Raw genomic sequence first — 71,092 nt, 5'->3', positions numbered from 1 at the left:
TGAATTATACTGGAATGTTTCAAAAAAAAAAAAAAGGTTAAGCCAGACTGTAAATAGGTAAGGATCATAGAGAGCACTGCCTTAACCAAGGAAGTGCAGGTCATGTGGCCACATGAGAGGAAAGCTAGGCAGAGGCTGAGGGAAAGGAGAGATGAGCAGCACAAACCAGAGATGCTATAACCAGGGCTCTCTCAGTAGTTGCTGGTTGAAGAGGGAATGTTGTGTGCCAAACCAGACTACTGACTCTGGGGTACTTCCTCTTCACCTTGACTTACAGAATTACAGCATCTCAGAGTTGGAAGGGATGTCAGAAGCACCTAACCCATTCTATACCTGAAAAACAGTCCGCTCTTCCACATAGCCAACAGGTGGCCTTCCAGCTATTGCCCAAATATCTCAAGTGAGAGAACTGCTACCACCCAAGAAAACCCAATGCCCCTTTGGAGATTTCCAATGGTTAGGACACATTTCCTTACACCTGCCTCTCTGCTCCTTCTGCCTTCCATTGCTCCTCATTATAAGCAGCATAAGTCTGTCCCCTCTTTCACATGACAACCCATCAAACACTTGAAGATGGTTGTCATCCCCCACCTCCCAAGTCTTCTCTTCTGTGGCTGCAGTCAGGTATGATAGGGAGTATAGGTTGGACTAGATAATAATACCTAGCATTTGCTAAGCACTTTACAAATATTATCTCATTTGATCCTCATAGCAATGTTATGCTGTGAGGTAGGTAATGTTATAATCCTCATTTTACAGTCAAGGAAACTGAGGCAAACAGAGGTTAAGTGACTTACCTAAGGTCAAATTGTATGTAAGTGTCTGAGGCTGGATTCAAACTCCAGTCTTCTAGACTCCAAGTCAGCACTCAATCCACTGTGCCACGTAGATGACTGCTAAGGTTGCTTCCAATACTCAGAGTCTCCAGGTTACACATTCTCAGTTCCTTCAGTTGATTCTATGAGATATCTAGGGCCTCATAGCGGGTCAGAGTAGGAAGAAACTGTAGAGATCATGGAGGCCAATCCCTTCATTTTACCTATGAGTAAACTAAGATGAAGTTGGCTAAGTGACTTAGCCAGGGCCATACAGCTGGTTTGTGAGGAAGGATTTGAACTCAGGTCTTCCTAACTCCAAGTCCAATACTCTAGTCTCTACTTTGTCTAGCTGCCCCATCATCCTGTTTGCCCTTCTTTGAAAGTCCCTTATTTGAACCCTTTGTCCCAGGGCGTGGGAAGAGTATGCAGAAAAACAAAACTGATTAATTAGTCAAGCCACAAATGCAATTGATTTCTATTGAGAAACAAGACCTAAGAATTTGTACAAATCAATTACATATGAAATTAATATTATGGGAATTTCTAAACAAGGTTCTGTAAATTTGAAGGACTCAATCAAGTGACAAAATACACTGATGTCCTCTCCCCTGTATACATTTAGGGTAAGATGATTTGGAACCTTAGAGATCATATACTCTATTCCTTTTCCTCATTTTACATGTGAGGGAACCAAAGCCCAACAAGGAAAGTAACCTGTGAGATGTTATGCAGGTGGTGGTAGCGGAGTTGTTGTTGAGTCTTGTCTAACACTTTGTGACCCCATTTGGGTTTTCTTGGCAAAGATACTGGAGTGGTTTGCCATTCCCTTCTCCAGCACATTTTACAGATGAGAAAATGAGGCAAACAGGGTTAAATGACTTGCCCAGGGTCACATAGCTAGTTGAAGTGTCTGAGGCCGGATTTGAACACAGGTCCTCCTAACTCCAGGCTCAGGACTCTATCTGCTGTGCCACCTGGCTGCCCAGGTAGTGGGAGAGTGAGATCAAAATCCAAGTCTTCTTGCTCCAAATCCAGGGCCCTTTCTACAAGATTCCATAATTCCGTCCAATCAAAAGCATTTATTAAGCACCAACTATGTGCTAGTTACTTTACTAAGGCACAGGGACTATAAAGACACAAATGAAACCAGCCCTACCCTTAAGGAACTTCTATTCTATCATGTGCCAGGGGCTTCTTCCAAGCTCAGGTGAGGCCCAGTGACTAGCAGATTCAGGTTCTACCCACGAATAAATAGCACTGCTCACAAAGGGTAGTAAACGGGAGGGTGTGGATGACATAACCCAACGCATTCCTACTAAGGAGAAAATAACTCAAAACATGTACCCTACTCCCAGAGGGCTTTAGCTACCTATATGAAGGCCAATGAATTCACTTCATTTATCTGTTGGTGAAAACAGCTGGACAGCTGGGAGCATTGCTCTGAAAAAAAAGAAAAGAAAAAAGTGGAGGAGCTGTCAGATTTACTAATGGGATCCATGAAGCCAGGAGCTTTGAACAACTTCTTACATGGTGCATTATCAGCATAATAATTCTCTCTTCCTCAGAGCTTTGCTTCCTTTCAGATCTCTTGGTGAAGCACACAGCAAAACCAAGGCTTTCCTTCCTCAGCCTCAGAGTCAGTTTAAGTGTAAACTGAAATCCCCTGACTGGATAACCTCAGATTTCTTCCACTGTCAGCAGATCTCAGGAAAACCTGAAACCTTAGCAGGGGTTTGTAGGCTGATCTCAGTTAATATCATTCTGAATCGCCTGGCAATATTAAGATCAAAACTGGCTAATTCAATAGCCTAGACTTTTCCCACATTTTTATACCTCCTTCCAAACAAAATGCACCAGATCCTATTTTTCCTTTGTAGACATGCATGTCTCCTATCTGATAACTCTAAATTTCACCAGCATCTCTATTTGGTCTAGGTTGGTAGGAAGATAGGCATAAACAGTGGGAAATAGATAGATAGATAGATAGATAGATAGATAGATAGATAAGAAAGACACAGAGAAACACACACAGAGAGAGAAAGATGGAGAAACAGAGACAGTGTGACAAAGAAAGCAACCTGGAGGGGAGGGAGGGGAAGGAGAGAAAGGCAAGAAACAGTGACAAAGAGGCAGAGAGAGAGAGTGAGAGAGAGAGAGAGAGAGAGAGAGAGAGAGAGAGAGAGAGAAGGAGGAGGAGGAGGAGGAGAAGGAAGGAAGGAAGGAAGGGAAGGAAGGAAGGAAGGAAGGAAGGAAGGAAGGAAGGAAGGAAGGAAGGAAGGAAGGGAGGGAGGAAGGGAGGGAGGGAGGAAGGGAGAGAGGGAGGGAGGGAGGGAGGGAGGAAGGGAAGGAGGGGGGGGAGAGAGAGATTGACTTTGTCCCCTGTATAAGAGGACAATGTTCCTAACCAGTGAATCGGTCCATTTGATGTACCCAGTACAGAACATCCCATCTCCCATCTGTTCCTTTGCACAGACTGTGCTACATGACCATACCTAAAACACACTCCCTTATTACCTTCACTTCTTAGAATGTCTGCAAGCTCCCATCACCTGTGCCTGAGACTTTTCCCAACAGACCTCATAATTAGGTCCTTCCTTCCCATATTACTTTGTATTTTTAAACATATTTTCTATTTACTTTTCTGCTACATATTGTTTCCTTCCATTTGAAAATAACCTCCTGGAAGGGAAAGACTATTTCTTAATTTTTTACTTTCTATCCCCAGCACCCAGGACATATAGTAGACACAGTAAAAGCTTGTTGAATGGCTGGATGCATGCATTCATTTATGTAGTCCTGATGATGGTTTGCATAGAAGCCTCAGTAGTCCCCTGATACACTTTTGTGAACTATATCAGGATGCTTATTCTAAGGTTGTTGGCAATAGTGTGCAGCTGTGAGACAGTCAGCCATGGTATGGTGTATTTTCACCAAGCCACTGAATAGGGTAACTGGAGCAAACAATTTTCAAAAGAAGAACAGGAAGCCATAAAATAATAAAAATAGCTAGCATTTATATATAACATTTAAAGTTTGAAAATGCTTTGTAAATATATCTCATTTTATCCTCATATAACTCTGGAAAGAAGGTGCTATTATTATTTCCATTTTTTAGTTGAGGAAATTGAGGCAGACAGAGACCAAGTGACTTGCCCAAGGTCACACGTCTATTGTATCTGAAGTAGGATGGGAACTCAGGTTTTTTTTTTTTTACTTCAGGTCCAAAGCTCCACCTGCTGTACCACCTAGCTACCTCTTAAAAAAAAAGACAAAAAATGCTTCACGTTAATAATAATATGAGAAATACAAATGAAAACCATCCTAAGATTTTGCTCTAACCCATGCCAACCATGATAAAAGGTGGAAATAAGTCAGCGTTATAGGAGCTGTGAGAAGACAAAAATAATAAAACACTATTGGTCAAACTGTGAACTGGTCTATCTGTTCTGGAGAACAACTTGAAATCATGTAAGGAAAAACGACTAAACTTTTCATGCCCTTTAACCCAGAAATCCCAGTGTTGGGAATGTACCCCAAAGAAATCAAAGACAGAAAGGTTCAATATTCTTAGCAGCATTTTTGTGAAGCCAAAAAACCCCTGGGGAAATAAAGTAGGTACTCATTTGTTGGTGTAGAGCTGAATAAACTATATTATATAATAATGACAATAATAATGACCTACTGTGTGCTAGATGCTTTTAAGTGCTTTATAAATAACATCTCATTTGAAGCTCACAACAACCCTAGGAGGCAGATGCTATTATTATATTTCACAGGTGTGGAAATGGAAAAAAATAGAGGGTAAGTGACTAATAGAACATAATTGTACCCTAAGAAATTACAACTAAGAGGAATTCATGGAAACTTCTCTAAATTGATATAGTGAAGAACGCAAAACCAGGAGTATGGCATATACAATAAATATAATATGAATGAAAATAACACTAAAAATCAGCTAAGGTCAGATTAAGGATTATGACTAATGTTAGTTTGTTCTAAAGGTTAGGTGATGAAACACTTCTCTCTCTTGCTTATGATAGAGAGGTGGGGGAACTACAGATGCTGAATGTTGCATGTGTTGTCAGATACAGTTGCTTGGCGTTTAACAGTTTTCTTCATGGCAAGGGAGGGTTTTTATATGGGTAGAGGAAAGGAAATGTAGGGATGTGTGTGGAATTTAAAAAATAATTTTAAAGCAACAATAAGGCTTAAAAAGAAAGAAAGGGATAGCTGTAAGGGATGTAAGCATTATTGTTGTTCAGTTATTCAGTCATCTCAGACTCTTCATGACCCTGTGGACTGTACTGTCCATGGGGTTTTCTTGGCAAAGGTACTGGAGTGGTTGGCTTATTCCAATTCATCCTCTCGTTTAGGGGATAGGTTATGAAGTATTCACCTCTATAAGCCAAATGTAATCCCCGTATTTTGCTTTCACCCGGAGTTACGCACCTGTCCACTTTCTCCAGAGCAACTCAAATGAAGTAAATGGCTCATATGCATTCAGAATTCATCAGATATTTATTGGGCATTCTGCTAAGCTCTGTGGGAAATGCAAAAAAAAAAATAAAGTCTCAGAAATGGTTCCTGTTCTCAAGGAGGGAGCTGATTATCTGATTGAGGAAATTTACATGCACAAAACTATTAGCAAACAATAGGAGATCTGCCAAACCCTCTCTAGCTCCAGCCAGAAAAACTCATTCTTGGAGAACTCCATACCAGTTCACTTGAGAACATTTACCCTGGATGTACAATGATTGCCAGAGATAAGGATCAGTGGGGCCTGATCCTGCTAGGGTCACATCCTGCACATTGCAACTGTCTTCTGCCAAATTCTCATTGAATTTGCAAATCCCTGGAACAGATATCTGTTTGAGAGCAGGAATCCTGTGTCCTGTTCATCTCCCCTGACATTGGGTTAAGTCCCAGTATTGGAAAGCCTCCTCTGAGGTCACCTTCTCCTGCCCTTTGTATCAAGGCAGTACTAGCCAGAGTCAACACAGCTCCAAATGAGATTGGTCTGCCCTTTCCTTAAATGTCCCCGAAGGAGGCAGATCTATCACCTTGCCAAGGAGCATTCCTAGGACCTCAAACCCCTTTTACTGTTAGAAAACTTTTTCTTTTAATGTTACTGAAGGGGGTGGGATGGGGGATGAAATCGCACAATTGGTCTGCTAGCATGGAACCCCAGAAGACTTCAGCTTAGAGCTATTTCTCCCACTGACCTACAAAAGCACTTCCATCCTTCAGATGGGTTGGGGTTCAAAAGACCAAAGCAACTAAGTGGCCTGTCTTAATGATTGGGAGATAATGGTGCCTCTTTGAGAAAACTCTCAAGCTGAGAGGCAAGAGCTCCTAGGTTCTAGGACCATTGTTTTGTTATATGACCTTGGGAGGCATCTTAATCTTTCTGGTCCTTGCATTCCCTAGCTACAATTGCGGAAGAACAATACCTACCTTCTCTAGAGTTTTGATTCTTACTGAAGCCAAAGAGAAGTCACATTATTTTGGGGCATAGACAGAAGGCCTTAGAGTTAGAAAGACATGGTTCAAGTTCTGTTTTTGACATATACTGTAATAACATAGCTGTAATAACCATGGACAAGTTGCTTGACTTCTCTGTGCCCTTAGGCCAGGGGTGGGGAATGAAGTTTGAATTCAGTCAAAGGGCCCCACTTGAGGACCTAGAAGGCCACATGTGGTCTCACCCGCAGGTTCCCCACCCAAGCCTTAAGCAATTACATACATTGTCATATGTTACAGATGAGTAGCTGCTCTGAATCTAGGGATGGATTTTCTACACCAGGAGTTACCCTCATCCGTGAAATCACAGGACTAGACTTAAAAAAAAAAAAGGCTAAAAAAAATCCATAGATGAGAAAGTGATTGGTGAGAGGGGAAGGGAGCTTATGTTGGGGGGATAACAGAAAGGCAAAGCTATTTCAATTATCTTTCAAGTTAAAAAAAATACCACAAAAAATTTTTTACTGCCATTATCAGACATCTGCTTTAGTTCTCTACTTGTCTTTGTCCCTGGAGAGCTGAGTGCAGCTGAGGTTAGAGAGAATCAAAAATGGTTGTTATCAGCATTCCTAAGAGAACTCCCTCTCCTTCCATGTCTTTCCCAGAGAGCAGTTGGCTCAGGGACCTGGCTCCTGCCTCAAGCCTATGGGTGGGTGTGAGACTTGGGAGATTTTTCTGGTGGAGGCTGGAGAAGAAGGGAGGGTTAAGGGGTGTGTAAGTGTATAAAGTGGCGACAGTTTATCTGAGGCTGGCACTGGGTTCATTGAGTGGCCTGGTTCAGCTTATCTGCTTCTTGTCCACAGTCATCTGTTCTGAAAGATGGGCCCTAGGCCCTTGTCACCATCCCTGAGGCATCAGGTGCTTAGAAGGGTGTGAACTGAAGTGTTCTCCCCCACCCCCATCTTCATCTCCACCCATCCTCATCCTCCAGCGGTGGGAACCGAGCCAAAGAAATGGGAATAGAGCCTGAAGAGGCTTCTTGGCCTTCCACACTGGCTTCAATCCCAGGGACAGCAAAGTTCTCCGGAATGGTTTGGCTGCTTGAGCAAAGGAGACACAAATAGCCTGGTGGAGAGAAGGAAAAGATATTAATATGACCTTGGACATCAAAATCACCTGGATTTCAATGTATGCGGCACATATTTACTAGGCAACATGATTCGGATCTTGTTCATCCTTGTGACATTCCCTTAATGAATAATGATAATAATAATAATAATAGCTTGCATTTGCAAAGCACTTTTAAGTTTTCAAAGCTCTTTGCATTTCATTTACCTCGTTTTATTCTCACAACATCTCCATGAGGTTGTTACCTTTATTATCCCCATATTACAGATGAAAAAAATGAGGTTGAGAGGTTAAACAACTTGCTCATAGCCACATTGGATTCCATGTCCAAAGTTCTAGTCACTATGTTGTCCAGCTGCAAGGTCAAGGGAATGGGCAGATAGTGAGAATTTAATCCTCTTATAGTTCACTTTCTGTGGGTAAAGTGAGACACAGAGGAGTTAAACATTTTACAATGTCACAATGGAAGTCAGGGATAGACTCTGGAGTAGAGACTTAGTTTCCTAAATCCCAAGCTAGGAGGCACAGTGGATAGAGCACTGGACTTGTCATCAGGGAAGACCCAAGTTCAAATATAGCCTCAGACACTTACTAGCTATGTGACCCAGGACAAGTCACTTAAACTCTGCCTCAGTTTCTTCATATATAATAATAGCACCTACCTCCTAGGGTTGTTTTGAGAATTAAATGAGATATTTGTAAATCACTTAAGCACAATGCTTGGCATGTTGTTCAGTCATTTTTTTTTCAAGTAGCATCTGACTCTTTGTGACCCTGTTGGGAGTTTTCCTGGCAAAGACACTAGAGTGGTTTGCCATTTTCTTTTCCATCTCATTTTATAGATGAGAAAACTTAGGCAAACAGGGCTCAGTGCCTTGCCCAGAGTCACATAGCTAGTAAGTGTCTAAGGCTGCATTTGAACTGAGGAAGACGAGTCTTCCTGACTCCAGACCTGGCACTCTATCCACTGTGCTACCTAGCTGGCCCCTGCTTGACATGTAGTAGGCACTTAAATGCTTGTTTCCTTAATCCCATGCTGCCTTAAACCTAAGCCTTCTCTCAGCAGATAATTCTAAACAAAGGTTTTAATACTATCCTGCAATGATCTTTCACTGTCACAATGAGCTTAGATGTGCTTGTTTTCTTATATAAATATGACCTGTGGGTCAGCACACCTAAATTCTGGGCTTACACGGATTAGTTCTAATCTTAGAGACTGTCCCCAAAAGATGCTTCTTTTGGGGACTTACATTGTCCCACCCTAGAGTTTGTTGTGGGAAAAATTCAGTACTTAGTTCATGTTTAGTTTCCACAGAGGTAAACAAGGGAACCCCATTTCCACCCAAGTACTTAACAAAACAAATGTATTTATTCATTACAGTACAATCTTTATTTCATCCCATAGAAAAGGCAGAAGATGCAAAGGACCCACAGAAGCCCATTAAAAAAAAACACGCACGCAGAAAATACATAAAGGGCTCACCGTAGTCCACAGGCTATGAAAATAGCTCTCCTCCCTCTCCCACCTTTAAACAGGCTGCAAAAGTCCTCCAGACTCAGCACCACTCCTATGATCTGGAGTTCCCTCAGAAGAGAGCTGAACTTAGGACTTCGGACTTCTGGACAGACATAACCTTGACATTCTTATGAGTCCCTCTTCTACCCCACAGATCTTTTTGGAGTATTTGAGCTAGTCCATAAGGAGAATCCACTTGGGGCTCCTCACCAGGCAACCTATCTTCCCTTCAAACTAGCCCTGTCCAAATAATACAGTGTAGTTTTGAAAAGCAAAGTCCAGATCCCTTGTTCCTCTGTCATATGACTCTAATCCTCTGCCATATGACCAGGGGCCATGTAAAGAGTCATACTGTTCAAGAGGTTCCTCAATTATCTCAATAAAAATCTGGATTCCTGTACTCTCAAACATATGGTTCCTTTCAAGGTAACCCCTGAGACTAGGGCTGCTCAAGAATTTTCTTCTCTGACTAGAAGGATAAATTCCAGGATTCCAACTGCCTGGGAAATCCCCTCTTCCCCAACTATGAGGCTGGGGTTCAGGAACAATATTATGTAGGAACTCTCCTCTCCGGCTGCATGGGCAAGCCCATGGCTCCTTCTGCCATATGCTCCTTCAGGAGATCTACCACCGCCTGGATGCTGTCATCTCTTGTGCTTGGAAAGCCGATGTTCAGATCTCTGATCTCTGACCTGTAGGCTTTAAAAAAATAGAAAAAAGAAAAGCAAAGGCTTGACCTGACTTATGGTCCAGGACCTCATGCTCTTCCCTTATATGGACCATCCTGATCTTGGAGATTACTCAAGTCCATGAGATCTAATGGTAATGGCTTGAGTCTTCTCAACAAGGTGTTGAGGGTAGGCGTGTCCTCTTTCCTCTATAACATGACACAGTCAAAAGTTCCCAACAAATGTACACAGCTTTCTAAGCTCCTCAAATCAAACTCACTCTCTTTAACTCAATAAGCATTTATTAAGCACCCACCATGTACCAGGTACTGGGAATGCAAAGACAAAAATGAAAACAACCCTTGCCCTTAAGGAGCTTACATTTTACTGGAAGAAAACAATGAGAATAGGGTTGTAGAGGGAGCTAGATGTTGCAGTGGATACAACACTGGGCCTGGAGTCAAGATTTGCATTCAAATCCAACCTCACTTACTAGATGTAAAACCTTGAGCAAGTCATTCAAATCTCTGATTGCCTCAGTTTCCTCAACTGTAAAATGGGGATAATAATAGTACCTACTTCAGAGGATTGTTGTGAGGATCAAATGAGATAATTTTTGTAAAGCACTTAGTACAGCGCCTGGCACATAAATGCTAGGTATTGCTGTTTTCATAAATATGTAAAATGTAAATACAAAATAATTTCAGAGTGTTTTTTCCAATCATTTCATTCTCTTTGTAGCTACATTAGGTGTTTTCTTGGCAAAGATACTAGAATGGTCTGTCATTTCCTTCTCCAGCTCATTTTACAGATGAGGAAACTGAGGCAAACAGGGTGTAGTAACTTGCCCAGGGTCACACAGCTGGTGTCTGAGGTCAGATTTTTACTCAGGTCCTCCTGACTCCAGGCCAGGTACTCTATCCACTGTACCACTTAGCTGCTCCTTTCAGGGTGGAGGGAACACCAATATTATAAAGATCCTAGTGGAGCCAATGGACCGACCATGTATTATCCTTTGCTCCCACTCTGTGAACAACCTCTTTTCTTTTCTTTTCTTTTTCTATTTTCTTTTCAATCAGACAAAAGATGATATGCTTTATACCACTTCCTCAGATTGTTATATGGGCATCGTGAGCTGTGTCACCTTAAAAGATGGTGAGAACAGTGGAAGGAAAAAATTAATTTGTAAACAGCTTGTCAAAAGACCCAACTGAGCAAAATCATCCCAAGGAAGTTTAATGATGAAACCAAAAGGAAGACTTTAGACAGATGAAGGCTGGAAAGAAAAGATCTGCAAGGATTTAAAAATTATAATAAATTCTTTGCCATGATGAAGTAGACTATAATATTGTGATCTCCGGAGTACCTGTAGAGGAAGTGGAAATGGCTCTATAGTGGACAAAGTGAGACAGTATAGGCAGTAGAGGTCCATGCTAGGGGCTACACAATTCTCAAGGAATTTAAAGAAGGGGAAGATATCAAAAGTGTGAAAAAAACTTTATTAATACTCCCACCTCAATACAATCAATAGCTACAACTATCTACCTCTATGCCTACTTTCACAACTATAAACACTTTTTAATGGTAATAATCTACACCTGTGTAATGAACAACTGGCCAATGCCTTCAAGCATGTGTGATCTTGGGTGCCAACTGAGATTATGCTGGCAAATATTTAACAGCTATGGGTACAACACACTTTTAAATTTAATCAATATTATTAACATTTAACCCATCACTTTCTTAAGTCTAGACAGTCAACGAAGTGATAAATCAGCCCTGATTTGTAGTAGTTGTCATTTTCTGAGGTATAAATGCTCTCAATAAGAATTTAACAAGCAGCTGCCTTGAGCTAGTTTAAGCTGGCTTACATCCTTGAGGAGGCTGGGGAGCCTACTTCTGGGAAAGCATTATGCTGCTTAATAGAGAACCCTGCCTTCAACTTCAGAACACACCCAGATATTTTGTGATTGGTTGGTAAAGAGCCCCCAGAGGCCCAGAACCCAGAATTCTCTCTGACTCCCTAGCCCCTTCTCTTGGGAGCATCCACTTAGGGAGGAGTAAAGCCCCCCAGGCCCAAGTCACATCATGACAGCAGGAGCTGCCGGTGAAGCGAGGCCGAGATAAATGAAGTAACCTTCATCCCCATCGACGTGGGTCAGACAGAAACCAGGTGGAAAGCAACTAGCCTTTGTCTTCTGTAAACAATCTCCCCTCGCCTGCTTCAACAGCCTGATCCTGAGCTGGGGATTACAGGAACAGCTTCTGCAGGCCTGGGGCCACTCAGCTGGACAGAGAGCTAAAGGGCACATGAGATAATAGGCTTGATGGGAATGATGCTTGAGGAAACACAGCCATTTGTCAACAGGGGTTCCCTTGACCTGGCAGAAGAGAATCTGATATCTAAACATTTTCCTGTGTCCCAAAGCACTCTGAAAGTTCTCAAGCTAAATATTTGATACTGTGTCAGATAAGAGCTCTCAACTCTTCCCACTAGTACCAGAAGGCAGCTGATAGAGACAAGAGAGGCCTCTGGCCAGGACCAGACTTAGTTGAATCCATGCCCCGGGTGAAGTGTATTTTTGGATCCCCATGATTCCAACCCTGTGGCTGGAAGTTGAAGGGCATGGTTGGGATAGATGGATGGAGATCAACAACTCCTTCTTGCCTCCACTCCCAACCACAAAGTCAAGGTCATGGGAAGCCAGAAATGTACTTCGTGGCCTGTAGCTTCAGCCAAGAAGAATTTTGGAGGGGGGTGTGTGTGTGTGTGTGTGTGTGTGTGTGTAAAAATGTGACATCCTTAAATTGTTTAGGTACCCTTTGCCCCCAAGGCCAATGCTTTGCTTTGTTGCATTTCTACCATTTGAAGGGCTGGAAATTAGACCAGTGATTTTATTGGCATAAGGAACTCCCTGGAGGGGAAACTCCCTCTACCAATGTAGGTCATTACCTTCTCTGAAATTTATAATCCCAGAGGGTTGCCTAGAACAATGAGAGGTTAAGTGACTTGTCCTGAGTCACCCACCCAGTATGGGTCAGAGGTCATCTTCAGCCTAGGCCCTCCTAGCTCTGAGGCCAGCTTTTTCCCCAACATGCACCCTCTCCTCATTGGCCTTTTGTGACATCTTGGCTTGTGTCTTTCCAGTGTATTCATCAGTGGCTTATTGTGTATTATAGTTTGCCTGTGCTTGTACCTAATCCCCTAACAGGATGTAAGCCTCATGAAGGCAGGGATCATGTCTATCAAAGCTTTCTCTCTTCCATAGCACTTCACACAACTCTCTGCATGCAATAAATACTAAATAGATGTTTGTTGAATGAATGAAAAAAGGAAGGAATGATCAGCTTTGGCAGGAATGCAGATGACTTTTCCCTCTACAAGTTGACTTTACATGAGTACACAAAAGTGGAAAAGAAATCACCTCTCAAACTAACTCCTTTTATCTACTTTAGCTGAAGGCAAACTTCAGGCATTATAAAAATAACCCAGGCCCATGGACTCAGTTGGTAGATAGATGCCAGTTCAGTCAGAGTCATAGTCAAAGAATTTAGAACTGCAAAGGATCTTGGAGATCCATCATTCTGAAGTTACAAAACAAAGTTAAGTGCCTGAATCCCCTCAGGGAGGCAGGGACCTGACAGGCCACCGCTGAAAGGAAGTACTTTTCTGTTTACAAGTCAAATCTCTGCATGATAGGAATGAGAGGGGTCCCTACAGATCCTTGTTCAGGTTTTCCTAGAAAAGAATGCAGGCAAATCTCAGTAAGACTTTTTTTGTCTTTGTTAACCATATAAATGGTTTTCTTAATATTTAAAGAATTTGAGTCATTCAGAGAAAACATAGAAGCAGTAAAATGAGATTTCCAGAGAGTGTAGATGAGTCACAGGGATAATCTTTAAAGGGGTGTTTCAGGGATTGTAATGAAATTACAAATAGTAAGTGCCAGGTTTTCTACGTACAAACCGAAAACATCCCAACAGATTTGTTTCCCGACCATACATTATAATCATCCTTAAGTTCAGCTGGCCTTCTTGCATACAGAGCCCTTTGATCACAAGGAAAACCAAGCCTAGGAAATATGGATGTCCTCAGTGCAAGCCATCCTGACTAATAGGTAATCAGCTTAAAGTAGAGTTGTAACGAACAGTTCTAGTAACTGGGGCAAGCAATACAAAATGCATTGGAAATTGCCATCTCCTTCTCTAGCTCACTTTCCAGATGAGGAAATTGAGATAAACAGGGTTCAATGATTTGTCCAGGGTCACACAGTGTCTGAGACTGGATTTGAACTCAATTTTTCCTGACTCCAAGGCAGTGCTCTATCCACTGTGCTACCTGCCTCCCCTAAGCTCTAGTCACTCCATCCTAATTACAGCTCTTAGAGTACACATTCTGTTGTTTCTGGGGCAGGAGTATCTTCTTCCTCAGCGAGCACATTTTTGATGTGGTTCATTGTGGATGCTTAAAAAGTGTCAACTAGGAAGCCTCAGAAAATGCCAAGAAACTCCTGCTTCCCGATTCCATTCAGCTTGAGAGGAGGATTTCAGGGACAGTGGACTCAGCTGCAAAATTAACCTTCAAAAAGAAAACTGAAGCGAAAAGAACCAAAAGTCATTCTTTCAAATGTGAATTGGGGAGAAGCCAGAATTCAAGGCTGTGGAACAGGGACCGGAGAAAGAAATGTGAATGGAAGATTCACTCAAGCCCACAGCTGATCTACCCAAAGAGATGGCATTTCTCTAGTATTTTTCCTCCTTGAGAGAGGAGAGTTTTTCAGAATTTCATCTCTGCCCCAACCTCTGCCTCCTGGTGGCCCTCCAGAACAATATTTGCTTGCTCAGCGGGTAAAAACTCCTATTTCCAGCTGCAATCCCCTTCCCCCTTTTCCTGCTCTTGACTGCTGTCCCGACAGGCAGACAGGCCTCTTCAGAAAACTGTTTTCTCACCACCAGACTCTAGCTATTTCCTGTCCCTCGAGTAAACCAGGGAATGAGAAGAGCACAGGAGAGGTATCAGCTGCACCAGGACCCAGGTCACTGATGCTCAAATTTTTTAATGAACCAAGAGGTGAAAAGAAAGGTCAAGGTTCACTGAAGGGTGAGCACAATGTGGGCCTGGGTTATTAAATCTCCAGCACACAGACAACAATACTCCCTCCAATACCCAATCCCCTCAGGAGCTAAGATGCTGCAGTGACCAGTTGGGAACCATTCTCGTATCTTCCAAGTTTTGTCAGAGGCTTAAGAAGGTGTCTTCACACCCAAGGGAGAGTCTTAGAATTTGCTTTTGATTCTCACCCCACCCCCCATTAACTCTGATATGCTCTGTCTCTACTTCTCCACCAGAACTTGAAAGAGTCAGAGTAAGAGTGGTCGAAACAGTTGCAGGGGAAGGATGCCGCTTTCAGGTTGAGAAATGTACTTGGTAACCCCTCCTTCACTATAGGGTGCACTAACCACCCCAACCTGCACATATCCCAGAATTCCACACATCTCCCTCCACTCATGTCCGGTTGAATTGAAAGCTTTGAACTTCTTGGGTAGAGGAATTAGAGGCAAAACTGATAGGGAAATATGGGTATCGCTTTGGCTCTTCGGCTTCAGAATCTGATTTCTCCTTAGCTCTAGGAGGAAGATCCTTCAGATTGACGAAATCTCTAATAAGGAGGCATCAAAAATATCTTCATATTCAGTAGTTCACTCTGTCTAGGCCAATGTACATGTAATGGAGGTAATCACAGCTCACCCTAACCCCCAAGCCACTATTGTGCTTTTAGATGATGAGGGAAAGTGGGGCTCTTCTGGCCACTTCCAGTGATACATGCAGCTCAGTACTGATGATACAGCAAGTCCTTAGGCCCTGTGATAGCAACCAGGGGTGAGGGATGTCAAAAAAGGATTGGCTCCTGAGCCAGGAAGAATATGACCCACTCAGGAGACTTTAAAAGGAGAGACAACTTCCACTCTCATGATCTTCCTCTCTCAAGAAAGTATGGCATGAAGCATTCTCTTGGATTTCCATGAGGAGAAAGAGAAGGGTGCCTCTCTCCCTCTCCCAGCACAATGGTGATAGTCACATAGGGCAGATAGAGCATGTGTTGCCTAAGTGAGTTTGAACCTCACCAAGCTGGAAGAGGTCTCAGCAACAGGTAGCCACAAATGAAAGAATAATGCGGAGAGTGCTGAATTATGAGTCGGGAAAATCTCTGCTACTCTGCTACTTATCTGTGTGATACAACCTTTCAGAACTTCATAGGGATTATAGAATCACAGAAAGATTTGGCAACTAGATGGCACGGTGGATAGACACCGGGCCTGGAGTCAGGAAAACCCTAATTCAGATTTGACTTCAGATACTTACAGCTCTGTGGTCCTGGAGAAGTTACTTCAACTCTGCCTCAGTTTCTTTATTTGTAAAATAGGGATAATAATAACACCTACCTTACAGGATTGTTGTGAGGATCTAATGAGATAACATTTGTAAAATGTTTGACAAACCTTAAAGCACCACATAAATGCTAGCTACCATTACTGCTATTATTGACAGCTAGAAGGGACTTAAGAAACTATCCAGTCCAATCCCCCCATTTTATAGATGAGAAAATAGGCTCAGAGAGGTTAAATAATTTGTCCAGTATTGCACAGGTAATAAGTATGAGTGGTAATAACTGACCCAGGTCTTCCTGACTTCAAGCCTGGAACTCTATCCATCTGCATTGGTGGAGGGAATTCCCTCCCTAGGAGTTCTCCATGCTGATAAAATCACAGGCCCTTTATATATTGGTCTGAGACATATAGACCAAAGTGCGAAAGAATATTAGGCTAATCTTTGCTCTGGGTAAGAAATTTTGTGCAATGAATCCTAATCTTACATTAACTGTCACAGTCCCAACACCCTATTGGGCCACACTGAACTTATGAATGTATAAGACCCCATAGTTCTATGACATTGGGGTAGCTAGGTGACAGCAGCAGATAGAGTGTTGGACCTGGAGTCAGGAAGACTCATCTTCCTGAGTTCAAATCCAGCCTCAGACACTTCCTAGCTGTGTGATCCTGGGTAAGTCACTGAAACCTGTTTGCCTCAGTTTTGTCATCTGGAAAATAAGCCACAGAAGGAAATAGCAAACTACTCTAGTATTTTTTGCCAAGAAAACCCCAAATGTGGTCATGAAGAGTCAGACACAACTGAACAACCACAACAGTTTTATGACATAACAACTGCCAATATCCCCATCTCCTACTTGTCCTCCATGATCTAGTGTGGACCATTACCTAGCAGGGTTGGGTGATCCCAAGGGTACGATCTGAATCTGTAAATGGCCATAAAGAAATGAAAGTCAGTTCCGTGAAGCATCAGAGAGGTTGGTTACCAGTTTAGGAAATGTGCAGTTTAGGAAAAAAGCCAGAGTCAAGACAAAGGTCTATGTACTGGGGACATAGCAGGAGCAGCAAGCATTGGTGGGATCTAAGAGGGCAGGCAGCATCATGTTAGGGTGTACAAAGCCTGGTTACCAAAGAGACCATGATAGAGACAGTCTGAGCTTAAACACTTTCCCATACTTGGTCATGCTCAGTGACCTGAAAGTACCTGACAGTTTTTAAGCCAGGGACCCTGCCCCCACCTTGTTCTTTCTAATGAGCTGCAACTGTGGACAGCTCCTGACTTTTACTTCCTGCATTGGAGGCAGCTGTGTCAGATGATAGTACTGACAGCATCACACTCCAACAGAAAAAGTCATTTCTACTTTTCCTTTATTCTCTTCTCTAAGGCTGTACCTTAGTTTCAGGTACCACCTTTATGTACAAGATTATTCCTCCATTCCCACAGTCAGATCTGTTTCTTTTAAGCAAAGTATAACATTCCATTGCTGAGTTCCAGGCATGAGTTCCATCCCACCATGTCTCAGACTAAAAGATGATCATGACAAAAAAACATTTACAATGCTTTGTGATGCAAATAGAAGGAATCCCAGATTTGGAGTAAGAAGGTCTTTACTTGAATCCTAGCCCTGCTGCTGCAGTTGTTGCTTATCCTTCATGTTTGAAGAGGACCAGTGACATCACGGAGTGAGATCTTGACTTGGTGTGAATTGTATTTGGATGGCAGAGCTGCACAAAGTCATCAGCCTCCCTCTGTCTTCCACGGTCATCGAAGTCCAGCAACCCAGAGTGCAGGGGTGACCTTGACATTTTCAATGTCTGATCAAACTCTAAGCACTGGTACACAGAGTACATGAAAGGGCCTGGAGAGGTTGGAAGGGTCCAGGATGTGAAAGATTTTTAAAAGCCAAATAGATGATTTTATGTTTGATCCTGGAGGTAATAAGGAACCACCGGTGTTTTTTTCCATTTAGTTGGAAGAGGGGTTATCATAAAGGAGAGTTCAATCTGGAGTGGAGATAGAAATGATTATGATGGAATGAGTGAAACTCTGTGAATTGAAGTGAATTCTCTGAAGCTCAGAGAATATGATTTGCCACAGCTAATAATCATGTGAAGTGGGATTCAAACCCAAATCTTCCTGACTTCAGGTCCAGCATTTTAGCCTCTGGCTAAAGTCCTCATTGCTTCAGAATTATGATCTCCAGTCCAGGCTCTGACACACCATGTGGGAAATGATGAAGAGATCCCCAGACTCTGACTCCCTGACTCATGACCTCTCAAAAATTCTTTTATCTATTTGGAACATTTTTTTCTAGCAGAGCTTCAGGTGATAGGATACTGAAGCCAGCAGAGGGAGGGCTGGAACTTTTAAATATGTTGAAAATGCTATCTGGGCTTTCTCAAATATGTCTTTCCCATTCAGGTATTCACTCTGTGATATGCTTTTTTGTTCCCTGAGCAGTAGAACCTCTGAAACCTGTGTTTTCAAACTGAAAGACAGAAGAAGACCCCCTAGCCACTTGCTCAAAGCATTGGAAGAAACAACCCTAGGTTTGGAGGTGACATTTGGCATGGCTCTCATTACTGGTGGCTTCTTTACCTTCCTTTCCCCAAAATATGTTTTGCACATCCAGAGAACAGGAGGTGAGGGGGAGAAAATAAATGGGCCTTCTCCAAGGGATTCACACACGTGCTTGTGATCCTGTTATCTTGCAGACTTGGCAAATTCTTTACAGCCTGTGATCAAGGAAGAGGCTTTTTTTGATGTTTCTGTATGTTTTCGATTTACTGCCCCTGCTGCTGGGCTGCGGGAAGATGCTCTTATCAGGGGGCCCTTCAGAGCTTTCCAGACGGATTGCAGAGTCAGTGTGTTTTAAAATAAACAGCAAACTGGCCAAGGAATGTAGTTTCTTTGGGGCTCAAGTAACATTTGCATAAAGCAGAGGGGGGTGGATGCCAGAAATGATCCCCTGCCCTTGATGAACCCTACCCCCATCATATTAACTCTACTGATTCAAGCACTCTGCAGATCTTGAGGAATTGGGCTGAGTTTTAGGATGGGGATCTCTGAATTTCTGCCTTACATTTGTCTCCTGACACTTTTTCCAAGGCTGAGAGGATGTGTATGGGACATTAGACTCTGAGACTTTGGACTCTTGAGTAATCTCTTCCCCACAGTAATCAAAACTCAGATCAACCAGTCTACTGTATTTTGGGGTCCATGTCTAGGAAAATAGGATGAAGACCAAGAGAAAGGAAAACTGACTCTAGCCATAGCCAGGTCATGCTTTGGCAAAGTCTCTACCCATTTCAGGATATAGATACCTTATAAGGAGTTAGAAGATCTACACGTTCCAAGAACATCTGATTCATACTTCTGGAGCATTCACGAATTATGGACTTCTTGCATTTGATAGAAGTCAAAGGAGCTTTAGTCACCATTGAGGGATGACTCATGAGTTTAATCAAGGTCCAGGAGACTCAGGATCTTTTAGCTCATACTTTTCCCTATAATGCCAATGACACTATCCTACCACTTCTAAAGATTGGCTACCATGGGAACAGCCTTGTTAAATTCAGCCTTGTCCAATGATCCAACATCTTTCCAGTTTCAGACAGTAATTACATGGAATATTCTTCCATTACATTCAGACTTTGGTATCTTGCTTGTTTTTCCTTCATGGTTTTGACCCAGTTGTTGACAAGATCAAGAAGACAGTCAATAAACATTTATTAAGCACCTGCTGTGTCCCAGGCACTGTGATAAACACTGGAGATACAAAGAAAGGTCAAAGACAGTCTTTGCTCCCCAGGAACCCACAGTATAATGATGGAGACAAGATGTAAACAACTGTGGACAAATAAGGTATATATGGGATAAATTGGAAATAATCAACAAAGAGAAGATACTGGAATTGAAAAAGATCAGAAAAGGTTTTTTGCAGTAGGTGTGATTTTATCTGGAACTTGAAGGAAGCCAGAGAAGCCAGAAGGCAGATATGAGGAGTGATAGCATTCCAGGTATGGGAGACAGCCAGTGAAAATGCCCAGTTAACAGAGGGAGTGTCTTGTTTAAGGAACAGCAAGGAGGCCAGTGTCACTGACTGATTTATGTGATACAGTAAGGTGTAGGAAGACTGGAAAGGTGAGAAGAAGGTGGGGCTAGGTTATAAAAGACTTTGAAAACCAAAGTGGGAATTTTATATTTGATCCTGGAGATGATAGGGAGCCACTGGAATTTATTGAATAATGGTGTGACATGATCGGACTTGAAGTTGGGAAGATCATTTTGACAGAAGAGTAAAGGATAGACTGGAGTGAAGAGAGACTTGTGGCAGCTGGACCCAACAGCACACTATCCTTAAATCCCTTGTCCCCTGGTCTATCTTCTTCATGGGCCTGACCCTGTTCTTGACAAGTTCAGGAGTATATCAACTTCTGTCCTTAAATGGTTTGGCCACCTTCCCCCATTTCCCAAAATCTATCTGATTTGTCTGCTTCTATACACACAATGCTGCACAAAATCACACAACTGTGTTGACTGGGGCCCTGCAAATTTGTTATCTAATCTCATTGCTCATATTCATTCTCTACTACGATCCCCACAGCTGTTATTCCAAACCTCTTCTCTCTTCAAAAACTCTACACCAACCACCACCCATAGTAACTTAATCACAACAACTTCAAGTAAAAAAAAACTGAGGGGAGACTAAGCAAATTTGCTCTTCTCCCCTACTCCACAACTTGGTGCTCCTTTACATCACCTCCTATTCTCTCCTACTTTGCTCTACTCACTTATCAAAGCCAAACTCCTGTGCTTCTACTCTTGATTTACTCCCCTCCTGCCTTCCCTTTTATTCATTCCCTCTCTCTCATCTTCATTCCCTCTTTATCCGCTAGTTCCTTCCCTTCACCTGAAAACATGCCCAGGTCTCCTCCATCCTTCGAAACCCTTCACTTGTCCCTGCTATCTCTTTAAGCAAAGATCCTGATCATCCTTCTCCATTTAGAAGCCAAAATCTGAGAAAGAGTCATCTGCACTTGTTGCTATCCTTTCCCATTGCAAACATGTGCAATCTGGTCATCAACCCCACCACTCAACTGAAAATGCTCTTTCCACTGTTACCAAGATCTCTAAGTCCAACATTCTTTTATAAGTTTCAATTCTACTTGATTCCTCTGTAACTCTTAACACTCCTGACTGCTACAATAGCTCACATTTCCTGTTTTGAAAACTGTTCACATCCTTTTGAAGAACACTGCTTGCATTTTCTAAGAGAGCAGACAGCAAGCACCATTAATCCAAGTAGCTTGGGTTTTTGAGGTAAGACCTTATTCAAGGATGCTCATAGTCTTCCGGACCAGAAGAAAGTCAATTTCTCAACGTGATTCCAACAGGAACAGAAGACAGAGTGTAAGCAATGTAAAGAAGTTATGAACCTACCTGAGTGGATGTAATAACAACAGGAAGACGTCTCCCTGAAAGTCCAACAAACCGAATAATAACATCCCTCCCTATTTTGCACGTAGAGTAATAGCATCATAAGTTTAATTCTGGGAGGAGCTTCAAAGGTCGTCATTTCCACCCCTTCATTTTATAGATGAGGAAGCTGAAAGGAAGTGACTTGCCCAGGGTCACATGGCTAGTTTCTGCTCCTGTTTATGACGAGCTAGGTGGCACAGTGGAGAAAGTATCCAACCCGAAGTCAGGGAGACTCATCTTTCTGAGTTCAAATCCATCCTTAGGAAGTTACTAGCTGTGTGACCCTGGGCAAGTCACTTAACCCTGTTTGCCTCAGTTTTCTCACCTGTAAAATGAACTAGAGAAAGAAATGGCAAACTATTCCAGTATCTTTGCCAAGAAAACCCTAAATGGGGTCACAAAGAGTTGGACATGACTGAAAACCACTGAACAACGTTTATGATGAAGATCCCCCTCCTCCCTCACCATGTACACAGACTTAGATCAGCCTGTGTTTGTTTCATGTAAAGTGAATGCATGTCTCAGATCCCTCTCTGCCTGAGCTGAGTGATTGATGCATCTCTGGAGTCCTGACCATAAGGTAGCATTTGCAATAACAAGATAAATCATTTCGTTCTTCACTCGCCCCCCATCACCTCTCCCTGCCTCCCTACTCTGGTAGCATTAATACAAGTATAGCTTCCAGATAAAAGAGGTAATAGTCCTATTGTATTTGGTGCTGCTCAGACCACATCTAGATTATGATGTGCCATTCTGGACACCACATTTTAAAAGATGGATATTTCCAAACTGGAGTATATACAGAAAAGGGTGACTAGGATTCGAAAGAATCTAAGAGCAAGTTATTGATGGGATAGCAGAGGTGTTTGGCCAAAAAGAGAGAGAGAGAGAGAGAGAGAGAGAGAGAGAGAGAGAGAGAGAGAGAGAGAGAGAGAGAGAGAGAGAAAGAGAGAGAGAGAGAGAGAGAGAGAGAGAGAGAGAGAGAGAGAGAGAGAGAGAGAGAGAGAGGCTGAGAAGGGGGTGGTGTATGATAATTACTTTCATATATTTGAAGGACCATAGGGGGAAAAGGGATTATGCTTATTCTGCTTATAGCTAGAGGGTAGGACTAGGGGCAGTGGGTAGAAGTAATGAATGGAGGCAAATACTCTTTCCACAAAATAAGGAAGAACTTTTTAAGGATTAGAACTGTCCAACAACAGCAAGGGCTTTCTGGCAATGCAGTCTGCTCTTTTTAGTTAGAAGTGTAGAAGAAGAGGCTGGATAACTTCCTGTTAGGGATGGGTCCTTGCATCTGGCAGTAGGTTGGACCTTTGTGAACCCTTTTAAGATTCTGTGATTTCAAGGGGCAGCTAGGTGGTGCAGTGGATAGAGCACTGGCCCTGGAGTCATGAGGACCTGAGTTCAAATCCAGCCTGAGACACATAACACTTACTAGCTCTGTGACTCTGGGCAAGTCACTTAACCCCATTGCCTAGCTGGAAAAAAAAAAGATTCTGTGATTCCAGTATGCTTTAGTCGTGATTTGGATATACCCCCACCATACTCTGTTAGGACAGATACTCAGTCTCCTCTAATTCATGCCTCCCACTTGACTCCTGACATAGTGCTTTGTACACAATAGGTATTTAATAAATATATATAGAACTGGATTTAATATCTCAGCTAAGAGCTTGGTAGTCTTAATGTCACAGCCAAACAAATTCTGGGAGTTCCAGATGCTGAACTCTGAGAGTAAACTAGAATTTCTGCCTGCCCTTCCCCCTTCCCTGTCACTCCTCCTGAGAGCTATATCCTCCAAGGCCCAGCTGAAAATCATTGATTTCATTTGAACAGATTGGCCAGCAACCCCTAATATGCCTACATTCATCTTTAATTCCCAAAAATTTGCTCCTGTGGGCCAAACCCCTCGATAAAACTGAGGGAAATGAGTCAAATAGTGGGAAGGGCTGAGTGTTGGAAGAGGGGACATTTCGTCCAGCTCAGTAGGAATACGAGGAGTTGGTTGAGAGATCTGACATCAGTCAGCATTGCCAGGGTGTCCAACCCATACATGCATGCATGCATGTAAGCATATATGCACATATCTATACATATGTATGTACACATACATATAGACATATATGCACATATATACATACACACACATTTCACTTTTGCTCTTGGCAGAAGGGCAATTCTAGGTGTTGTGGGAGGTCAAATTTCCAGCTGCGGGATGGGAGGGGAGATGGGTTGGATTTTTTGGAGGGATAGGGGGAGTACTATGATGTTAAAGGTCCAGTACCAAAAAGTTGTTCAAAGCATTTAGGATACAGGCATTTCTAATAGAAGCAAAAGGTAAGGTTCTGAGGGGCTCTTTCCATGCTTCTCAGAGACCTGAGACAAGAATCTGAGTTATGTCTGAGCGGCTGAGCAAACATTTACACTTGTCACTGAAAAAGGAAGGGGGGTAGGTGTGGAAGGGGATATCAAGGAATGGACTTGGAAAGAGACAAGTGGTTGAGGGGGTAGGGAGATAAGGAAGGGGAACTTCTTTCTTTTACTGAGAGAAGCTACTAGAGAGACACAAGGTGCAGGAGCAAAACTTCTAGTCCAAAACTAAGGGCATTTTTGGTGCTTAATAAATGCTTTTTGATTAGAAGGGCCCTTGGCCCGGATCTGTCTCTGAAAACTATTTAGGAGCTGAGACGACAGACAAGGGCAAACCAGCTTTTGATGTGATGATTCCCTCCAACCCCATTCTTCCAGCCCTTTGGAAAACAAGGGCATGGAGAAAAAGGACACCCCACTCTATTCAAAGTAAACTTCTGTTCTTATTCAGAAACAGATGTTAAAAGCACTTCATTTTCCTCTTTGGATGGAGTGTGTGTATGTTTTACTATTTTGGACTAGGAGGGGATATTGAAAGACACCTCCTGCCTTTTTCAGTTTAAAAGAAAATTGGTTCCAGGAACACTTCAAAGATTCTTATTCTTATAACTGAGTTAGGAAGTTGGAGTATCTCAATGATAGGGGATCCATGAAGTACTAAGTTCACATCTTTGCCTCTTGAGATAATGGGGTGTCCTAAAAGTGCCCTGAGAGGAGCACTGAATTTGGAGTCAGAGGACTGGGTTTTGAATCCCAGCTGTGCCACTTTGTAGCCATGTGACCTTGAGGAGAAGTTCACTTAGCTTCTCTGAGTCTCAGTTTCCTCACCTGTAAAATGAAGGGATCTGGTTCTAAATCTCTGGTCTTATTCTTTAAGGGGCACACCATTGTCTAAATCCAGGAATCAAAAAATCTTTTCCTCTTGTGGGAGAAGCAGTATCATAGCCAAACTCCTTTCCAAAGTAGGACTCAAATAAGACTTTCAATCTTACTGATGCCAACCTACCAAGCTGAAGCTATCTACAGGATATCAAAACATCAGACTGGAAAATTGAAAAAAAGTACAACCCACCTGTACTTATTTGTTCCTTCCTCTCAACTTCCTGCCCACTACCATCAACTTTCCCTTTAACGTTTGGCTACACAAAGCCAAATATGAGAATAGTTGAGTGATTTCTTCCCCCTCCCCCATCCCAAACACATACAAATACATGCTTTTCATGAGAATGGTGTTCAGCACTTTCTCCTTTGTGCTCCTGTGCCATCCAGAATCTTTCTTTTAGTTTTAGCCTAGGCTTTTTCAAGTTTTTTTTTTTCATTTTTTCCAAAGTGTGCAGACAAAACAGAAATCTCCAAATGACAATCTATATTTTTGTGTTAGATAAACAGGGAAATGGGCAGCTAGGTGGTATAGTGTCTGGTTTGGAGTTAGACATTCCTGAGTTCAAATCTAGCCTTGGACACTTACTAGCTGTTTGACCCTGGGCAAGTCATTTAACCCCTTTTGCCTCAGTTGCCTCCTTTGTAAAATGTGTTGGAGAAGGAAATGGCAAACCACTCCAGTATCTTTGCCAAGAAAACCCTGAAGGGGTTCACAAAGAGTTGGAAATAATTGGAAATTACTAAACAGTTACAATAAGGCAGGGAAATGGTTTAAGTGGAAGAATAGGGGTACTTGTGCTGAAGATCATAAATCTAGAGCGTGGCTTATTACATTTTTGTGCCAGGGACACCTTAAGCAATCTGGTGAAGCCTATGGACTTCTCAAAATAATGTTTTTAAATGCATAAAATAAAATGTAGGATTACAAAAGAAAACAATTATGTTGAAATACAATTGTCAAAATATTTAAAAAGCAAATTCACAGACTCCAAGTTAAGAACTGGTGAGCTGGAGTTAGAAAAGACCTTGGAAACTTTCAAATTTCCTCCATTTCCCAAGCACTTTGTAATAGTAGGAAATCTGTCAATCCATAAGATCAAACATTCTAGTCCAATTCTGTAAGACTAGGGCCAGGAGTTAGATCCAAGTCCTCTGCATCCTTTACAACCTGCATCAAAACATTAATTGAAGGAACAAAGGAATATAAATGTCCTGGGGAATTTGCAATAGCTTTGTGTATTTTGTGAGTGTGCTTAAACCTGTTTGGAAATATGTGTACTTTGTATGGGGGTAATTAACTGTGATACAGCCAGGAATAATAATAGCTTACATTTAGATAGCTCTTTGCACTTTACAAACCTCTTGCTTCAATCTGTATGTATTTACATTTGAAATTCATGAGCCTTAAGCCTCTAAATTAAGTTGCAAACCTTCTAAAAAGTAGCTAAAGCTAACTGAAGTGCCCTTCCCATCCCTGGCCTTCTCCCCTCCCTAGAGAGTTTTGTTTTTGTGAGTTCTTTCCACTTGTATTAACCTGTCTAAAATGCCTGGGTGAGTTCTCTTCAAATAAACCCTGCTTGCAGGATGGAGCCAGGAGAGGTGATAGAGAAACTGGAGCAAGTATGTTAGAGTGTGTGAGTGAAGACTGAGGGTTGAGGATGACTAGAAAATGGGGAGTTTGGGAAGGAGAGAAAGGAAGGTGAGTTCTGAAAAGGGAGCTTGGAACTTTTGTAGACTAGCCAAGTGTGGAAAGCAGGAGCTAGGGAAGGAAGCCAGAGCAAAGATTGGCATGTCTTTGGTTGTCACAAAGGTGCCTTATTGGGTTTTTCCCCCGACGTCTGTGTGTGAATCCACACTCAACTGATTGTTTAGCTGTATGATTTTAATCAAGACTTCATCATCAATAACATTACCCATTCAGAAACTTGGAGTCTGTTCCCAAAGCCTGACCTATCAGAGTTGGATTCTGCTATCACCCTGAGAATAGCATGATGTCACAAAGAGGTCCCAAGGCATCCACCATGAGAGACAAACTCTTTCCATCTCAAGGCCTGAAGCAGTGAAATGAAGATTATCTCCAAGGCTAGGACACCCCAGCTTTTAGCCCATCTCATGCATTTCCTGGCTATCATTCTCAAACCTAAGAGTCCTTTAATGACCTTTAGGTAGAGGTGTAAACTGAGTTGAGGTGAGGGAAATAAAGGTTAAAAGAAAGTTGGAATGAAGATGAGGGATGGAACTTAAATATAGTGAGGAGGATAGAAAGTCAGACTGGGAAGGTGCCTTACCCTCTAGAAACCCAGGTAACAAATGCCACCATCTCCATGAAGCCTTTCCTGATGCCTTCTCCACTTCCCCAACACAGTAGAGAAAACCTTTTTCTTCTCCCCCCCAACCCCAACTCAGAGCACTTTGTTTAGCCATAGTGTACTGAAAGAAACCCTCAAAGCACCCAACCACATGGAAGGAAAATCTACATGCACACACAATATGCAATACAATAGAAACTCCTAAAAATTCTCTCCCTGGACTTCTTTTCCTAGCACCAAAAAAAAAAATGGGGCTAGCTAGAATCTCATGCCCCAGAGGAATTCCCATTTGCAGACCTTTGGAAGGCAACAGATTTTAGTGGTCTTTTGTTTTTTCAATTCTTTGTTGTTTTGGAGATAAGGGTTCATTGAGACAATGATATACCATTATTTCTTTAAAGATTTCTCTCTGTATTTCATCTTCAATTCTGTATTAGGGAAAAAAAACAGACCAAAACTTTTTGGAAATGACTATGTATATCTATATCTATATATAATATAGATATTTATAGATATAGATATAGCCTTCCAGGCCTCATTTCCTTTAGTGGGCAAAGAAACTTTGTCTAGCCTTCTTTTGGGCTGGAGATTGAAAGGTATGGCAAATCAGAGCATTTATCTACAGCTCCAGAACCTTTTTATAGGATCTTTTTGGAGAAGAGGAGCCTTCCTATATATATTTTCCCTCCACATTCAGTCTGGCCCTCTTTCCAATTGGCTTCAGAATATCTGAATTCTCTTCCCTTCTTTCTATTCACTTAAATAAGATAAGTGATGAATCGTTTTAAGAATGTTTTCGAGGGAGAACTCTTGGACCTAAGATGGAAGGGACTGCATAAAAACTGGAGAGCAGTTATTCCTTGGATTTCAATTCTGAATGTGTGTGTGTGTGTGTGTGTGTGTGTGTGTGTGTGTGTGTGCACTCGAATTGGTAATGGGAGGAAAAATCCAAGGAAATAAAAGGAAAATCCCCAAACCACAGATCCCCATTTTTCTGAAACTATCTGTTTCCTTAAGGACTTTCTATTCATAAATGAGTTTCTACATATCAAATAACATTTTTCTCCAAAGTTTTAAGGTATAACAAAGCATTTTATTCACCACCCTGAGAAGAAGTCAATACTAGTATTTTTATTCCTATTCTATTAATGAGGGAAATTGTTTTTATTAAAGATTATTACATCATTATACATCATTAAGAATAAATATATGGACAGGCAGTTTTCAGATGAAGAAAGTAAAGCTATCTATACTCATATGAAAAAATGCTCTAAATCATTGTTAATTAGAGAAATGCAAATCAAAACAACTTCGAGGTACCACATGACACCTATCAGGTTGGCCAACATGACAAAACGAAAAAAAAAAGATAAATGTTGGAGAAGATGTGGGAAAATTGGAACATTGGTGGAGTTGGAGGTGATCCAACCATTTTGGAGAGCAATTTGAAACTAAGCCCAAAGAATTATAAAAATTCACAATGTGACCCAGCAATACCACTTCTAGGGCTATATCCCAAAGAGATCATACAAATGGGAAAAGGCCCCACATGTACAAAAATATAGCAGCTCTTTCTGTGGTGGCAAAGAATTGGAAATTGAGAGGATGCCCATCAACTGGGGAATGGCTGAGCAAGTTGTGGTATATGAATGTAATGGAATACTATTGTGCTGTAAGAAATCATGAGCAAGCGGACCTCAGAAAAACCTGAGACTTGTATGGACTGATGCTGAATGAAGTGAGCAGAACCAGGAGAACATTGTACACAGTAACAACAATGTTGTGGGATGACTAACTTTGACAGACTTAGCTCTTCTCAAAAATGCAAGGATCTAAGATATCTCCAAACGTCTCATGATGGAAAATGCTACTACATCTAAAGAAAGAACTATGGAGTTTGAATGCAGATTGAAACATACTATTTGCTTTTTTTCTTCTCTTTTGTTTCTTCTTGTGATTCCTCCTATTGGTTCTAATTCTTCTTTACAACATGACTAATATGAAAATACGTTTAATAGGAATGTATATGCAGAGCCTATATCAGATTGCATGCTATCTTGGGGAGGGAAGAGGGGAGGGAGGGAGAGAAAATTTAAAACTCAAAAGCTTATGGAAGTGAATGTTGAAAACTAAAATAAATTAATAAAAAAAATTAAGCAAAAAAAAGAATAAATGTATGCTTATTGTTCTGGAATGGTTCCCATGCCTTTCTTCTTGAAGGGCGGGGGAAATACAGTATCTGATTCTGTCCCTAAAAATATTTTATCATCATCATTATATTATTGATATTGTGCTAATGATAAAAAGGGTAGCCTGACATTATTGATAATGTGCTGATGAGAAATAAAAAGGACTGGGGTCCAAATCCCACCTCAGAAACTTAAGAGCTTAAGAAACTTAAGAAAGTCCCTTAAACACTATCATTCTCAAATCCCTAAGAATTATCTGCTGAGTCACACTATATCTACTAAGCCATAAAGAAGTTGTGATTTGTTTAGGAAAAGGGAGTTCTTACCTGGGAGGTCCCTACCCTGGTTGAATGAAAGATCATTTGTGTATCAATTATAATAATATCATAGTATTCTGAATGCTTCATTATGGAGGGGAAGTGTTCTAGTTCTCCAGTATGTTTTACCAAGATAGAAAGTCCTCCAATATGACTGGGAAATCAATTTTATATCTGTTTCTCCACTGAGGACCAGAATAGCCAAATTTAGAGTCTCAGTACCACTACATGGACCACAAGCTGAGTTTTTCATCCTCAAGCCACCCCTGCAATGAAGAAGGAAGAATTATTTTTGGTGCTGACGGTAGGAATCTAGGTGGACAAAATCAAGGCTCTTTCATAGTGTCAAAGTGAGAGAAGTGAGGATTCCTCATAACCTGGCACTATTTCAGAAGATGCTTTAGTCAATAGAGTTTTATTTCAACAATTAATTATCTGGGAGGTGTGACTATAAAGTAATGCAATTAATTTCAGAAGCCATTTCAATCTCACTGCTTTATAATCACCCTTCTTGTCCTGAGCAATAGAAATAAGGACCACACTATGATAGTGAGTTAGCAGCCTATTCATCTGTTATACAGTTGTTTTGTGTTATTAATTATTATTTTTATTATTACTACTCATTATTATTAATAATGTCTTATGTGAGATCCCATGGCAGAACTGGCCAGTTAACTGTAGTTATCTGTAGTCTAATCACCTTCCCATCTCAGACAGCTCCTGGATTTGTTTTTAATACAATCTCCACCCCACACCTTTCAAAAAAAGAAAATCATTTTTCATAGCTGCCTGTCTCTTGCAGGCCTAAGCTACTGGACCAGGGAAGCCAGAGAGACCCAGGCATGACCCCAGTCTCAGCCCTTCCCCCCCCCCAGCCACTGAGTCCCCTGCACAACCGGACTCTGCCTGGAGCTGGGGGTGGGGGGGGAGGAGGTAGTGTTTCCAGTCATCTCAGGGGCTGAACTCTCCATGAACCGGGGAGGGATTGAGGTGGGAGGTGGAGAGTGGGCAGGGGAAGGGCAAGGAAAGACAAAGTTTCTGGGCAAGCCTCTCAGGCTGTGTAAATATTGAGTTGCCTCATCCCCAAGGCAGGGGTTGAAATGGAGCTGTCAGGCCAGAGTAAACGAAAGGGAGAAATGTGGCCCCCAAAGAGCAGAGGGCGCATACCTTGTGGGACTCCCTTCCCCTCATGGGCTCTTCCTCATCCTCTCCATTACCCAAAGACTACAGAGGTGGGTTTCACTCGGACAAAGACCAATGATAAGTGGAGAATAGAAGAGCTACAATGAGAATGAATAGTAGTTCTAAGAGTGTCCACTTAACACCGATTAATTCAAGTTTTTGTTTTCTCCCAGGAGGTCAAAGTATTTTTATAATTCTGTCCTTTATACTCAGAAGAAGAGTCAAGGAATGATCTCCCCATGTAATCTCCCTAGGAACTGAAGGTCCACAGTGGTTAGCTGAATTACCCAAAGATATACAGTGAACCTGGGCCAGGACTAGAACTCAGGTTTCTTGTCCCCCAAAATCAGAGCTCTAATGTGAAGGAAAGGAAAGGGGGAAAGGAGAAAAGAAAAAAGGAAAGAGATAAAGGAAAGAGGACGGGCAGGGAAAGGGGGGAGAGCATATAACCCTCACAAAATCAATAGGTAGCTCCATTTCTATTAGGTTAGAATGGAGACTAGATGCTGGAACTTTGTATAAGCAATGCTAAGCAATATATCTTTCATGGGAGTGGGAAGGTCAGGAAAGAAAGAAGCAAAGAGGGAAAAAACAAACAGATTCTCTGTTTCTGATGACTAGATGCAAACCTAGTCAATACTCAAAGGTTCTGGGCTTTTGTCATTATAGGTACTCCTTCCACAAACTACACCACCTTTATAACTGAGCATCCTTGATTGCTTCGGAAAATATTAACGAGCCTGCAGCCAACCTGGAGATGAGCCTCTCTGACCATGTTAAGGCTGCCAGTGGTCCTTGAACAACACATGATCCCTACTCAAAGCCTTTCTAGTTGGATGAGAGGTACGAGAACTTGGGTTCTACTGTAATAAGTTTGGAGAACCTAAGGTCATCTCCATCTCTTTCCTGAGGCACTGTGGTAATTTTAGTGATTAAAAAATATAGGAAAACTAACTTTACCATCTTTTCTATCCTTGCAGAATGTCAGGGACTCTCTCCATTCTACAAATTCTACACAGCACCCATGCAGGCAGTTCACACTGAGTTGCCTTTTCTTACAAGCACGTGCGCGCGCGCACACACACACACACACACACACATATACATACACACACACATCTAAATATATACACACACATATGCATACAGGAGTGTATGTATTTGTGTCTGTGAGAAGAGGATGTTCAGGAAGGCAAGATGAGCCCTGGAATAGAGATTTAGGGGCAGAGAGGTTTGGGGGTGGGGTGGAACAGAGAGAGGAGAAAGGGCTGTTGGCTAGATGCTAGCTGTTCTTGGCTACCCAGTTAGGGTCTATTTTCCCTACTCTCTCATTCCTCCTGCCCTCCCCAACTTTCCTGTCTCTTCGCCTTCACCCTCTTCCCAGACTTCCAAATGCCTCCACCCTCATTGCCTCCCCGTACCCCATCACCACCAGCAGCACTCTACACTGTACCCAGCCCCCCATAGCAGTCACAGTTTCAAGAGATGTTCCTAACAAAGACTCCTGAGTTAAAAGTAAGAAAATCATCAATGTTCTCCCACTCCCCTGCTCCCAGAGATCAAAAGGCCTCATGTAGGGAGAGCAAACGCTATGGGGAAAGGAGAATGAGGGAGAAAAAGTTCACACTGAGGGGTGAAGAACAGATGGCTCTCAGCTGCCTGAGAAGAGAGGGTTCAACCACCCCATCTTATTGCTTACCCAGGATGTCTCCCAAGGGCCTCCAAGATGCCAGGAGAAGCTTCATACACAAACTTCCAACCCTCCCCTAGTGAGCAAGAATCTCTCCTAGGAGGGTGCAGAGAAGGGAAAAAACCAAACAAACCAAGAAACAAATGTTCGCTCTGAATTAGGATTTATTTTTCTTCTAACTTAGGAAACATTTTTCATGGAACTCTAGAAGATGGAGCTGGAGTGGGGATTTGAAGAGAGAGAGGGCTTTGATAAAGAAATAACCTTTTCAAGCTTAAAAAATAAACCCCACAACTTATTTTTTCCCAACTTGGACAGCAGGAAACACACACACACACACACACACACACACACACATGCACACACACACACACACACGCACACACACACACATGCATACACACACACATCCCAAGACCTTCTTGCCCCCCTTTTCAATTCCCTCATCAAATCTAAAATTTAAGTCTCTCTTATATAATAGCCCAGTGAATTACCACAGGCAGACAGTCCAGATTATTTGAGTCAAATAAAACGCTGTGTTTTCTACAATGGAGAATAAAAATTTTGTTTCCTTTCTTTATTATGGAGGTAACAGGGAGAGGGTATTCTCTACTCCTTTCTGGATAATCTAGATAATGGGGACCGCATAGGCTGGTTTGAGCCTTAGAACCTTTGGTGAGAAATTGGGGTTTAAACTGAAGAAAGGGGGTGGAGGATGCTTCAGGAACCTCCAACCCAATGAGATGGAGATGAGGGTCTGGGAGCTGAGTTAGAAAGGGAACAGTCTAGTGTCATTAGCATCCAAGATCTTTTCTTACAGCCCTATCTGAATGGGAGAGGGAGAGAGGAGGGGTCAGATTTTTTTCATAGCCTCTGTGTTGCTAATAGAGAGCTCTTGCCCTCCACCCCCCAAGGGGAATCTGACTCTGTCCCTTCTGTTGTAAAGGGAAATCAAACCTTCTGCAGCCCTTCCCCTTTCATTTTCTGGATCTAGGACCTGTCGGGAGGAATGAGAGCCCCACATTCCACCAGCTGATCCCTACAGGATTACTCATTCTTTCTTTTCTCATAGGTTCTAACCACAGCCTGCTCCACTCTTTCTAGCCCACTTCTACAATCCCTAGGGCCTGGAATTCTTACAAATAATCTAACTGGAAGACTCAACTCCCTCTGACCTGATCTTTCAGTGACCCAAGGCCCTATGAACTAGGAGTCCAGAGAGGGGTGGGGAGAAGAGGGTCTATTCCACAAAGGAGTTACTTGGGGGGGGCCTCCGTGACTCTCTGGTCTTTGTTTGGGTGTGGTTGTGGTGAATGAGTTACTTTGGATGCCAACCTTGGCAGAAAGCAAATAAAGTGTGTATGTATAGAATGGACTTGGGAGAGGGGGCCAAGGTAAGAGAGACAAGAGAAGGTGATCATTTTGGAAACCTTTTTTAAACATCTCATAGTGACATTGGGTTTCTGTTGCCTGAAACTGGGTAATTATTGATAATAGCAAATAACAAATGTTAATAACAATAAATATTATTGGCTTCTTTAAAAGTGTATTTTATATCTGTTATACATATCCCAGGCCCTTACAGCCTCTTACTTTTTATTCCAAAAGAAACAAATTAAATTGTCTTTTTGGCAGATAAGATGCCTGGGACAGGCACTTCAACCAGAAGCCCTATCCATGGGTGAACTGTGCTTCCCAGAACAGCTGATATTAAAAACAAAAACAAAAACCGGAGTGTATAGAATGGAGGAAGACCCACCGCATCATCTGGACAGTGCTTTGGGGCCAAATGAGCAATGAAGATTTGTTCTCCCGACACGTAGCTTCCTGACTCCCTTCCCCCTACCTACTTCAACCAAAGGTTTGTAAATTTGACCGCTGAGAAGACAATAGTGGTTCCTGAAGCTACTCTGTTTACATGTTTAAAAATCCCAGAAGCGCCTTGAGGTAAAAAGGTCATCTCTGTATCCGGAGGTTATTCCTGCTGCCTTTAACCAGTCCACCCAACCCCTTGAATTGCTCAGTCCCTTCTCGGACTCCCCTAGGTTGCCATTCTCCTCTATCGCCGCCTGCCCCTCCCCTCCTTCTCTCTCTCCTCTTATCCTCTCCTCTTTTACTTTTTCTTATTCCCCTTTCTCTTTCTCTGATTCTTTGTCTTTTCTAGTCTCCGTTTTCTTTGCTTTCCGTTTATAGTGTGAGTTTGGGGAGAAGAGATATATTGGACTGAGAAAAGGCAGGAAAATGATAGTTTTCCTGGTGACGTCTTCAGAATCAGACATGGCAGCTCAGGAAGAGGTTGGAGTTCAGATAAACAACCCAGGTCTGGCCTTCCGTGCCTCTCCAGGTTCACCCTCCTTCCTCCTTTCTGTTGCCTGGGGAGGCTGCTCAGAGGAAGAAGCAGGGAACCAGGCAATATCTCTATCATTCTGGACTTTGTCAGTATTTCCTTTAAAATCTTTTCTAGGTCATCAAGAATTAAAAGGGGGAAACAACAATCTCCATCTTCCAATTCCTTTTCTCTGTTCCCTCTGCCTTTCTGTCATTGCAAAGCATCCTTGGTTTTGGTCTCCCTCTTCTCCTTTGCCCTCTTCTCTATTTTTCTGTCAGCCCTTTCTGTCTAGCCCTCTCCTCTTACTTTCTTCTTATCAATGATCTGCTATACTAATCCCCATTTCTTCTTCCCCACTTTTTCTTACTCATTTCTTTCCCTGCAGATAAGTAGCCTGTGAGTTAGGACACCAGGGTTCTAGACCTGATTGTCTTATTTGGGTCTAAATTTATCTAGCTATAAGTTTTAGCCAACTCCCTTTCCCTTTCTCCATCCTCCTCTGCCCCCTTTCATCAAGACCATCTGAATGAATTCAATATTGCTCTCCTGAGTTGGAGGAGCAGAACGAGGAGGTAAGAAGGGGGCAAAAACCTTTATTGGAATGAGGTAGTTGGAAATACAGAGAGGGAATTTGACTTGTTTAGGATCCAATGTTTCCAGCGCACAGAAACTCCTGGTTTCTTTACAGAGTTGAATTTCAGTTCTAAAATACTATCCACTTTGATGGTTCTTTTTCCTTTCGATTCTGAGTTGAGGGTGTTTCTTTAAGTCTTATTCAGGTAATGGCACCTTACCCCCTGTTTCTGCTTCGCCTTCCAAAGTCCGGGAAAGAATGTCCTGGGGTTAGAGTACTCAATAAATAAGGAAGGAGCACAGCAGGCATCTACTTGCTTTGAGAAGCAGCATGCCACTTCTCTAGGTGGGAGTGGAGGGACAGGCCCAGGCCCAGGCCCAGACCTTGTGATCCACATTTCTTTTCAATCTCAAGTAAGGAAATATGGACAATGGGGATTGGGGTGAGAAGGAGCTGGGGGTTGGGGATGGGAAGAGGAGGGAGCCAGTGTCCGCAGCATTAGTGCAAAATGAGGGTGTGAGGGAGAGAGACAAGGACTTGGACTGGGAGACGGTTATAGATTAGGTCCGAAAAAAAATTTCTTTTTGGTCTGTCACAAGGCAACTAGCATTAACAATGTCCACTTTAGAGATACTCACAAGAATACTAATTCACCCCCCCCCCCAAATCGACCCTAGGATACACAAATACTCTGCTGTCTTGTGAGTGGCAAGGCAAGTGGGGGAGAAGAAAGGAAAGAAGAGAGACTGAGTCCTCGGAGCTCAAAGGCACTGAAACGGAACCAAGGAGAGAAATTGAAGAGAGAAAAGGGCAGTGAGACTAAGGATAGGTCACCTGATCGACTGTGATTCCCTCTGCAAAAGTGGATCCCTGGCTGCCCCCAACCTTCTGGCAGTGGGGGTGAAAGAGACCAGGAATGCCAGCCCAGTCAGTCCCCATCCTGGTATCTCTATACATGTTCCTATACACGCACAATAATCCCCAGAGAGAACGAGTCGAGGCCTCCTACAAAGTATCCTGGGGGCCACCGGCGTTCAAGGGTTGAGAAGGGGGGAATGCCCTGGGGCCGCACGAAGTAGACACCCCATTAGGGGATATTTTGAGGGCTCTGGAAGAGGAAAGAGTGACGCCAACCAGGAACAATCCCTTGGGTTCTGTGGTTAGTTCAGGAGTTGACCGAATTGGGTGAAGCTTCTGGGGAGGTGCAAGCGGACTGGTCGGAGGAAGCATCTCCCGCAGCTTCCTTGTTGGAGCCTGGGGGCACTGCAGGGGCCAGCCCTCCCTCCCGCTCTCTCTTCTTCTGCTTCATCCGCCGGTTCTGGAACCAAATTTTGACCTGCGTCTCATTGAGCTCCAGTGTTGCGGCAATTTCCACCCGTCGGGCCCGGCTCAGGTACTTGTTGAAGTGGAACTCCTTCTCCAGCTCGGTCAGCTGCCGCGTTGTGAAGTTGGTGCGGATGCCTCCTGCTGGGCCCAGGCCCATATCAGAAACCTTTGCTGTGGTAAAAGTGGGTGGTGTGCAGAAAAATAGAGTCAGAATAATTGTCATCCACCCCTAAGTTCTTCCTTTCCACCGCTTCTCCTTTTCTGTATTCTCATCTCCCTCCCTCTCCTCTTCCTCTTCTACCCTTCTTTCCCTCTGTCCCATTCTTCCATTCACCCCCACCTCCAGCGCCAGACTTCCACCTCCAGTTCACCATCTTGGACCTTTCTCTTTTTCAGGTTTACAGCCCAAGACTCCCCATGGCCTTCTCCCCAAATCCGCCCCTAGTCTTCCTCCTACATACACCAAATCCACTCCACCACCACCCCTAGCTCCTGGGACAATGGAGTCTATATAAGCCTCTCTGCTTTGGCCAGAATTGAGATGTAAACGAGTGCTGAGGGGTGGGGAGAAGGCACCTACCACGAAGAGCAAGGTGGAGAATAGTAGAGGATGGGGACGATGCCCCACGGAGGTCAGATTGGGGGCTTCAAATTTTCTCACCACTAAGACCCGAACTAAATTGTGTTGTAATGAGAAAGAAGGGCACTAAAGTCTACTGGCTGCCTTCCTTACCTGCTGCTCTGAAAAGTAGAATTTACGTCAGGGAAGACCATAATTGCCTCAGAACACCAAACCCTTCTAAAATCTTCAAAACTTGGCTGGGAAGTTGCTCTCCCTTGCATTACAGCCCCAAAAGCCCTAGCTTACCTGTCTTTGGAGGGTTCCTCTTGACCTTCATCCAATCGAAGGTTTGGGTGGTGGGCGTGCTCAGCTCCGAGGGGCAGGGTGGTTCCTTATCCTCCGCTAAAAGATCCCCATAGGGAGGAATGAAGGCCGAAGGTTGCTCGGTCCCATAAGTGGGCTGTGTTGGAGGGTAGGGCCCTGCTCCAGTCTCTCCCGTGATATAGCCCTCCGATAAGCCCCCCAGCTGGCTCCCATACCCAGACTGCTGAAAATAGACCCCGTCCCCATCATGTTGGCCCAAGGAGTAGTACTGGGAGGGGCCATAGCCAGGGCTGCAGGTGGGTGCGGTGTACCCCGAGGGTGAAGAGCTGGTGAAGGGGACCCCCAATGCTGATGGAGTCTGTGTGGGGTAGCCTGGATTCTGCTGAAGGACAGGGCTGGGGAGACCCCCTCCATAACGAGGTTCCCCGCCATAGCTGTCACCGGGAGAACTTGAACAAGGAGGGTAAGAGGTAGGGGAGCTGTAGGCTCCAGGACCCCGGTTACAGAGTGCATACTCCAAGAAGGAATTCATCCTATTATAGTCCATGCGTTGAGGATGGAGGAGGGTCAGCCCGTTTTGGGGGAGACACCCTCTTGCCCTACAACCTTTAGGCAGTATGTCAAAGCGCTGAGACTTCCGTCCATGGCTGTCCCTGGGTTCTCTCGGCCCAGAGCTCCCCTAGGGGAAAGGGGTAGAAGAATGGGGGAGGGTACATGTGATTCCTCCCAGGCCAATGGGCAGCGACTGGCCAGAGTTTGGCAGCCCCTGGCGCCCATCCATCACCCCCTTGGCATTAGCATGACAAAGACACTTCAATCAAGCCCGGAACCATCCATCTGAGCGGGACACCAAAGCGTCAAAAACATCTTTCTTCAAAGACTTTGGGAAAGAAGGAGCCAGGGAAGGGGGGGAGAGTTCCAAGAATATTCCTCACCCCACCCCCCAAGTCTTAAAGAGGACCTGAGTTATTAGATTTGGCTAACTCGGTTCCCAGCTGCCCCCCAGCCCTTCCCCCCAGCCCCCAAAGGAGGCTTCGTTCTGAGACTGCAGGAACAGAGGTAGGGAATGCAGCATGGTTTCCGACTATCCCACCCAGTTCTTCTCCCAATTTGTCACTTGGTGATCAGGGTGAGGATGTGTGGGTGAGTGGGTGGGTAGGTGGGTGAATGAGTGTGATTATCTAGGGTCAAAAGGGGGGAACCCTAGGGACTGGGAGAATGTAAAGACAGATTGAAAGGGAGAGGCAGCATCTCATGTCAGGAAGAGTTCATTAAATCAGGTAGAGGAACAGGACTTTTTAGTGATAGAACACTACAGATATAAAGACTATTGGAAAGGAGCTGCTGAGTCATTTCACTTTTCCTCTCTACATATAGATGGTCTCCCTCATCATCCAGCCATCTATCCCTCTTTCAGTTTCTCTTTATATCCTCTCTGTCTCAATCCATCTCTCTATTCGTCCATCTCCCTCCATATTTATAGTCTCTCTTTAACTCTCCATCAATCCATCTTTCTAGATGTATTTATACTTTAGTTAGCCATCCATAGCTGTACTGATCTTACTGACTTTTCAGAATGAAATAACTCTTGCCTTCCTACTCTCTGGAGAGCTTCTCTTCTAAGATGGAGACTGAGGTTGTGTGTACATAGGGCAAAGTGAATTGGATATTGTTGAATCAGTGTCTGGCGAATGAAGCCGATGTCGGCTGCAGATCATTCCTTCTATGTCCTCAATCCCCATCCAAAACAAACAAGCCACCCATGCTTGCACTTATCAGACTCAGTAGTGGGGAAATTTCTGAACATTTGTACAGATCATTTATCCATTTTCCAGAGCAGAAAAAGAGAAAAAGATGGGGAAAAGAAGATCATTAGATTTGAGGGCTGGTGTCCTAACAATCTCTGAAACTCTTACCCACATCTGATTTAGGGGCCAAATGTCTTGATTTCCTGATGTCTCTGTTGGAGTTAGAGTTGGGGCAGAATCAGCAGTCTTTTACACTTACCTCCATAGACAAGAATAAGCCCTCTCAGGTAGACTCCATTGATTCTTCTCCTCCTCCGGACAAAGCAGACAAGGCAGACAAGGCTCAGAACAATCCACTGCCTACATTCATTTGTTACTTGTCAGGGTGTCTGCCCGGCCTGCAGCCAGGACTGGGGCAGCCTCTGGAGGCCAAGAGTTCAGGGGGTACTCAGTAACCAAGCATGTTAACCCAGAAACCACTAAAAGTGCCAACTCTGTCTCTCTCAGGAGAGGAAGGGAGGTAAGGATGAGATCTCCCTGGAAGGCACCCAGTCCCTCTTCAGCCTCCTCATTATAAATCCAATTTAGCTATATATGCTGAGGTTCTAAGTTGGGTCAGCATTTAGAGACCCCTGCTATTTTCCTGGATGTATTTAGAGGTCATAAACTCATGACTAAATACAATACTCACTCAACTTGCCCACAAAGAAAGATGAAGGCAGTAGATATGTACTTCTGCAAAGAAGTCTTCTGTGTTCTGGCTTTTTGTCTGGGGAGGGAAACAGTTTGTCTTTGTTTTGATGCCTTCTCCTGAAATTCAGCTAAGAACCTATTGCTTTCTCCTACCTTCCAGGACTCAAAAAACTTGGGGTGAGGTATTTAGGTAAAAGAAGTACTTTCTGCTATATCAATGAGCCAACTCTGTTGTAGGAAAGGAGACCAAGCTCATCCCTTGAAGTCATTCCAAAGTAATTGCCCTTGGGTTATGATCAGTTTGTCCCAGTCTAAGAGAGAGAGAGAGAGAGAGAGAGAGAGAGAGAGAGAGAGAGAGAGAGATGAATGGAATCCCTTCAAAGTTCATCAAATCTTACCCTTTCCTCTTCATGTTGGACTCTTCCTTAACCATAATAAAACTCACTGCCATAACCTTGAAGAGAGCAGATCATCGAAGAATTCAGAAGGGGCTTTATATTTTCCTCATATACACCCCCTGCCCCCAAAGAAACATATCACAATTTTAAGCCCCAGGACATAGGATTGTGGGGGAAGGGAGGACACAGCTGGGAACTTTGCTAAAGACAGGGATTCGATGGGGGGGGAGGGGGAAAGGACAGTGGTCACTGCAGTGGAAATAGGGAGAGAGGAAAATGAAGGAACAAAAGAAAAGGATAATGGGGCAGAGAGAAGAAGCAGGAGAGGAAAAGAAGAAATAGAGAGGAAAAAGCAAGTAAAGTGGAGTAGTAGTACTTTTCTCCCTAAAACAACTCATTTGTTTTTATGATACTCTGAAGATTTCTCCCATTTTAGTACTTTCCTTGGAATGGATGGGGGACAATTCTAATGTCTCTTCTCACTCCACAGTATCTCTCTTCTGCCCCAGCCTAGTTTTGTCTTTACTGTGCCTGGTTTCTGGGAAGCCCTAGCACCTTCCTCAAGCCACTTAAACAAACTTATTTCTTCAGGGTATTGGGTTAAGCACCAGGGATAGAAAAATAAAACAATATATGGTGTTTGCCCTCAAGGAGCTTGTAATCCCATTGGAATGTGGGTGGAGGGAGACACAAATAATTATAAGTTCATAAAAGCAGTAGAAATAGTACTACAGGGAAGCTCACTTTCATGGGGAGGAATTAGAGAAGGCTTCATCAAGGGGTTGGCACTGATTCTGGGAAGGGAAGCAGATACATTTGAAGAAAGGGTCAGATTTCAATAGGAGATGCATCTGTGTGATGGAAGGGAGTCTATTCTAAATGGGGAGGACCCCTTAAGCAAAAGTAGAAAAGGGAAGGGTAAGAACAGGATAAGTAAATATTCCAGTCTGACCTAAGAAGAGAGTACATGGAAGAGAGTAGTATGAGATAAGACTAGAAGGCAAGTTGGAACCAAACTGTCTGGTCTTGAATTCTAGGTTTGTATTTTGTCTTCTAGGCAATGCCTCTTGAAAGCCACTGAAAAATTTTGAGGAAGGGTGTGTCATATCTACCGGCAATGTAAAGTATGAAATGGAAGTAGGGGGTAGAGACTAAATATAGGTACATCCATAGCAATAAAGAAGTTAGGAAGATGGTCAGGTTTGGGGGAAAATGGTTTGTTTTTAGACATGCTGAATTGGGGTTGCCTATGTCACATCTAAGTAGATGTTCAGCAGAGTTTGGAAAATGGGGGCCCGAAGTTCAGGAGAAAGAAGCTAAAAATACCAATTTGAGTCAATCAAATGAATATAACACTAATGTCTGTCTCTCCCTCCCTTCCTCTCCCACTCTTCCCCAAGGTGGGAGGGCCTTCTTCAGTGAGGCCACCACATAACACATAGGACACCACAAGACAACTTGAGAACCTGAAAGTGAAAAGAAAAACCCAAAAAACTCTAGATAGCAGTTTACTGAAAAAAAAAATTAACTATACAGTAACATGAAGGATGAATTGGGGGAGGGACTGTAAAGGTAAGGACACCAGTTAGAAGGCTATTAGAACACTCTAAGACTAAGCGATAAAGTGTAGAGGGCCTGAACCAAGATAGTGGCAATAGAATAGAAAGCCTATTATTTCAATCCCTATGCTTCATGGAACAGTGGAGATAGGCCTGATTTGGAATTCCAGAAATGTGGTTGTTCTTACATTAAGGGATTGTATGTCTTGGAAAAAGTTATTCTGTACCTCTGGGCCTTGGTTTCCCCCTCTGTGAAATGAGGGTATTAGACTGGGCAGTTTCTAAAGTTACTTCTAGATTTGGAATTCTGTGAGACTTTATAGGAAGAGACTTTGAGATTCTACTCATCTATCAAATATGACTGACACAGGCTAGAGTAATCCCAGCCACAATGATTCCAGTCCTAATTCTCCTTTGGCCTGAATTCTCTGAATGACAATTCAACAGTGCCTAATTCACCAAGGATTGGGCTGGATTTCCTTTGGCTGTATAGACCAAGCTTTGCAGAACTCAAAACTCCCTCCAATTCATCAGGGTTTACAGTTTGGGTATACTTTCTCTTGTACATACATGTCTATACAGCCAAAATAAAACTGAAGTCAATCAAATTTTCTAGTACATTCAATCTATACAGATGTCCAAACCAAACAATTAATAATTTCCAATCATCACAAAAAAATTAAAACACACTTTTGAAATTGAAGTTATCTTAAGTAATCATCTTCTGGATCAACCAGAACCCTGGGCTGGCATGACAGTCCATTCTAATTGGAATGGGAATCTAATTGGACCTTAAATCTCAGAGCCAGTCCCTGTTTGGAGAGGAGGAGGATGGTCGTGTTTGTAAGATCAAAGAATCTCAAACACTTCCTTTCTTGATGTACTCAGAACTGTTCTTTTTACTCAACATCGTGACAAGACCAGATCCCAAGGACCCTTTGGATAACCAAGGTCAAAGTTTAATACTTTCCTCCAAGTTGGCAGCTTTCCTCTATCTGAGGTTTGGTGTTCTTTCTGAGCCTGAATTCTTAATGATCTTGTCAAATCAAGTTAATTGAACTATCATTAATCTAGTGGGGACCATTCAAGTGTGTTCTACACCATAGTATTGGATTGTTCTATTTTTCCTCCAGTGGAGCTAACCATTGAAAATATGCACATGCTATACATAATTGCATATGAAATATAGTCTTTAGTATCTTATAGTATACAGCTCATATTTCAGTACATGAAAACTCCATTGAAAAAGGTTGATTTGGTTTGGGTAGAGAAAAACAAATATCTGTTTTCTAGGGTAATGGTATAAAAAAAAGAATAGCAACTATCTTTTTTAATATCTGAGGATGAAACAAGTACTGTAGTTGCAGGCACAGCAGGATGGATTCAAGTAAGATAGCAGAAATATCTTGTTAGCTCCATTCTGTTCAGTACTTGTAAGGGCAACTTAAGGATATAGAGACACCTTTCTTACAGATCTTTAAAAACAAGACAGATAGGATCAGTCCTTCCCAGAAGTGGTGACTTCTCTGAGACAAGAGACTAAATTGGAAAGAAAATTTCTTCAGGACTGAGAGCTGACCATCTGTCTATAGGAGAGTTTCAAGAAAACTGTAGAATCGAAGACATTCTCTGGTGAATCTGATCTTTATAGATATCCAAATGGAATCATTTGAGCCAAACAATCCACTTTGGAAGCCTAAACTGTTCTGGCTACATGTCTATACACATCAAGTTATTTGGAGAGTTGCCAAGTTTCTGGTTTATTTTGGGTTGTTGAGCTAGATCTATTGAAGCCTTAATTATTTTGTTATATCACACAAAGGTGTCCTTATTAAATACATACACACACACACACACACACACACACACACACACACACACACACTGAAACAAGCTGTGTCCTTATCTTAAAGACCTCTCCAGATCATGAATTTTCTTTGGCCCCTGGGTTAAAATACAAGTGAGGCATTTCATGCCTCCCAGCTTCCCTGGAAGACTACTTAACTGGTCTTTTTCCCTCAGTAGATTTTTGTCAGTTGAATTGGAGATGTTGAAAAGGTGGAGGAGATCAGAGCTGGAGGAAGGTGAAGAAGGGCTTGATTTCTCCTGATTTGGTAGGGTGGAGCAAGAGAAAGGATGCTTGAATGTGGGAATGGGGAGGTCTCTTCCAAATAACCCACTTTAGAGTGCTGAATTGTCCTAGTTACAAGTTTACACAGATCAAGTTACTTAGAGAGTTTCCAGATCTCTATCTGACTTTGGACTGTTAAGACAGATTGATTTTAGCTTTAATTATCTGGTTATCTCATGCAAAGGTGTTTTTACTTAGCACATGGATGCATTTACCTATAAGTAAATCTGTGGATGATGAGGGGCAGAGATAAATGCTAGTGACCAGAAAGGTCCTAGGAATGTTGTCTGGTGTAGAGTTGGCTATAGGAACAGAGAAGGAGTATTTACCCAAAGCCAACAAGGACTAGCTGAATTGCAAAAGATGAAGCCAAACAACTTCCTTTTCTACACCTATGTCAGGACTGCTAGGATTTATTGTGCAGACACAACCAAAAGTTAAGGAAAATTGCTACCTTGAGAAAATTAAGAAAAAACTCAGAACCATACAATGTTAGAGCTGGAAAGGACATTAGAAATGATCTAGCCCAACCCCCTTAATTTCAGAAGGAGAAACTGAATTCCAAAGAGGTGCTAGCCCAGAGGAGGAAACTTAGGCCCAGAGAGGTTAAGGGCCATACATAAGGGCAAGGGACAGAATTGGCATTTGAACCCAGTCCCTGAGTTCCTACCCTGATTCCAAATCGAGAGCTCTTACCACTGTGCCATGTGTGAAATGCTGTTCATTTGCCTCATTATTCATTTAAGTAGTTATTTAATTATGGTTATTAACACACAGAGGCATCTGTTGATATTAATAAAAGTGACAGGCTCAGAAAGGGAAGGGGATCAAATATGAAGAGCTATGGCTAAAAGAGTCTGGGAACATTAAGACAGTCACCTTCTTACAGAAGCAAATCAAAATAGGACATGAAATGCTCCACCTAGGACTGGTTAATTCTCATTAAAATGACTGAGGGATTGAGACTGCTTTAACCTGGTAACTATTTTAAGAGGCAGTGTGGTATACTGGAAAGAGCCCTGAACTGGAAGGCAGGACACCTTGGTTCTAGCTCTGTTTTGTTACTAGCTGTGTGACCTTGGTTGAGTGAAATCTCTTAGACCTATAATTTCCTCTTCTATCTAATAAGAGGGTTGGACTTAAATCAGGAGTTCTTAACCTGAGGTCTGTGGACTTGTTTCTCAAAATGCAGTGAAAATCAGGGGTAGCTAGGTGATGCAGTGAATAGAGCTCCAGCCTTGAAGTCAGGAGGACCTGAGTCCAAATTTGGCCTCAAACACATGATACTCACTAACTGTGTGACCCTGGGCAAGTCACTTAACCCCAATTGCCTCACTCAAAATATATATATACTGAAAATTGTATTTCAATATAATTGGTTTCTTTGTTGATCCTAAGTATTTTCTTTTATGCATTTAAAGACATTCTGAGAAGTGGTTTAATAAGTTTCACTAGATTGCCAAAGGAGTCTGTGACCACCTAAAAGGTTGAAACTTCTTGGACTAGATCATGGATAAGTTCCCTGGCCTTTCCAAAGGTTTCTTACAGCCTCAGGAATAATATTGAGCAGTACCTCTAGTACAGTGGATCTCAAAGTGTGATCCAGGGATGCTTCAGGGTCCAAAAGACCCTTTCAGGAAGTCTGCAAGGACAAAACTATTTTTATGATAGTACTAAGATATTTCAATTTCAAATACTGTAAATATTGATAGATATAACCACATAAACAAAAGCTCTTTGAAATCCTCAATAATTTATAAGAATGTAAGGGGTCCTGAGACCAAAAAATTTGAGAACAACTGTTCTAGACAATAAGAAGATGAGGTAGGGTCAGGGCCCTAGCAGAAGGGGTGACACTGAAGCCTCAGCTCTCCTGCCAGGTCCCATTTGTGTGTGACCACCAGCTGGTTTCGCACTGGCTGGTCCACAGCTCAAAAGAAGAACAAGATAAACCAATAGACTTGCCTTCTTAGCAGGAGAGCCTTTTCCTTTCATTGAAGTAGAATAGATGAAAAAGCTATGATAGTGTCAGAATAGGGCATTGTCCAAAGGGGGCTGGTGGAGTCCCCTCTACCACATCAGGTGGCAGCCAGCTATGAATTAATACATTAGTCTTACTGAGCTGCCTGAGGTTCATAGAGGTTAAGTAACTCACCTAGAGTCTCACAGTTAGTGTGAAAGATAGAAATTCCAACTTGGACTTACAGATTCTAAACATAATGCTTTATCCACCACCGACACCATGATGCTTCAAAAGCTCAATGTGCTTCTTTTTAAATGCAGTAACACTTAAATGTACCTCCTTGGTGCTAGCTAGGTTATGCCTATAGGTGTTAAGTGAACATGGAGCTGTCCTGTGGATTTTTCAGGACTCTTCTCTCTCTCTCTCTCTCTCTCTCTCTCTCTCTCTCTCTCTCTCTCTCTCAACTTCTGGGTTTCCACAGCAATTAATGATCTGGTGTTTGTTTTTTTAAGTCAGATTCTCTGGATAATTGTGGTCTCTTCTCTTCCTCTGTGTATGCCTAATGTGAAAGTTTTGTGGGGGTTTTTTTGAGAGAGAGAGAGAGAGAAGAGAGAGAGAGAGAGAGAGAGAGAGAGAGAGAGAGAGAGAGGAGGAGGAGAAGAAGAAGAAGAAGAAGAAGAAGAAGAAGAAGAAGAAGAAGAAGAAGAAGAAGAAGAAGCAGCTATAGCATCTTGTGCCTAGTGATGAACAGGATCTGTTAAAGAAAGAATAGGTCATCTGTCTAAACTGGGGGGAAGGGGAAAACATTGCAATTCTGGACCTTGCTTTTGAGTTGCTCTTTTCTCCCCAGTTTCTACTACACTAGCCTCAAAGATGATGATGATAGTAGAGCTGAGTCTGAGGCTAAAGAATCATGGCAGCAAAATTCCAAAGCAGCCCTCCTCCAATAACCAACTAACTTTTTTTTTACCAACTAACTTTTAAACCCACAACATTTCAAACAATCCCTTAGTCAAGGAGCCCTTTGACAATGACTTGCTCTTTAATCCCCAGATTGGTTGTAATATTGACTTAAGACAAATGGAGCCTAGCTGAGCCAGTGGAAAACATGGTCCCATTTGGAGACCTTTAGTCTCTGTGGGAGACCACTGATAGGACTAGACAAGTGTTAGAGGGTACCAACCTGCTTATCCTTGGTAGAGAGCTCTAGCAAGGAGGTGTCCTCAATGTGTCCAGAAGTACTTTTTGTTGAGATTTCAGTAATCCAAATAATTCAGGTCAAGCCAGAAGTTCCAGGGAATGAATTATGTGAATGGGAGAAATGTAGACCTGAGCTTCCTCTACACAATCAAAGGGAGAAGGGAATTGGGGTCACTTCTGAAGACACTGGAAGGTACCCTACTTCTCCAAGATAAAAGGATCATAGAATTTACTGCTCCAAAGTACCTTAGAGATCACCTAGTCTCAACCTTATTTTACTGATAAGAAAACAGAGAACATGATAATGAGGAAAGGAATATTTTAAACCAGCTTGAATTATCTGGTTTGACTGTCTACAATTGAAATTCTTAGCTCATTGTTGACTTCATTTTGCCAGGATAGAAAAGGCTTATGTGCTGTGATTTCAAGACACTAAACATATAATGACAGCCTGTGGGCATATTTTATGGGGAAATAAACACCCAGCCCATTGAGAGATAGAGTGTTATTTTAATATATTGTATGTTCATATATTTATGGGGGAAATAAACACACAACCCAATAAGATATGTATTATTACTTTAATATATTGAATTTATTTCATATCTTTATAGTTTATGAGGGAAAATAAACGCATGGGCTAATAAGATACACTATTATTATAATAGCATATGTAATTGTTCTATATTAATTTATTTATGAGAGCAGTAAATGCAATGGAATATGGCACGTAATATTATTTAATGTATGACATGGGTTCTACATCAGTACATTTTTTCCAGAGGTAAAATTCTAGCTAAATAAGATATGCACATCTCTCCCTCTAGCCAATCAATCCCTCCCAAACGGTATTTTGTACTTTGATATACCCTGACTTACAAGTCGCCTGAGTTGCCGGGGTGATTGAAGTCTCCCACTGCGTGGTGCGCACAGAAAACCCAGCGAGTTCCAAGCAGGCCTCTTGGCTAGCACCCATCCCTTCCTCTGGTCCAGACTGAGCTCTAGGAGGTCCGGGAAACAAACGCTTCTTTGAGAGGCTGGGTCTAGCAGTGCCAGTAGCCAAATTGAGCTTATTCTGGAGCAGAGGAAATATTAACTAAACTTGAAGCATGACTTTCTGGGGCACTTTAAACATGCACCTTCTTGCCATACCGAGAGAGGAGTGAGAAGGGTGAGGCCTTGGTTCTACTGCTCCTCAGTAAGTCGAAGTTTGCAGGGTGAGGGATAGGTGTGTAGAGAAGGATGTTTCAGTTGAAATGAAACTTTTTGGAATATAGGCAGTTAACGTTTGGAGAGAGTTCTGTCTTGGCTTAATATCTTGTGGGTCCCACAAACTGAAGCAATAAAAACATGCACACGCGGATGTGAATTACGGACGCAAGTACACAGCGTACATATCTACCGATATACACATACCTACACGTAACTTTCTATTGGACACACTTTTTGCATCTGCTAGGCTCATTTAAAACAAAACAATAACCAAGAGAAAACTCCCGGCCCCCATTTAGCCGCCTGCCAGCTTGGGAAAACGGGGAGGTGCGGTGAGTAGGCTGACAAGAGGGGGGCTGGTGGTGGTGGAATGGATTACTCACTCTTCCTCCTCCCCCCAGGCTGGAGCCAGGGAATCCTGCTGTCATGGCGGACAAAGCGTCTCTTCGCTCGCTTTTCCAGGCCCGAGCTCCAGCGCCATTTTGAGGATCCCTCACCATTCCCCCTTCCTCCTCCCCAACCCACCGGCCACTCCGCCTACGCTCGCCACCACCTTCTCGCCTCCAGCGCCACCCGCCTTGCTGCCTGCGTCCACCCTCTCTCTGCCCCCTCTCCAGTTCTCCGTCCGTCCAACTGTCTCTCTGTCTCGCACACAGTCTCTTCTATCGCTTCCCTAACCCCTGACAGGGTCCACTTGGCCCAGGAGCCCCCAGTGCCTTAGAAATAATTTATTTTTCCTTGTCCACCGCGATGGATTTCTTCGTTGACCCTTTTTCATTCATAACCATCCTCACCCTCGCCTCCTCCCGCTTGATATATGAGTTTCATGTATAAAATTCCATGTTGGAAGGGATCGCTTCTGTCTGAGAGCACGTGGGCCCAGACACCGAGAAAATCCCCCACACCGCCACACACATCTTCTCCAGTCCCTGGGTCCAGGCTCACAAGCTGTCTCATTTTTCCCTCTTCACTGATCCCCCATCCTCTCCAGAAAATTCCTTTCCATTCCTTCTCCACCCTCAATCTTTCTGTTTAAAGATTTGAGAGGATATGCGTGGGTTTTATTCTGTGAGGGCCCAGGGAGAAATAACAGAAACAATTATCTAGGGGGAACTACAGCTACCCTTCCCCCTTCCTTCCCTTTTTGGTCCCTTCCGTCTTCCTGGGGAAGCTCTTTCCAATTCACCTATGCCGCCTACCCTTTGCAAATCTTACAAGAAAGACCACAGGGTCTCTTCTTTCTCTGGCAGATCCTATTTTCATGGCCGTTTCTGTCTTTGTGTCTAAGGAGAGGATTTCTTTAAATGCAAACAAAAATAAAACGAAGTTAAAGCAACCCAACCCGGCAAGATGCCGAGGGGTCTTAAAGATAGAGGTCAGGTGAAGATGGGAAACACAAGCATTCATTCTATGTAAACTTTTGGCCCTCTCCAATTTTTCTCTGTAGTCTGAGAGAGGAGAGAGAAGAGTGCAGAGTTGAATCCAGAGGAACTGATTTGCAGTACCCGGACTTCACAGGTCCGTGCATACACTTTGTTCCAAAATCTGCCTCGTGCCTTCCAATCCGGGGGAATAACAGATACCCCAGATAGGACCTGGAAAAGGAACTAGAAACTAGCTTCCAAGGCAAAAGGAATCCACTAGAGCTACGCTAAATTGTGGAACTTCAGGAAACGCCTACGCACAAAAACAAACGCTCACTTGTTTTCGTATAATAAAGACATTTATTTAATCTATGAAAATAATATACAATAAATACTTTCCCCTTTTCCTATTAAAGAATTTTAATAAATAGTCTACTGTCTAAAACTTAAAAAAGAGGAAAATAGGTCCCTCTGTTTCTTCTTAAGAAACCCCCCCCCAAGAGTTTATTATTCCTGAGATTTCATTGGAAGTTTACCAAAAGGATTTCTGTGGGTTTTTATAAGGAGAAGTCTAAGTGTCTAATAAATGAGAGAGAGAGAGAGAGAGAGAGAGAGAGAGAGAGAGAGAGAGAGAGATGAGAGGAAAATGGATAAGACTCTAATTTCGATAATACCTGAATTTTTAGTAAAACTTATAAAGGATTCTATGGGAATGAGGAAAGGCGAAGAAAGGGGAAAGGAGTCCTCTAACCTAGAAAGAGTACTCCCTGATACGAAGTGAAGAGGTCAGAAACGGGGAGGAAGTGGTGGGGTGTGTGTGTTTGGGGGAGGGGTGTTATTGGAATTGTAAGTGTTCTAAGTCGATGGTTCGAAGCGTGCTGGTGAAGAAATCCAGATCTTCCTCAGAGAATCGTACTGGACTGTCCAGGGAGCCCTGCAGGCTAGGAGAAAGCCCCCCTGAGAGCGGGAGGCAGGAATCTGAAGCAAAGAAGTTGAGATCCGGCAAGAAGGGAGAATCTTGCCCTTCGGGAAATGAGTCGTCCAGGAGAGTCTCGGGTTCCATCGCCCCTGGCCTGTCCTCGGAGTACTGAGGACTCTCAGCGTTCGAATTCTCTGATGGGGCAGACAGCAGCCGAGGTCCTAGCTGACCTAAGATGGGCTTGGTGGGGAGAGAACGAGCCTCTTTATCCCCTAGGGACGGCAACGGTGCGTCCAGAGCTTGACCCAGGACCGGGCTGTCCTCTGGCTCCTCCGCTGGGTCGCTACCCTCCTCCAGAGCCCCAGGGTAAGCGGCTTCACCATCCAGAGGTTCCTTATGCTGGTTCTGTCGTTTGTGTTTCATTCGCCGGTTCTGGAACCATACTTTGACCTGCCTCTCTGTCAAGTCTAGCAGCGCCGCGATTTCCACCCGGCGGGGCCGGCACAGGTATTTGTTAAAATGGAATTCCTTCTCCAGCTCCAGCAGTTGTGTATTTGTGTAGGCTGTGCGCAGTCTCCGGGCCCCGCTGCAGCCCCCGTCCTGAAGTCCAGGGGTATCTGGGGGGGGTTAATATAAGTGTTAAACTGGGGATACAGGTCCCCCTCCTCAGCCAAGTCTCCCACCAATTCAGCCGGCATGAAGCCCTCCGCCCCTGGTGGAGAAGAGATTCAGTATGAACCCTCCCACTCCTTTTCCCTTTTTAAAAAGGAGGGCCAATGCCGCTCGCTGTGCCGCTATTCCACTTTCCTGTCCTTCTCGAACCTCACTCCAAGCCGAGCCAGAATCTCAGGTCAAAGCAAGACCATGGGAAAGGAATTCCAAGCTTGGAAAACGTCGTCCCTACCTCTATCCCTCCGGAAAGAGAGAAAAGCGATTCCTGATCCCTTCCAACAGGAACTGGAGAGATGTGCTTACAGTTTGTATTGCATTCTCACACACAGGGAAAGCGAGATCCCTCTCTTAACTTACCCTATCCCACTTAGAGACACCCCACTGCCCCCACCCCTACAGAAAGTTCTGCAGTAGCTCTAAAATTCTTCAGCTGCTCTTAGGGACTTAGTGGGGGGGGGGAGAAGCTCTCCTTTCCCCTCCCCTCAGACTCAATTCCAGTAGTTCCCCCCATGCCCATCCTCCAATGTACCAGGCTCACGCCCTTGCACAGAGAAATGAAAAAGCAAATAAAATCTCTTTTTAATCTTTAACGGAAAAAAAAAAACGGACATGCAAAGGAAAAGTAACCTTAAAATCATTCTCCAAAATTTCCTGGGGTTGAGGTAGAGGGAAACCAATTGTCCAGGCCCTGACTTTTCATTCCCCTGGTCTGTGGGAAAGATGGGGACTGAGTGAAGAGACCCCAACAGCTCTTTCCCGCTCCAGAATCCTACCCTAGATCTATGTCTACCCGTCTGCTTTTCCCCAGACCCATTAAACTGCCTAGCCCACGCCCCCATTCCGCTATACTGACCTGCCGGTGATGCAGCTCCAGAGGCCGGCACCGTGGAAGAAGCTGGGGCAGGGGATGAGGCCGATTGGCTGGGTTTCTTGGTCGATTTCTTCTCTTTCATCCAGGGGAATTCGGGGGCCAGGGGAGCTGCGAGGAGAGGCTGCTGTGGCGGAGGCGGCGGCAGAGCCGGCCCATCCTCTGTTCGCTTTTGGCTCCGGGGTCTCTGAAGGGTGGAGGCGCCCGGCTGGAGGCTGGGGATGGTTTGCTCGAAAGGAGGAGGAGGAGGAATTAATGTCGACTCCTTGATTGATGAAGTTTGAAATGTCTCCAAGACAGCGGGGAAGGAAGTCAGGCACTCGGCGAGCGATGGCTGGCTGTTTATAAACCCAATCTCCCTCTCAAATTCAAAATTCATGGCTTTCAATGGTCCCAGCCTCAGGGTGGGGGAGGGGGCTTGCTGGGGAGGGGGGTGTCAGGAAGGGAGGATCGGAAGGAACCCCCCCTTCCCCCCCAGTTTACAGATGGGGTGATGTTGGAGGGGGAGGGAGATTTCGCTCTCTCTTTCTCCCTCTTTTTTTTTTTATTTCAGGCCTTTATAATTGTATATTGCTGATAAATACAGGCGTATGGGGACTCTCTCTATTAAACCCGAGACTCGGCCGAAATTGCAGGCAATACGCGGTCACGGGACCGGCCTCGGCCAATCGCTCACCGAGGCCTGGCAGAAAACAGAGAGCATTCTTTCCTTTAATTGATTCAAAAACTCCAGAGGGCCAGGATGTGGACACTGCCAATCCCCAGAGGTCCCTCGTATCTCCCTCACCCTATTTCTCCCCCCCCCTTTCCTAAACTAGTACTGAAACATTTTTCCTGTTAATGGAAAGACTTGGGTGGGGGGAGGTCGCCTACATGAGAAGTCTTCCTCCCCCCCATCCAAATAAATACACAAGAATAAATTAACCTTTTCAGGATAGCAGAGTAGATTGTGGAGCAAAACCTAGCAGGAAGAGAAATTTGAAATGGGCTTTCTTTCTCTTGAAAGTTTCTGCCCTAGAGAGCAAATATCACTCTTTCCCCTACCCATCCCATAATGTCAAGGGTTAAATTTTGCAAAGATCAATAGATTTCAACCCTGACACTAAGCACTGAGGCATAGAGGTGTTACTGGAGAGGCAGAATGGTGTAAGTGAAAATTAATACCGAGCTGGGTGTTATAAGACCTAGGTTCCTCCAGTCAAGGTCTTGCTACTAAGTGGCTGTGTGTGATTTTGAGCAGCTCATTACAACTCACTAAGTCTCAGTTTCCTCTTATGTAAAATAAGAGGATTGGGTTAGATGATTAGATCATTCCTAAGGTCCCTTGGGATTCTATGGTTGTACAAAAGTTCTAATGGGCAGCTATACTTTATATACTTGTATTCAATTGCTGTATCTATAGCTATACTCCACATTTATGCATATTGTACATCTGTGTCTCCAGTTTTTTAAAAAGGAAACTATATTAGTCATAAATGCCTGTAACTCTATTTTTACCTATTATTCAACAGCAAACACAAGACCCACCGACTTAAGAATCTCAGGTCCACGAAGAAGTTTGCTTTGGGGAGAGTTTGTGTTTCCTCCCAGGAAAGAATCTTCTTCTCTTGGATTTTTCCCTCCCCAGCCCCATTTGAACTACTTTGAAGGAGGAAATTGAGAACAACTGATCTCATATTCCCTTGCTTGGTTTTGAATGGGAAGATTTTTAAGGTCTAGAGAACTAATTAAAACTTGGGAAAGGGATGTGTGTGTGAAGCTGAGGTTGGGGATGTGGGTGAATCCAAAACATTTGATTGGAAATAAAAAGAAGCCACTGCAGACACTGAAAAATCAGTGCTTGGGGAAGATTTTTTTTTTAATAAGTAGGTCAGAGGGACCAGAGAGGAGAAGAGGCGATCAATCTTAGCCCTTTGACAGCTCCCTCCTATCGCATCAAAGAATTTGGCTCTTTGGGAAACGGAGAGGGAGACGCCTAAAATCATGATCTCTTAAAGGCCAAGGTGGGGGAGGAGTGGGGGGTGGGGGATGCAAAGGAGAAAGGTGAATCAGGGAGACCCAGGAGTAGCAGATGGGAAATGGAGAAAGAGAAAACGGCCACTAAAGTAAGGGGAAAGTTACTTTGGAAAACTCCCAGGGCTCCCTATCCTCCCCTCCCCCTCCCACTTCAAGCAGTAAGCAGGAGGAGAAAGAGGTGGCTAGGGGAGAAATGGCAACTCCGCTGGGGCCGCGCGAGCTAGGAACTTACTTTCTGTCAATTAGACATTCGTGTAGGCGGTGAGTATTTTAAATGAGGCGCAGAGACGGAATCGGGGGAGGAGAGAGAGCTCTGACTAAAGAATATCCACAAAGGGGGGACAGAGGGGCAGGATGGCTGGAGAGGAGTTGTGTAAGGGGTGAGGGAGAGTTTGGAGTTTTGGGTGGGCTGTTGAAATCACAGAATTTCGAAAAGTGCATGTTGCTTGCATCTGGGGAAACCAGGTGAGGTTCGAGCTCAAGTCAGTGAAAAAGAGTTTTTCGTTTTTGGAGTTTTTTTTTTCTTAGGAGAGAAGGCTAAGGAAGATATTAATATTTTTTAAAAATCTTCCCTAAGTTTTTATTATTTTTGGAGCTTCAAAGCCTTAGATAAGATGGGGTTTGGGCTCTCTTAAAGACAACTTGACGGGTCCAACAGACAGCCAATCCCTGAAGAAAAGATAGGGAACAGGAAAAGCTCGTGGTGGTGTTGACTTAAAAGGTTCTATAGAGTTGACCTAGTGAGTTTGGCAGCTTTCTCTCTGTAGTTCAGACAGAGAGCTCTTTTAGGAAAAAGGAGAAGGAGGAGGAGGAGGAGGAGGAGAAGAGGGAAGAGAAGGAGGAGACTGAAGAGCTGCCTCTAAGCCCTCCTGACAGGTTTTACGGGCAGATTAAAGAGCAGCGTAAAACTTGTTTATTAAAGAATTAGAGGTGGGCCTTTAGCAAGAGAAGACCTAGATTCCCAGAGACATATTTTCCAGCTGCACTGAGACTCATACAGCAGAGATATTTTAACTTAATCTCTGGATAGGTATCTGAGCTCCTGAAATCTCCAGAAGGGAAGGGCAGGTAGACAGCACGCCAAAATACTGCCTTATTTTTCCTCTATTCTATTCAGCACTACAGTCAGTTACTCCTGTTTTCAGACTCGCTAAATACCTCTCTTCCTCCTCCCTCCCTCTTGCTAGATAAATAATCATCCACCTCCCTCCTACCCCTCCGCTTCAACCCCAAACACGGGCGCTTCATCTAGTTACATCATCCAGAAAATGTTATTCAGGGAAGAAGAAGAGTGAGAGGGAAGGGAGGGGCGGGGGGGGGAACCCTTGAGCATTATTTGATCCCAATCAAACTTTGCACGCTCTCTCGCTTTTGGATTATAGTGTGACCCAATGGCAAATTGCTTCCTGCTTGAATGAGTCGAGTCCAGTTAAAATCTTGCTTCGAAACATGGGGAGAAATCAGGTTGCTTTTTTATCGTTATTTATCGTTGCATAAAGACTGTAATTACTAACCTTGAACTGTCTGGATGTAACATAAAAATGAAAATTAGCCCTCGTTTTAAGGCTGGCGGCTGGTAATCAAACGTGCCCCTCCTTTACCCCTCCCTATCCCGTGCATACACACACACACACACACACTATACATATATATACACATGTATACATAAACATATGCACTTATGTATATGTATTTCTTATTAAGCAATGCGAGCACATCGCTTACAATTAGAATTATGCAACTCTCAAATCCACTTCTTTCAGCGAATTAGCCCCATATTTCAGACTCCCTGTCCTCTCTCTTATCGGCTCCTGCGATTCAGCGCTGACATTTCATCTTTGACAGACGCTTTCTATCCTCGCTCCCACATTATAAAACTTTTATGGAACCGCGACTAATAAATGAAGTTTTTGCCGAAATTGGGGGAACCGAGAGGCCCACAAGCCTAGGAATTATTTTATTTATTCTCCTAACCCAAATGTCTCCCCCTACCCCTGTCCTTGCCTAGTCGCAGCTGCATCAACTGCTCCTCTCCCTTCCAGAGATTGGTTGCTTCCACCTTTTTTTAATTAGATTTAACTTCGGTTGCAACGTTCTGACCTGAATACTCTAGGCCTTAGAATTTATTTATTTAAAATTTTTTAAAAGATTAATCATTTTCCTTTGTTTTCATTCTAGACCCAATGGTGGTTGGGCTCCAGGGTCACGTGATGGCTTCTTTGTAGCAGCGGAAAAGGCTTGCGAAGTTTAGGCTGCTGGAAGGGAGATGGAGCCGTTATCCAGAGCAGAGAAAGGAGAGACAGAGAGACAGAAGCAGGAAGCCAGCGAAACAGAGGTGTAGCTGGGCAAATTCAGGAAGACTGTTGAGAGAAGAGTACAAGAGCTTGTTAAGGAAGCACTAACTTGAGAGGTTGGCAGACTGTTACAATAGGAAACAAACAGAACTCAAAAGACAGATTCACGGGCAAGGGGAAGATGCTAGGGTGAGGGCTGGGAAAGAAAACCAGAATGGTATCTTCAATCCCCTTCTTAAATTTGGGAACACTGGACAGCTTGGTTGTTGCCTGACCAATTGGACCAAAGAGACAAGGTAAAATTGATAACAGAAAGTTTATTCAAGAATTGCTTGACAGACAACTCTTTTTAGTAAGGAAAAAGTAACTCCTAAGAACAAAGAAAGATTTCCAAGAGGGAGTAACTAAGTCTACAAATTCAGGACTATACAGAGACGATTAGGAGCTGAGTTCATGCCTTTAAGAGAACTAATTACAATTGCTCATAAGTACGAGGGTAACATAAATCTACGGCTCTTTCCTAGAGTACAGTAATAACTAAAATAATAAAAAGGTTTTACGACAGGAAACACAATGTCCTTTATAACAAGTGAATACTAAAAGAAAAAAAGTACAATTTTCTTTTGTCCCTCATATAAATACATAATGTTGGGTAGGGGGATAAATAATACAAAAAAAATATTTTAACAGGCTATAACCAATAAATATATATATATATATATATATATATGAAAATGTTCACTAGAACACACACTTTCAGAGCAATGCCTGGATTCTTCGGGCCCAAGCGTCTCTCACAGTTGTTTTTATATCCGTTAAAATGTAAACTCTAAGTGCAACAATGGTACCCAGTTAGGAGCATTAGGCCAGCACATACCAAAGGCTCTGGCCTCAGCTCAGGCCCTGGGACATAGTTTGTTCAAATATACCCTGTTTTCACGTTAAGTCAAGAGAATAACATAATAATAATAACAATAATAATAATAATAATAATAATAAAAAAGCTTCCAACCCCTTTTGTCTGGATTGCTTTTTGTGATGAGCCCTAAAGAGAGGAGGGAGGATGTGGTGATTGGACTGGAGAGTGAGAAAGTGGGGGCAGGGGAGGACAGCCGAATATTTAGACCTGACAACTTGCCTGCCCCAGGCCTACCTCTGCTCCTCAGTCATTTTTCAAAGAAAAAATATATAGCTATATCTTTATAATATAGGCAGCTATGACTTTCAGGATCTCTCAGCATCCCTGAGCCCACTGAAAATTGTAATGGGGGGAGGGGGAATCACCAAGTATGTAGATCTTAAAATACTGGAAAAGGATGTGAAGCTAACAAATAGGGTGAAGGAGGAGGAAAGGAGAAGAAGGGAGTGAGGGTGGCCTTAGATAAGGCCTAAATGAAAGGGAGAAGGAAGCAGATTTTGAAGGTTCTAAAGAATGGAGGAGAAGGAGTTAGTGCTGGTTCTGTGCCCTAGGCGTTGAAATATTTGTGTATGTTTTCTTTTTAAAAAGAAAGAGAGAGAATTAAGAAGATATCTGGGGTAGCCAAGAAAGGTGGGAAGTAAGTAGTTTGGTTGCCTTTTGTTAAGTCATCCTATTCTCTGCTTTTAAAATGTGCTTCTCCACAACCCCCAGCTCCAATTTTCTGAGCTTCTCCTTCTCAAATCCCTCCCCCCCCCATGACATTCTAACTAAAAGCTGTATTGGAGCTTTGGAGATATTAGGGGAAATGGGGGCAGAGAAAGGGAGTGGAGAGGGAAAAGATCTCTAGCCTGGTTTGGATTCGGTTCTTTAATTGGCAGGTAGAAGGAGGTAAGTTTGAATGCAAATTTTGTGATGTGGAGACCTGGGAGAGTGAGCCAATACCCTCCCCTCACCCCCAGCTCCCACCAGGCCCTTTCTTCACAGAGAAGCTGCGTATGTCCTATAATTCTCCCTTTTGTCCTCTCCATCACCTCTGGGCAATCTCAGTCTAGCTGGCTCTTTCCCACACCCTCTTTCCTCCTTGTGCTCCTCTACCCCACCTCCCTCACGTCTCCTCTCACAGGTGTGTCAATTTGGGCGCTTCTTGGATTCTACCCTGAGGAGGCGCATGGTGAGAAGAAAGGTCTGTGTAGGTGGGGTGTGGGTCGCAAGGTCCGTGGTGCTGGCTGGGGGCCATAGGGGGCGCCCCGTTGTAGTCCAGGTTCCCAGACGGGTGATGGGACAAGTGGTTGAGGCCATACAGGGAGGGACCAGCAGGGGGCGGCAGTGAATCCACGTACCCGCCCCCTCCGACGTACACAGGACTGCTTTGCATGCTCGGTGTACCGTAGGCTCCCCCGTTGCCTTGGAGGACTTGGGGTTCATACTCGGGAGGCGCGGGGTTGGGCGTGTATTTCTGCGGGGCGGCACAGCCCTTGAGTGGCGGTTGGTAGTTCGACGGCAAAGCATAGGCATTCTGGTGGGGTTTGCCGAAGGCAGGAGGGGACGGGGTCTCATAGCTGGAGGTCATGGTATGTAAGGCGTTCATGAAGCCCGCTGTAGATTGCATGGGCTGAGGGGGGCTGCCGGCCGGAGATGGGCCTCCCGAAGACGAGCCCAGCCCCTTGGACTTCTGGTCCTTCTTATACTTCATCCGCCGGTTCTGGAACCAAATCTTGATCTGGCGCTCACTCAGGTTAAGTAAGTTGGCCATTTCCACCCGGCGGGGCCGACACAGGTAGCGATTGAAATGAAACTCCTTCTCCAGCTCCACCAGCTGAGCACTGGTGTAGGCTGTCCGGGCTCGTTTGGAGGCTGAGGATCCCGGTGGGCTCTTGTCCCCTCCCCCGCCTCCCCGCCACCCCCAACCCCTCCGCCTCCGCCGCCTCCACCGCTGCCGCCGCCGCCGCCGCCGCAGCTTTCTGCCGGATTGGAGGGGGGAAGGGGGGAGGAGAGAAAATGAAATAAAAGATAATTACTGTACACGCCGAAATTGAATGCATCGTTTCTTAATAAATCCAGGCCCCGGCTCTGAGCCTCTTCTCGCCCTCCCCTTCCTCCCCCCCCCCTGTACCGTCGCATTAGCGGACACTCCATAATAGTGGCATTTATTAAGAGACCTGTTCTCCACTCCATGCCCCAGCTTATGAAAATTTGATCATGTCACGCAGACACAAGCTGTACGGCCATTTATTTATGACTGGATTATTTTCTCTCTCTCTCTCTCTCTCTCTCTCTCTCTCTCTCTCTCTCTCTCTCTCTCTCTCTCCCTCCCTCCCCCCCCATTCCTTTCTCCCTTTCTCTCACCCCTCTCCTCTCCTCCCACTCTCAGGTCTTCCCTTCTCTCCCTTCTTCGTCTCTGAAAAATAAAATCCTGAGAGTACTAATGAAGGGTCTAGAGTGAAGGCCACATTGGGAATCTGGGAATCCCAAAGCCAGGTGGGACAGACCCAGGGTCACCGTGCTGGGTAGATGAGGTCTGTCAAGCGGCTGGGACACCTCAGTGACTGTGATTAATACCCACAATAATCATACTTAATAATAATCACTCGGCTTGTGGGCCACTCAGGGGTTGTTGGACTGCTTTTCTACACTGTCCCACAGACCCATGGCCTGATTTTCCGATGTCTGGGGCTTTTGATGCAATGAGCAAGTGTGTGTTTGGAGGGGGAGAGGGTGAAAGGGGGGGCATGTCTTAAATAAGAATGTAGGTGGATTCAGGTGTCAGTTAAATTGAAGGGTTATACTACCCTTACCAAAGCAGTAGTCCCCCTGTTACCTGACCCTTCTTCCCACTCCTTTCCCTCCCCTTGTAGTCTGCCACTTGGGAAGTTCTGAGTGGATCCTGGGAAGACTAATAATCACAATAATAGAAATCAAAATAAGGCAGAGAGAGGGAGGGGCAATACCTGTGCTGGGGGAGCTGTTTTTCAGTTTGGAGTTTTGCCTTGACTCTTTCATCCAGGGAAAAATCTGTTTGCTGAGGGTGGAGTTGGAGCCAGGGCCGCATTTGGGGGGAGCGTTTTTGCTGGGGCCCACTGGCATTATTGCTGTTGCTACTGGTGCTGGTTGGGGCTGTATTGGGAGGGGGCGAACCCGGAGGAGGGGCCGAATGGTGCTCGGGGGCCAAGCCAGGCCTCATACAGCTGCCGTTCAACTCTTTGCTTTTGCCATGGGGAGCCGTGTTGCCCAGAGCCTGGAGTGAGCAGGCGGAACGCTGGTAGTCTCCTTCCAAGTGAGTGGCAGATTGGAAGGGGGGCTGGGTGGGCCCGTCGTAACCGAAGCCATTGCTGCCAGGGTAGGAATAACCTCCGAACAGAGCTGCTGTATTATCGTAGTAGGTCGCTTTCTGCATCACTGGAAGAGCCCTGGACCGCGAGTGGCAACTTGCAAGGGCCTGATACCCTCAGGACTGGACATTGGCACCCTGGGGTCACGTGATGTGCCGGACCCCCCCCCTCCCCTCCACCCCCCTCCTCCCGTGGTCTGTTGGAAGCGGCTGACCTGCGGGGCGAGAAAGGAGAAACAAGGGGAGAAGACTGGGTCTCGAATCCATCTTAGGCGCTGAAAAGCGAGCTGACATCAATAGGGTTTTTTTTTTCTATCCCCCCTCCACCTCCCCAAAGCAGATGCTGAGGCCTCCTTCCTGACCTGATGCTGAATTTTGCGAAGGATTTTATTTTAATGCAGAAAAAAGAGATTTCATCCCCCATTAAAAATGGTGAGAATGCTGATTTTGAAACGTCCCAGATCTCACAGACTCAACTAATTTCAAGTGACATCTTTTCCCCTCTCTCCCGTGGAATAGCCTTTGACCTCCCTCCCCCTCTTACTCCTCCCCCCCCCACACCCAAGTGTAGGATAGGATGTTAATCTGTGTCCTTGGCTAAGGGGAGGGGTGAGGGAAGCAGGGAAACTCTGAAATAAAAGCTCTGTCATCTTCATCATCACTATCATTATCCCAATATGAGCCCCCCCCCTTTGTCCATTTTCAAATTTCCTTCAACCAAGCAGGGAATTAGCCTGCCAAGCAGGGCGGGACATTCGATCCAGACAGAATAGGGAAGCAAGTTCAGTAAGCAATTTCCCCGAAACAAAACTGCCCCAACCCGCATGACATAAAACTCTCTGAAGTTTTTAGCCTTCTCCATCCCTAAGTTTTCTCCTTTTCTTTACATTTTCCTCTGAATCTGGCCAAATCCCTTACTCAGCCAAGAATGGACGGAGGTCCAAGGCCAACCAGCATATTTTGGAGACCCCAGATCCCTGTTGGATAGTTCATTCACCTTCTCCCTACCAGTTGGTGCCTCCACCATTTGGTACAGGTTTTCTCCACCTCTTGTTTTCTTCTCTCTGTGCCTTTGTGTCCCCCTACCCCCTTCCCTTTTTTCCTGTTTTCTTAGGAAGGAGAGAAAGAATAGAAGAGAAAGAAGAAAAGAGAAAAAAGAAAAAAATTGTACAGCTGCTGGAGTGAGGTGAAGAATGGCCCTTTCTCAAACAGAAAATGACTTGCTAAAGAATATCAACAAAACAGTGACTCCTGGCACTAAAAGTTGAGTTCTTCCTGCAAGCTGATTATAAAAGGGCCCAAAGAAGGCCAACTCTTTTCCCTAAAACAAGCAAAAAAAAAAGCCCTATTCTTAATGGTGTTGTGATTGTTTGTTTGTTTGTTATGAGAAAATGGCAGAAAAATAAAGTTGCAAGCTGCTGAGGACTTTGCTTTTTTTTTTAATAAGAAAAAAACAACTTCGTTTTGGCTCTATTTTCTCTTCTTCCTTAACCAATACCCTTAGATAGGAAAGAATTCTGTAAGCTGACTTTCTTTTACAATGAGTGTATTTGTGATAAGTGAATTCATTTTAAGTGATGCTTATCTAAAAAAAAGGCAAAGCAAAACAAAAACCTTTAAAGGAGAAAGAAAAGGGAACACTCTCCCACCAACCTTCCTTTGCTCCTCCACCAAGAATGCACTTAATGGCAGTTACAACGAATAAATACGGATTAATCCTAGAATCTGGATTGAATTCTGGGGGTGAATTTCTATTCTGGGGAGGACACAGGTCTGGAAAGAAGCGGGCTCTCATTGAGAAGGGTCCTTCTGACCCGGGTAGCGCAGCTCTTTATTGTTAGCACAGCTATTATTGTTATGATTTAGCCCAAATGAGCTTTGGAGCAGCCCTGGCTGAAGGGTGAATTAATTAACACGCATCAGCTGAGTTTGTTATTAATAGATTGGAGAGGGAAACTGAATACAAACTGAAAGGGAGGGGAGTTGGCGCTGGACAGAGTTTTATTTTGTCTAGATTAATATTACAGTAATAACAATAATACCAATAAGCATAATAATTTGGCTGGAAGCCTAAAGCCGATGAATTCTTCGAACGTGTCCTAAACTCCTTGACCACCCTTCCCCCCAAAAGAACCAATAACCTGGCAGCAGCAAAGGCCTGGAGTGTGTCTTAGCTGAAAAAGAAGGGAGATAGAACAAAAGAGAGAGAGAGAGAGAAGAGAGAGAGAGAGAGAGAGAGAGAGAGAGAGAGAGAGAGAGAGAGAGAGAGAGAGAGAGAGAGAGAGAGAATAAACCAGAGGGGAAGAAAAGCTGAGATGTTTGGGAAATTCAGCTCTTCACCCGCCTCCAGGGAAGCTCCTCAAGTCTCCGCTGCCGCCGTGTAGGAATCAGGATCATTGCCGGAGGAGGAGAACAGAAAAATGTCCAGAGTCACAGCTAGTCAGTGGAAGCCTCTTCCAAGGAGTCTACACCAACTACAGACCCGGGCTGTGCGGATCAGGCTCGAGTGCTTCCTTCTGTTCCAAGTTTGGCTTCCAGAGCTAACCGAATTAAAAAGCGGCTTTGCAACTCAGATGCTGTGCTTTTCTGAGATTGTGTCTCCGCCAGGGAGCGTCAAGGCCTGGTCAGCCGGGGAGAGGACCTCCGAGGGGATCATAGTTTGGGGTAGGTAGATAGAAAAAGCCGAGAAAAAATCCGACGGAGGGAGGAGGGAAGAAAGATTGCGGGGCGGGGGGGGGGAGGGAGGGAAAGTAAGCCATCCCTATAGAGAGCCAAATGTGTGTATTTTCCCTTCCTCCATGTTGGAAAAATTCAATTCTCCATCTGGTTCTTCAGGAGGGTGACAGGTCTCTCTCAGCTCCCCCACCAGGGCCTCGATAAGGAGGGAAGGAACCAACACCCCCCCCCAAGAAAGCCATTCCGCTCAGCGCAATCCCCTTTGCCACTGGAATCTGGACGCTTAACAATAGCTCGAGAGAGGACAGGAGGCCCCTTTAGAGAAGGCACAGGCCGATGGACAACCTGGGAGAAAAGATAGGATTTGAAAAAAAAAAGAAAAAAGAAAGAAGGAAGGAAGAAAAGAAAGAAATCAAAGAAAAAAAGAAAAAAGAGGAGAGAGGGAGGGAGAGAGAGATACATATGTGTGTGTGTGTGTGTGTGTGTGTGTGTGTGTATTATATATTATATATATTCCAGCCTTCCAATATTCCAGTCTTTCAAGCACAGTCTGGTAAAAAATTCAGGCCAAGAGATAGGTACAAAAAGAAAAGAGGAGAGAAAGGAGAAGAAAGAAAGGTTGAGAGAAAAAGAGAGAAGGAGGGAGAGGGAGAGGGAGGGAGGGAGAGAAGGAGGGAGAAAGAGAGAGAGAGAGAGAGAGAGAGAGAGAGAGAGAGAGAGAGAGAGAGAGAGAGAGAGAGAGAGAGAGAGAGAGAGAGAGAGAGAGAGAGAGAGAGAGAGAGTCGCTGCGTGGAAGGAAGCCTAAAGCTTGTGAACTCTTCTTGAACCGAGATCGCAGTCATATGGGCCATAAATCATTGAGACATACTCTCCGCCATTCACAAACTGATAGCCTATTTCAGTCCAGCTTACCTTAGCCACCGACGAGGGGAGAACAGGCAGACATAATATATATTCACATCGAGCCCCAACGCGAGCGGTAGGCGAGAAATCTCCCCAGCTTGAAGGCAAAAAAAAAAAAAAGCCACTGTTTAAAGCTACATCCCTCTCCCCCCCCCCACCCAAAAGAGGAACCCCGGCTGCGGAGCCAGAGGGGCCGGTCGCAGGAGCCTCGGTGCGTCCGTTTCAATTCACTCCGCTTAGGAGGGGGGGGGTGTGCGGAGGAGGGAGGGGGTGGGGGAGTAAGAAAAAAATAGAAGAGGCGAAAGGTGGTTCGGCAGCTCCCGGAGAATCCGGTTCCAGCCTCACGAACGGACAAGTCTCCACAATCTGGTTGCCCTATAAGACTGGTACGCCCTACTCTCCGATAACAATGGCCTCTGCTTTTGCACAGGGAAAAAACACACACACACACACACACACACACACACACACAAGCCTACATACACACCCCCCCACCTCTCCCCTTCCCAGGCTTAGATGCCTGATACGGAAGGAAGGTGTGGGGGGGATGTTTTTGTTTCTCCTCCTCCCCCCCAAAAAAAAAGTAGGAAGGGGAGGAGAATGTAGGGTTAAAACAAAATAGAATACAGGTGTTAAAAAATATATGTGCAAGATTTTGGGGGGGTGAGGAGGGAAAAGCCCCGGGCAAAGTGGGTAGAGTGAGTTATCATGCTTCCCTCGACCACCCTCACCGACCCCCCCCCACAGCAGCGTCACTAGCGAAACAGTATGCTAATTAGGCTCAGTAGTGGACTGAGGCCTAACCAGAGATGGCTCTGAGTTCTTGGGTGTGACTCTTGGGTGCGAATCCTCATTAATTTGAAAACATTAAGTTTCGCTATTATTGTTTTTTAAATAGTTTGAATCATCTTTGGGTCTTGCTTCTCCATCTCCCTATCTCTGCCTCTCTTCCTTCTTTTCCCTGTCCCTTCCCACCCTATACTTCTTCCTCCCCCACAAATCTCTAGGTAGACTCTCCTTCCAACTCCAACTAGGTGGAAGGGGGGAGCACAAGGATCTTTTTTTTTAAGCATAGCTCCCCCCTCTTTTTTTTTTTTTGCGAACAGGCAGCAAGCGGGTGACTGATGATTAAAACACAGACTCGCACGCACACACATCAATATGAGAGTTGGGGGAAGGGGGTCGAAACAAGGGGGACAAAAGGAGGAGGTTACAGTGCCAGGATGAGGTAGGGCGACCGAAGACTAGAGGAACTTCGCTCTGAAGTTGAGTCTGTTAATATTTTCACCTCCTGACTGGCATAAGATAGAAAAGGAGGTGAAGGAGAAGAGAGAGAACATTTACACTTCTAAGGACGGAAGAAGACAGTAAAATGACCTAGAAAAGAGCAAAGGAGACGGTTTTATTATTACTACTAGGACGACGACTATTAATAAGGACAGACCTGCTTGTTTCTCCAGGCCACCCAAGATTTATGGCTCTCTCGGTAAACTAGAGTAACTGCAAAAGCGAAACTTTCTCTTACGAAGGATTTCGTGTAGGGGCAGGAAAAGAAGAGAGGCTGGAGCTGCGTAGGAGGAGCACAGGAGCCAAGAATGTAGGTGTCTGCAGATTTAGGGACTGGGGGGGGGGACTGGGGTTCCCAGCGGAGGACTAATTCCCTTTAGGGGGAGAGAAAAAAAGGCAGAACACAGAAAGAGTGTTTTAGACTTTGCTTAACTGCTGACTCTGAATTTAGGAGGATTAAATGAAAGAATGAAAAGCATCTCCTCTCTCTCTCTCTCTCTCTCTCTCCTCTCTCTCTCTCTCTCTCTCTCTCTCTCTCTCTCTCTTTCTCTTCTTCTCTCTCTCTCTCTCTCTCTCTCTCTTCTCTCTCCTCTCCTCTCTCTCTCCCTCCCTCCCTCCCCTCCCTCTCTCCTTCTCCCCCTTAGTTCCCCCTCCATTCTGATTAGAAAGCCCTCCTCTGCTTTTGACTTATCTTTTTTTGATTTATTTTAGAAGCACCATTTGGGAAGACTGGCAACCTAGAAGAGGGACTCTTTACAGTTATTGTTCCCTCCCCCCACTGAGCCCGATGAGGATTATGCAGGGTCCCATCCCCCGCCTCCCACCCATTAGAGCTTCTACTTTTGAATGTGGGCAAATTCATCTCCCTCAGGAGGTTGCTAAGTCCACTCCCACCCCATACCCATCTCTCCAGGCAAGAACATCAGGCACCAGATCCAGACTGAATTTCTGGCCCAGAACGTGTTGGGGAGGAGCACTCCTGCTTCTAGTGTTTCACTAGCTCTGGCAGCTCCTATGGACTTTATTTTGGGTCATCTCCTCTACCAAGGGGTAGGGAAAGAGCCAGCACCGTCGGCAACAGAAGCAACCACAGCAAGATCGGATACCTTTGGATACGAGGCAGGGTGGATTCCTTTCGACTTCTCAGAAAGTTGGTAGTTGGAAAAGGGAAAAGGATGGGGAAGGGGGAAGAGCTGGGAAGACAAGATATTGTTGGGGTGGAAACCATTTCAACTTTTTTAAAAAATTAGTAAGTTTACTAGAAAATTTTCCTCAGTCTCCCCTTATACACACAACCCAGTGACCTCTAAAATAGACTTTTAGGGTCATCCCAATGTTTAGGTTTCAGGGAGAAGCAAACATTCTATACAGGATCTGTTAAACCCTTATGGATACTGTTTGGGTTAGCTAGAGGAAACACAACTGCCTCCACTAAAGCCCCCCCCCCCCCCCCCGCCACCATCTTAAATCCCATTTGCACACGGAAAGGGGATGAGGGGCTAGGTAATTTTAAGAAACTGAGAAAGAAGAGTCACTTAAAAAATACCCTACTTGATTCACTCTCTAAAATCTCCTCCTCCTCCTCCTCCTACAAATTATTATTGTTGTTATTACGACAACGACCACCACAGAATATCTGAAGCCTACGGACTTCTCCAGGCTCTGACTTGAGCTGGTAAGGAACAATTTTGTTCTTGTTACCCAAGAGAAAGGGATCTTTCCATATTTTATTTTTTCAGAAGGAAGGTGGGCACAGAGATGCTGGGGCGATTTGGGGGAGTCTCTATTCATTCTTTAATGTTTTTAAGAGGTCCTGGGATCTTCTAAGTTGCTGTCTAGAGCTGCTGCAGAGTAAGAACAGGGTGATAATCTATGTCTATGGTTATGGCTGCTGGAAAGAAGAGTTCTCAAGAAGCTTATGTTAGATACCTCATCCTTTGGCGCTGTGATAAAAGGCACTCAACAACTTACAGCTTCTTTTTGTCAGAAAAGGGAGATGAAGGAAGGGGCTAGGGAGGGTGAAATTAACTACAAGAAAAAAAATCAATCAATATTAAAGGTTACACTTGGTTTGAAAATATTATTAGGACCTCCTTAATTGCATTGTGCCTGGCATTAAGTTTATTTTTGGAGGACCTGTGAAGGGGCTGAAGGAAATAATGTGATTTACAATGTCCAAGAGTTGATGAGGATATTTTAATTTAATAGTTTTTAGATGAAAGGCTAAAAGATCCCCTTAAATCCCACTGCCATCAAAGATAAGGAGTTGATGGAAGTAGTGGTATCTTAGAGAAAGAATACCCAACCTGGGATACTGCTTATTTTATTTGAAGTTTCTGGCCTCTGTTTCTCAGGCCCCTTTTAAACTTCTCTTACCCCCACCTCTCAAAACCCAGTGAAAGGTTGATGGGGGAAAAACTGGAAGAGAGAAGTGGCGAACCAGGCACAAATGAGCTTGAAGCCCTTCAGGAGGTGGAGACAAGGGGGAGAAGAGGTGCAGAAAAGGGAAAATGCTTCCATGTTGGGGGAACCTCTACACTGGAACTCAGCAGTGAGGCTCTGTAACCATAAGTAGCACAGTACCGAAGGAAAACAATTCACTGCTCAGTTTTAGGGGAGAGGGAACAGATTACTGACAGAGGAAACTTTGGTTTGGTTTTTGTTTTTTAATTAGGAAGAAGAGAGATTGAAAGAGAAACAAAGTGATTAATACTTTAATCCAAAAAATGTATATCCCCTCAACTTTAAAATAAAACCTTTCTCAGTATTAAATAACCAGGCTGGACCAAAAGGCACAACCCTTTCCTTTACCTCATACTTGGCCTCAGATTCGTTCACCAGAGAGAGAAAAATGACCAATTTCTCCCTGTCCTGTACTTCTTTCATCTCACACACCATTCCCAGTTGAGGCTTTTCGAAATATCAATATCAGTTCGAGACTTTTCCAGATATCAGAAAAGTCCTCTCCCATCTCCCCCTCCAGTAAAGAGACTGGAAGATAGAAAGTAAAAAGAAATCAAATTTAAAAAAAACACATAAAATTTCTTTTTTCAACCCGCGTTTTCGTTCCTGAGGCCTTAGAACCAAGCTCCAGGCCTCTCCCGGGGAACCGATGAGGCGGGATCTGCCACCTTCCTTGATCCAAAGCAGGCCCGCGGCCAAATTGGGAAAGCCCCTCCTGAAGCTGAGATGGCAGGCGGAGCTGAGGAGCCTCAGAGACCTTTTGCAATAATTTTTAAAAATTTATTACGCGCACACGCAGCTTTCCCTCCCCTTCCTCCACTGGCCTCGGGTTATCGAAGATCCTTTAAAAATAACAATAGTAATCATCCCCTCTTCCGTATGAAGAAAGATCTCCAAGCCTGTAATGGGAAAGGGGGGGGGAGGGAGGACTTGGCACTGAAGGACGGTTCTAGGCATTAAGTTCTCTGTCCTCACTTTTCTCTCCGAGAAAAAAAAATCACCCCCAGCTACTGCGCTCTGGAACAAAAGAACACAGGAATAGATGGAACCTTACTTCTGAAGCTCTCTCCGAGAGTCCTCAAAACCGAAGGACATCGGGGACCTGACCAAGGAGAAACGGGAGGCAAGAGCAGAAACAGTAACCTCCGAGCAGAGAAAGAATTTCAGCCATGTGCTCAAAACACACTCGAACCTCTCTTGCCCAGGGCGACAGAAACAAAACAAAACAAACAAAAAATTAAAAAGCATTATATAATATCTGGGTAAGGTCTTATTGTTCTATATTATATAAAACATGTTCAAATGTGAAAGGGGTCAGCCAAGACCAATAAACTCTAGGAAGAGTTGCCCGTTTCAACAATGGAATTTTGAGTAATGCCGGTCTTCATTCGGAGGCTTGAAAGATGGAAAAGTTGAGTGTTAGAGGATGAGTGCCCCTTTAAGCGGGAGATGCCCTCTTTGTGCGCGGGTGTATGTGTGATAGAGTGTGTGAGAAGTGGGGAGGAGGAAGATAGACCATCTAAAGCCTCGGTAACCCCTCCCCCCCGCAGCAAGCCCCGAGAGCCCCCAAGACAAAGAGGCATAAAGCTAAGAGGGAAGAGGCAGTACTATGCTAGTTCCCTTCTTGTGAGGAAGGGAAGGTGAAGAGAAAACACATTAAAACAGACACGTACCCACATGGAGGAAGAAAGAGGAAACGGAGAAATGGAAAAAGGTAGAAACAGGAGCCCAGCCTAGGAAAAGTATTTGAGCCAGACTTCTCCTGACAGATTAGATGTCTCTCTCCCAGTGACCTCTGTTTAACAGACAATAACTCACTGGATTAATGACCAATCAACGGAAGTACTTTTGAATTGCCTCCAAATATAAAACCCAAAGCCCGGGATCCTATGACAATTCGCTTAGGGCAAATTATTGGGTCCCAATCCGCCTGCCTCCTCTCCCCTCCCTCCCATAGACTAGCTGCCTCTGTCTCCACGTGTATCTCTGTCTCTGTTCCTTTCTTGTTTTCCCTCAGTGAATTATTTGGGGGGGGGGTGAGTCAGTGGTAAGAATGTAGAAGACGGAATATTTGCCATTTACACGCAGAAGCCCCAGGTTCTCTGGAACCCCTAAGGATGGTTTGAGCTCAGTGTTCTACTGACAAGTCGACGTCTTATGGGGGGAGGTGATGGTGGAGAGAAAGGAAAGGGGAGAACCAGCCATGTCTCTTCTTCCTCCATATTACCTCCTACAGATTCCTTCAATACTTTTCAGTGACCTTGCTCTCTGTAAACTTCCCCATGTATCAAACTTAAAATCTCCACTTCTCTTCCTCCACATCCTCAACTCCCAGCCTTATGGTCACGCTATTCTCTAACAACCCAATAGTTTGAGAAAATAGCCTTCCCTTCCCTATAGTACTTCCTCTCAACTCTGAACCCAGAGAGGTATTTTAGTAAGTTAAAAAAAATGGTTGGGGAGAGGTACACGCCATTCCAAGCCCTCTGGCCTTTCCCCCACTCAGGTTTGAACCTGTTTTTAAAACAGTGGCAGTTAGCTGAGGGTACTGCCTGGAATAACTTCATTCTATTCTGAGCATCTCTTTCCTAAGACCTAGTAGGTTACACTGAAAGCTTCCCTGTATTAGGAGGTGAAATTGAAGAGCAGGAAACTCTCACTTCTGAAAGGTTGCTCACCGTTTAGAAGGTCCAGTCCTTCACTAAGATCCAATGAGACTTCCAACCTAATTCAGTTCACTTAGCCCTCTTCTGACCATCCCTGTCTCTATTACCTATACCCTAATATTCCATCTCCATCCTGCTCTAAGTGTATCCCCGATGGTGGCTAAAAATGAAGCCTGAGAGAGTAAGGAAGGATGAAAGAGCTGTAGTCTGGGATTCAAATTATATGAAATGGCTTGAGTTTACATAAGGAACCATGCTACTTCTGCAGAATTTGTACAATATGACCCATTGAGTTTA

At 44.0% G+C, this 71,092-nt stretch overlaps 3 protein-coding genes and 1 long non-coding RNA gene across 4 annotated transcripts; 1 reads left to right on the top strand and 3 right to left on the bottom strand.

Moving 5' to 3' along the window:
• Window positions 1–35,611: 35,611 nt before the first annotated feature.
• On the bottom strand, window positions 35,612–38,277 carry HOXB1 (homeobox B1). The gene is made up of 2 exons (XM_020997686.2): window positions 37,499–38,277; window positions 35,612–36,801 (listed from the first exon to the last, which is right to left on the bottom strand). Exons 1-2 carry the CDS (start codon window positions 38,061–38,063, stop codon window positions 36,470–36,472), a joined length of 897 nt encoding a protein of 298 aa, XP_020853345.2. The 5' UTR covers window positions 38,064–38,277; the 3' UTR covers window positions 35,612–36,469.
• An 11,861-nt stretch (window positions 38,278–50,138) lies between these two features.
• HOXB2 (homeobox B2) lies at window positions 50,139–52,681 on the bottom strand. Its single transcript, XM_020997618.2, has 2 exons — window positions 52,229–52,681; window positions 50,139–51,320 (listed from the first exon to the last, which is right to left on the bottom strand). The coding sequence occupies exons 1-2, from the start codon at window positions 52,620–52,622 to the stop codon at window positions 50,620–50,622; spliced, it is 1,095 nt and encodes a 364-aa protein (XP_020853277.1). The 5' UTR covers window positions 52,623–52,681; the 3' UTR covers window positions 50,139–50,619.
• Window positions 51,121–62,225, top strand: LOC110215825 (uncharacterized). The gene is made up of 4 exons (XR_013487203.1): window positions 51,121–51,210; window positions 51,472–58,109; window positions 61,141–61,232; window positions 61,915–62,225. It is a non-coding gene; the product is annotated as an uncharacterized LOC110215825 (long non-coding RNA).
• HOXB3 (homeobox B3) lies at window positions 56,851–60,962 on the bottom strand. Its single transcript, XM_020997617.2, is given in 4 exon segments — window positions 56,851–59,368; window positions 59,371–59,433; window positions 60,421–60,547; window positions 60,549–60,962. Coding segments are annotated over 4 exon segments (1,287 nt in total). The 5' UTR covers window positions 60,867–60,962; the 3' UTR covers window positions 56,851–58,589.
• Window positions 62,226–71,092: the final 8,867 nt, after the last annotated feature.

The sequence above is a fragment of the Phascolarctos cinereus genome, unplaced genomic scaffold (assembly GCF_003287225.1).
Source record: "Phascolarctos cinereus isolate Bilbo 61053 unplaced genomic scaffold, phaCin_HiC Scaffold_5;HRSCAF=322, whole genome shotgun sequence".
Classification (NCBI taxonomy): domain Eukaryota; kingdom Metazoa; phylum Chordata; class Mammalia; order Diprotodontia; family Phascolarctidae; genus Phascolarctos; species Phascolarctos cinereus.
Note: the sequence above shows the minus strand (reverse complement) of the source record. Positions and strands in the feature narration are given on the sequence as shown.

Coding starts and splice junctions, on each gene's coding strand:
- HOXB1 (XM_020997686.2), bottom strand. CDS start 38,063: ATGGACTATAATAGGATGAATTCCTTCTTGGAGTATGCACTCTGTAAC. Junction 36,802..37,498: donor GAGGAACCCTCCAAAGACAG/GTAAGCTAGGGC, acceptor CTTTTACCACAG/CAAAGGTTTCTGATATGGGC.
- HOXB2 (XM_020997618.2), bottom strand. CDS start 52,622: ATGAATTTTGAATTTGAGAGGGAGATTGGGTTTATAAACAGCCAGCCA. Junction 51,321..52,228: donor TGGAGCTGCATCACCGGCAG/GTCAGTATAGCG, acceptor AACCCCCCCCAG/ATACCCCTGGACTTCAGGAC.